This window comes from Cyprinodon tularosa, unplaced genomic scaffold, assembly GCF_016077235.1.
Source record: "Cyprinodon tularosa strain WSP-4 unplaced genomic scaffold, ASM1607723v1 ctg315, whole genome shotgun sequence".
NCBI lineage: Eukaryota > Metazoa > Chordata > Actinopteri > Cyprinodontiformes > Cyprinodontidae > Cyprinodon > Cyprinodon tularosa.
In genome coordinates, this window is record NW_024039025.1 from 185,382 (window position 1) to 246,489 (window position 61,108).

The 61,108-nt window shown below is 37.9% G+C and overlaps 3 protein-coding genes across 13 annotated transcripts; 2 read left to right on the forward strand and 1 right to left on the reverse strand.

Annotated features, from left to right (window-relative positions):
• Nucleotides 1-7,940: 7,940 nt before the first annotated feature.
• Nucleotides 7,941-48,617, forward strand: si:ch73-217b7.1 (ensconsin). Of its 10 annotated transcripts, none has more exons than XM_038292684.1 (20): nt 7,941-8,075; nt 29,047-29,190; nt 29,307-29,384; nt 29,841-30,004; nt 30,703-30,820; nt 31,145-31,246; nt 31,526-31,636; nt 32,093-32,188; nt 35,817-35,936; nt 39,142-39,314; nt 41,506-41,645; nt 41,744-41,994; nt 42,079-42,229; nt 42,318-42,489; nt 45,264-45,368; nt 45,450-45,500; nt 45,573-45,597; nt 45,683-45,797; nt 45,899-46,083; nt 47,208-48,617. In XM_038292684.1, exons 1-20 carry the CDS (start codon nt 8,030-8,032, stop codon nt 47,216-47,218), a joined length of 2,358 nt encoding a protein of 785 aa, XP_038148612.1. In that variant the 5' UTR covers nt 7,941-8,029; the 3' UTR covers nt 47,219-48,617. The 10 variants fall into 10 exon arrangements, with proteins under 10 accessions (XP_038148612.1, XP_038148606.1, XP_038148609.1 ...); XM_038292678.1 differs by lacking the exon at nt 7,941-8,075 and adding an exon at nt 19,370-19,575; XM_038292680.1 differs by lacking the exon at nt 7,941-8,075 and adding an exon at nt 19,371-19,575 and having other exon boundaries at nt 39,166-39,314.
• Nucleotides 48,618-48,675: 58 nt separating this feature from the next.
• armc1l (armadillo repeat containing 1, like) lies at nt 48,676-51,889 on the reverse strand. 2 transcript variants are annotated; one of them, XM_038292690.1, is made up of 7 exons: nt 51,790-51,889; nt 51,250-51,422; nt 50,026-50,117; nt 49,709-49,892; nt 49,493-49,609; nt 49,316-49,390; nt 48,676-49,220 (listed from the first exon to the last, which is right to left on the reverse strand). In XM_038292690.1, exons 2-7 carry the CDS (start codon nt 51,400-51,402, stop codon nt 49,026-49,028), a joined length of 816 nt encoding a protein of 271 aa, XP_038148618.1. In that variant the 5' UTR covers nt 51,403-51,422; nt 51,790-51,889; the 3' UTR covers nt 48,676-49,025. The 2 variants fall into 2 exon arrangements, with proteins under 2 accessions (XP_038148618.1, XP_038148619.1); XM_038292691.1 differs by having other exon boundaries at nt 51,771-51,866.
• A 64-nt stretch (nt 51,890-51,953) lies between these two features.
• mtfr2 (mitochondrial fission regulator 2) lies at nt 51,954-59,065 on the forward strand. Its single transcript, XM_038292689.1, has 8 exons — nt 51,954-52,108; nt 53,173-53,346; nt 53,481-53,585; nt 53,894-54,018; nt 55,257-55,453; nt 55,572-55,836; nt 58,596-58,770; nt 58,850-59,065. The coding sequence occupies exons 2-8, from the start codon at nt 53,275-53,277 to the stop codon at nt 58,901-58,903; spliced, it is 993 nt and encodes a 330-aa protein (XP_038148617.1). The 5' UTR covers nt 51,954-52,108; nt 53,173-53,274; the 3' UTR covers nt 58,904-59,065.
• The last annotated feature ends 2,043 nt before the right edge of the window (nt 59,066-61,108 follow it).

Genomic DNA, 61,108 nt, shown 5'->3' on the forward strand with positions numbered 1-61,108 from the left:
TGCAACGAGATGTAAAAAGAACAGCACAACCGAAAGACATGGTACGAGACATACAATAAAGCAACACCTTGAAACTATCGCTGAAGTCACTTTTAATGTGTTTCCTTTGATGCAATTTGTATTTTGTGTGCAAACACAATGAATTACATCAGTATTGTAGCACTGCATACATAGTGAAGATGAGAGTGCGCTTATGTGTGTTTGTTTGACTCTACACAGGAAGGGTAAGTCTGTTTAGACAACATGGGAGGAATCCTGGTGGGGGGTTCTGCGTCTGCTAAGACGACTCCCCTCAATGCCATCTGTTTCAAGTAAATTATTTAGATAAGTATAGATGAAAATATTACCACCAAAAACATTCTTAATGGATTTTAAAAGGAAGATTATGCCCATAAATCATTAATTTAATAAATTATAACAGTTACCTTCAAACAAACTTTCATAATTGCTAAATTAAATTAATACTTCAGGATGTTTGAACTGCTAATAGGTTATAAGATGTTCATATCTTACCAGCAGTAGATAATGGATTGGGATCTTTCTTTAGTAAAATAAACAGACTGTAACTATAGTTTGAAACTCAGACGTAAGTAGTCCTTGAGTCACTGAATAAAAGAATCCAGACTCAACCTGAACTTGGGCCATAAGGACTTGAGAATTGACTTTGACTCTCCATCTGTGGATTGAGTCAATATTTTATTAATAGTAAAACAAAGCCATTATTGGAGGTACAGATGAAAAAAAAACTCTCACCAGTAAGATTTAAATATAAATTTTTAAACGCAAATTTAGTTTTCGATGCCTAAAATAATGAGAATTTTTTTTATTTTAGTTTTTTAGTCAATCAGACTTGACCTGGATTTCCCCTGGAAGTCTTGAGTCCTTAGTTGGACCTCAGTGACTTCAGACTGAACTTTTTGACTGAACTTTTGTTAAAATCTCTAATCTCTAAAATCTCTATCATAAAAAAACCTAAATCAATCCTAACTCTAAAACACTATAGCATTAATGCTAATGCAACGTTATACACCTTTAAAAAATTGCTGCATTTAAACTTGATGTCTTGCTTTTTAAAATCAGTATCCAGTGAGTATCTATTCAGGTAGATGGAGGTAGAAGGCTGTTTTAACTGAATTAATGGATTCCAACTAATCTGGGTTTAGTATTTCTACTGTAGTGCTGTTTTCTTCTACCACCAACACTATGGTAAGAGGTGCAAACAGAAAATATATCAAATTAAATACTCTAGAAACCTCTTATAGTCCACTAATAGCCTGATATTCCTGTAATTTCTATTAGTAAAACATAAAAAAAATTATTTTTTATGGTGTGAAACCAGAGCATTTAAACCCTGATCTATTCTGAAGCTTCCTTGTGCTAGGGAGACAACCCTGGCTCAAAACAACTATTCAAAGAGAACCTGTAGACGAGAGAGCAAGAGTCCATTCGCTCTAGAAATCAATCAGTTTCTCAAGCGGCTTACAGCCCACCCCCATCCCCCCTTCATGGAGTGCAGCGAGGAATGAAGAACCCTGGGAATTAATCAGGGGATCTACATCATTGAGTGGGAAATGTCTGATAACTATTCCTACTCCAATTTGATTCCAGTGAATGAATTGATGTTTCTGATGGGGTCTTACCTTTGACAAAAGTGAACTGAGGAGCAAAGAGAAATGAGGTGTCTTTGTCTGTCTGAAAAAAACGCCATAGGGTGGACAGTCATGGATCAGACCTCTCAAAATAAAGACAACAAGCTGAGTGAGGGATCTTTTTCATTCCCAGTTCTTAGCTCCCTGTATATAGACAACATGTTTATCTGTCTGCTAATATCCAGTATATACCTAAGGGCCAGTCTCCTCTTTCCACCTCCTGCATCTGAGAATCCACCAAACAGCTGGTTGCCATGGCTCCAGATTTCTGTGCACCAATCAGAGACTGTTTTGCTCAGGGTAAGGAGAAGAGGGCTACACCAGCAGTCTGGTTAAAAAAAAAAACACAAAACAGGGATATTAAAAGAGATTAGTGAACACTCAGACTGATACAACAAAGCCTTAACAAATATCACAGAGCAGATTAACAGAAATTTGTTTTTTGTCTCATTTCACCGATATATTAAATGATCTATTGTACATCATCTGTATTCCTTCTGTCTTGTCCATGTTCTGGAATGTAATTAAAGCATACATTTATCATGTCGAGAAAATAATGTACAATCTTCTCTCTTTGCTGAATACATTAAATTTATGAAAGAATCAAAATCACAAAGATTTTGAAGTAACAAAGGGCTCTGAATGTTGTTTTGATGAATGAAAGGCTTATTATGTTACAAGGGAGCTCCCTCTGCTGGTGGTAGGGGGCAATTGAAGTATAAATGGCATACATGGAACATTTAGGTTCACTAAAAAAACTTTCACAAACAACACTAGAACATTTATTAAGAACTAAGGCAGCAGAGCAATACAAGTAAAATAGAACAGTGAAGAGGAAGGAAAATAATACATTGTGAACGGATCAAAAATCTTAGAATGTGTCTGTATTAGAGGCAAAAATAATCAATCTATAAATAAAAATCCCTTCAAAAGTTATTAAAAATTGGACAGGGTTATAACAATAATAAGTTGTTATCTTCTTTTAATTTTTTAAATTAGTTTTCAGTAGTGCCAACCTCTACACATTAGTGCTGAAGTTCCTGCTATCTTCCTAGTTGATTGAATCTTTTACTGTTTATTTTAACAGTAATCTTTAATTATCCTCCCATATTTGTTTGTTGTTCTTTGTATGGCTCAGTGTTGATGTGTCCCTTCTGCTCTGCTGCTACCTTCTGCTCTGCTGCTAAACTCCCAGATTGTCTATAAGGTCAATAAAATAAGAAGAACTGCAGGAGGAACATCTCCCTGTCCTTTTTTAAAAGCTAATTTGTTTTGACACTGCAAGGTGACAAGAACAATTGTTCTGTTAACATGAGCTATCAGGTCAGACCCCTCAACAGAGAAACAATAATAACCACCAATCTTCCAAAGCGCTGTACTATTGTAATATTAGGACTCTTGCTCCATTTGACTTCAGTTTGGTTTATTTATAAAGAATCAATTTACAACAACTTATTTCGAGACACTTGACCACAAAAAACAAACAGATCCTGTTCACATTACTGCAATCAAACCTTTATTATAGTGAGAAATAACAGGTGAAGATAGAACAACAGGAAGCAGTGGCGTAGGAAGCGGGGGGGACGGGGGGGACATGTCCCCCCCAATATAAAAGCCAGGTAGATATGTCCCCCCCAAAAATTGTACCGCAAAATATTAGATTTTGACATTTTTTTAACTAGCGTGCTTTTATTTTGAAGGCGCAGCATAGCGTTACGTCACTGTACTCCCCCTCCCCTCTCTGAACTGCTGAGTGTTTGAGCACTCAGTCAGCAGGGAGGGAAACGGCGACACAGAAATCAGAAACTTGTGAAAGAGGTAAAATAGTCTGTCGGGATGCTGCTATGAATATTGCCCATTTATAACGTTTTGTTTTTAGTTCACTTTCATATATAGAAACTGAATCTTTTTGGTTTAGTCATCTTAGTCTTGTACGGAAGAGGATTAGGGCCACTGGAAAAAAAAAGTTAACTGATTTTTACATTTTTTTTTTAGTTTAACATGGGGGGAAAAGTCAGAATTCTGACTTTAATCTCAGAATTCTGACTTTTTTCTTCTGACTTTTTTCTCAGAATTCTGACTTTAATCTCAGAATTCTGACTTTTTTCTCAGAAATCTGACAGATGATTAATATTTCTAATCAATTTACAGTGTTTTTATTTTTTTTCGGGGGGTACTTATACAGATACATAAAAACAAGTAGGTCTAACTAAAAAATAACCAGAATATATGTTTAGAGTAAAGATTGACTAGTGTTTACACAAGCACACAATTTCAAATCTGCTGAGCTTGCTGTGCAAGAAAATGTAAAATATACGTATAAAGAAATATAACAGGAAGTACTGCTAAAACATAAACTAAATGTTAAATAATGTAGATATTGGTTTAAAAAATTCTTCAGATTTGGAAATTTGGAAGGAATACATAATTTTGAAATTAATCAACAAATCTGGTAAAAAAAAAACAACAAAAAGAAATAAAAAATAAAAGTTGCACTTTTTTACTTGAGGAATTTGTTGAATAACTTCATAATTATGAGTTTAACTAGTTGGTGGTAATGCTACACTTCTCTGCTTCCTGTCCTGCTCATAAAAGGTAAACATTATAAACCCACCATCCATTTTCTACATTATTTGGAAAACACAACACAAATGTAATATAACAAAAGTATGTTTAAAAACAAACATGTTAGCATCCAGCCATAGCCATGTCTGTTTTAGAGACTAGCTCTCTTCTGCTCCTCCATTAATGAGGGGACCCCGCGGGCACGTAAAAAGTTGCCTAATTCCGTCATTTTCCACCAATGTGTCACTGGCCACCTCAAACAACTCACATCTTTGTCAGTGAAGCTGAATGCTCCACATCTCTTCCTTCATGGTGACCATCTACATTAAGATCCAAAATTCTGAGATTAAAGTCAGAATTCTGAGAAAAAAAAGTCAGAATTCTGACCTTTTTCCCGTATTAAACTGAAATGAAATTTAAAAATCACTTAACTTTTTTTTTTTTTTTCAGTGGCCCTAATCCTCTTCCGTAGTCTTGGGATGATCACTCATCCAATATTTAACTGCTAACTTTCTCTAGACGTTTGCTACGCTAGCCAAAATGTTTTTTTTTTTTATATATATCTCATTTCAGTACAATGCCACCACCAACTAAAAGGCTTAAACAGCAGTAGGACTGACTCAGATTTTTTTAAAAAGAGAAAGGTCAGTGTGAGTTACAGTCACCTAACACAACTTGTGTTGAAATTAGCCCGATCTGGGCGTGCGTTTAACGAGGATTTTTTTATTTTTTGCGTGGTTTTGATTCGCCGAAATTGACAGATGTTATACCTGCCGCGCTCCTGATCGTTAGTTAAAACCACAGGGAGAATTAATTTTAATTCTTAGCAGCGGCGGTCGCATTGGTTGTGCAGCAGTCCACTGCACAACCACTAATTAACCAACTAATTAACTTCTGCACCTTTATTTCCTCAAATAAACTGCTGGCTCCTCTTTTTAGACGATAAACAGATTAACACAACATTGACAACTCTGTAGTTTTCTCTGTTCTGTACTGCAAACTGGAATTAAAGGCGCCATTTCTACCAAAGGTCTTGACAGACTGGCGACCTGTCTAGGGTGTACCCCGCACCAGCACCTCCTGACCCCACTAAGGGACAGGGTGTACAGAAAATGGAAGGATGGATGGATTTCTACCAAAGGTTGATAATGCGTTTTTGAACCAGATGCTTCAAAGCGCCCTGTCCATAATTCTTCAACACACTGTCAGCTCCCTCTGTCAGTCAACCTATATAAATTCATTTTTGACCATTATTGCAAGTTTGACAAAATAAAACATATCAAACTTTGCACATGTGTGGCTTAGTGAATTGTTTTTAATCAAACTGAAATATTTGATTTTCTAGTGTGATGCAGACACTAAATATGCTAAGGGTTGAAGCCCTTGAAAGACATCTCCCTTTGCTTAATAAAAGACTCCAGTCATTTTGTTTGGTGATATGCTCACATCTTATGAACAAATGCATTATGTAAATTTTAAATGCATTATTTTTGCAAACACATTTATAAAGGAATAAAGTAAAAGATTAAATAGCCTTTTTTTTTAAGTAGCATACTTAAGATATGTTTCTGTTGAATACGAATCTCAGATTTCCGACATGTGTCCCCCCCAATAGTAAACATATTCCTACGCCCTTGACAGGAAGCATACTTAAACAGAACCAGACCCAGTAGGGGGATTTAATATAAATCAGTATTAAAATAGAAAAAAAGTCCCAGCAAATGTCATCTAAAGGCAATTAACATGACAATTTTTATACAGAAACATGTAACAGAAGTCAACACAAACACAGAATCAAATCTAAACACAAACATCCAATTAGATCCTATTTACAACATGGTGAGGATAAATTCAGTTTATCATGGCATTCAGAGAAACGTCTTCAATCCAAGGAAGCTCAGCCAATCACATCCAGTCGTCAAATTTGCTGCAGTCCCTCCTCTTGAGCAATAAAGTGAGATGGGAGCACCAATGAAACAAAAAATAGGCAATGGATCATCATTTGAAATATTAGGTGAACAAAAAGCTCTTTGCTCTGAAAACCTCAGATATGGCATTCGAAAAATTTAAAAAAGAAAAAAAAAATCCACTGGACTTTGCTTCCAAGTTTGAAGACATTTTGCTTCCCATCCAGGAAGCTTTTTCATTTCAAAATGTCAGAATTAGCATTGAGTTAGAGGCTTTCTATAGTAGCCCAAAACAAAGCCATGTTTAGGCTCAGAAAACAAATTAAACCGTTCCCAGCAGCTGTTGAAAAAAAAGGTTCATATCTCAATATCAGTTTAAGCAGAAAATACAACTTAATTGTTCCATCATTGTAAAAAAAAAAAAAAAAAAAGTCGAAGGGAACTATCATTAACAGTTTCTGTGCCAGGATATATCATCTACCATAATTGTTTTAGTATTATGTCTTTACTACAGGGGCTAATACATTGGCCAGGACCAGTTCTACAGGGAACCTGGCCCCTGTTAGCCCACCTGCCTGGAACTGCCCCTGCAGCAAAGCATCTGATTCTGTTCTCACTAAATCAAGGGTTCCCACAACTAAAGCAAACTGGGGACTCCCAAAAAATAAATATAGTTACTATATATGTATTTATAAACCAAAATTACTTATATTCAATGTTATATATGTTTTGAATTACATTAAATTTTTTTTTCATATATTAATTATCTTATGGGGCATTTAATTATTTAATTGTGAATTTTACCCAATCAATGCCAAGTTTTATTTTTCATATTTGAATCATGTACAGCGTTAGCTAAACAAATAAATGAGTATGTCTTTGTAAATTCTCAGTCATTGGGGTTATGGCAAATACAAACAGGCTGACTCAGTTTACTGCAGATAAAAATAAGTGACACAGAGATTTTGCCTGAAAACAATCTGTCCTACTGAATCAATCAATCTATCTATCTATCTATCTATCTATCTATCTATCTATCGATTATTTTGCAAATCTATTCATCTGTTGATTTTTTTTTTTTTGGTTAATCGATTAGTAATCAGATAGCAAAAGGTTCCTGAAAGAAGGCGTAAAACAAAATGAAACCAGTGAAACAAAACCCTTTCTGTTTGAGGACTTCTGGACAGAGCATATTGACAGATGAAAAAGTTTTTTTTTTTTTTTTATCTTAAATGCTAAATGTTCACACATTTTACTTTACAATTTCGGTATAATTGCTGCTTTAGGGGAGTTGCTCTCTCAGGTAAAGGCATCAGAGTCTCTGTTCTTCAGTTAATTAATTAATCAATTACTAAATTAGTTATGGATCCAATGAATTGTTTCAGCCCTAATACACACACACACATATATGTATATATATATACATATATAGATAGATAGATAGATAGATAGATAGATAGATAGATAGATAGATAGATAGATAGATTTATTTATGTATAAAAATATCAGCGCAGTTTTCTGCGTTGACAACTGAAAGCCACCAGATGGCGTGATAAAATGTCCTTAAATCCAAAACAGAACAGCTTCACCTGCCAACTTTCTCTTATTAAAAGTTCTGATACTGTTGAGGCCCATCAAGTTTTACTTCGTTCGTGTCAACTCTAAAAACCTGAGTGTTTTAAAAAGTAAAAATATAATAAGATTGTATTTTTTTTTTTTTTTTGGTAGTTTTTTGGCGCAAAGAAACATTCTATTCGATTTAACAATATGATATATGTTCATAATTTCCAGGGTAATTTGGCTTTGTAGGATGGAAGTGGTTTACCTGTGGGTGGGAGGGGCCCCCGGTGTCAGGATCAGGTCCCTGTGGCTCCTGCTGCTGATCCCTATCAGCTGACGTCAGGAGAAATGGCGGAGCAGGATGGCAGCGACACCTCTCCTCCGGAGTCCCAAGGTGAGCTCTCAAGCTGAGACGACTTTAAACTTTTACAAAGACTTTTAACTTGCATGCGCTTCCTTTCAGCTGCGCGGCAGCGCTTACCTGAGCCGCTGGTTCTTCTTATTTTCCCTTTCGCTGTTTTTAAACCGTGACTTGCAGGGAAACAGGAGTTCTCCACCGGCTCGATCACGGGAATAGGATTAAAATATCTATCAACCAACTCACCCAACCGGTCGCTGTACTTTAACACGACCCGTTCTTCTTTACTCAACTTCAGTCCCTTTGATTGAACTTTATTTTTTTATAATAAACCACATTGTGCGCTCCTCCTGTACACTAACACCTGTTGCTGACATTTTGTCAGCTGTTCTCAGTCAGCGCGTCTTTCCTTCCTGTGTCACAGGTGGATTGTTAGAAATAATTGAGGGCTTTTTATTTTTCACTATAGGGAATAATAAACCATAAAATAGGCTACGGAAGAGGATTAGGGCCACTGAAAGAAAGTTCACTGATTTAAAAATATAATTTCTGTTTAATATGTGAAAAAGGCGAGAATTCTGACTTTTTTTCCACAGAATTCTGACTTTTTTCTCAGAATTCTGACTTTTTTTCTCAGAATTCTGACCTTTTCTCAGAATTCTGACTTTTTTCTCAGAATTCTGAATTTAAACTCAGAATTTTGGCTTTTTTCCCCTCAGAATTCTGACTTTTCCCTCAGAATTCTGACTTTTTTCCTCAGAAAAAAAGTTAACTGATTTTAAGATATAATTTCTGTTTAATATGGGGAAACAAATTCAGAATTCTGGCTTTTTCCCCTCAGAATTCTGAGTTTAATCTCAGAATGTTGGATCTTAATGTAGATGGGCACCATGAAGGAAGAGATGTGGGAGCACTCAGCTTCACTGACAAAGATGTGAGTTGCTTGAGAGGGCCAGTGACACATTGGTGGAAAATCATGGAATTAGGTGACTTTTGTACGTGCCGAAGGGGTCCCCAGTGATGCTATTTCATTAATGGAAGAGCAGAAGGTGATTACAAGAGAGCTAGTTTAGTCTCTAAAACAGACATGGGTACGGCTTGTTGCTAACATGTTTGTTAGCTGTCAGAATTCAGTCAGAATTCTGAGATTAAAGTCAGAATTCTCAAAGAAAAAGCCAGAGTTCTGAGAAAAAAGCCAGAATTCTGACTTTTTTTCTTGTATCATACAGAAATAACATTATAAATCATTTAACTTTTTTTATGTTTTCAGTGGCCCTAATCCTCCTCCGTAATATAATGTCTCAGTTTGAACGAGCCTCATGTTAATTTTACCCCTGTTTTTAAAAAATACACCTTAAACCAAAGGAAAGCTGTTTGTTCCTTGGACTAAAAAAGTTGGATAACTGAAAGAAAGTAAAAATTATCTTGTGTAAGAGATTGTTTATTTAAAGGGAGTGAGAAGCACTGATATTTTTTTTATTACTAAAAAGAAACAAGCTTATTTTTCCTCCATTAATAGCCACACCCCCAGTCTAATAAGGCTTGAGCAGGTGCTGTTTATCTATTGTTGGTCTACTACCTGCTGTGACTTCGTGATTGGGATTTGGCTTTGTCTTCTGCAATTTCTAATGATGACCAAACATTTTATGTTTGAAGGGATTTGATAACACTTTCAGGGCTTTGCAATAGTATGGACAGTATTATCTTATAGTATAAATATTCTTCCCATCAGATCCTCAAATTCTGGAGCATTGCTGAACTATTGATTTCATACCAAAAACTCAAACAGGATTTTACTTTGAATTGCTCCCGCTTTTGCAAAGTTTTGGTTAATTAGACTTTTTTTTTTTTTCATATCCCCCCTGCAATTTTTCCACTAATTGAAATGTATTTAAATACACATTAACATGAATTCAACACACTGTAGTAAACAGATAAATGGAGGCAGAAGATATTTTACAGTTCATCTTCTAAGGTAACACTGATGTTCTGGTGCAAATATGTTCAATAATATGACAAAAGCAAATGCAGTTGTCATACTCTGCATTTTGCTGCAGCATACTATGAATGTATTGTTAAAAATATAAAAGGTTTACATTTGTCTTGTTAAAGAGGAATATTAGAATTTCTGTTCATTTTTATATCTCTCACTCTGAGGAACAATGGTGTACTTTGTCTGAAATTCACATTTTTACTATTAAAACATCAACTTATTTATTTCTGTGCTACCTTTTGATGATGTGTAATTTTATAATTGTAATTAATTTAATTTTAGCATTATTAGAAAAGTTTCTTTGTCTTGTTTGTATCCTCTAAGTAGGACAAAAATACTTTTAGATTGACAGTAAAAGGAATATTGTGATGGTTGATGCACAACAGACTTAAATCTTAAAAAAGCACTTAAATCTTTTAATTGGCCATTTTGTATAGAAAATGTCAGTTCATATGGAACCGTTGAAAAGCTTGTGTTATGTCTATAAGATATTAAAAACATAAAGCAAACACAACAGGAATTCAGTTTTCAAATTTAGCTATTTTGATTGCATCCAGAAGAACATCCCATTGATCATCACCTGCAGTTGGACCTATTTGCAAATCCTTTTTCTAAATGTTTAACATTGGATCTTTCACAAGTTTCTGTGCAATTTGTTTCAACATAGTATTTTATTTACTTTTTAGAGACATCTTAAATGTAGGTTATTTTCATTTTTTTTTTCCATTTTCACTTTATATGAAAAAAAAAAAAAAAATGCCCCAGTACCAAATTAGGTAATGGTAAATTAGGTAAAATGAAATAAAAGAGCTGCCTTTTACAGTTGCCTTTTGTATCTCTGCTTCTGTCTTCTTGAACCCCAGTCAGCCTCGGCAGATGGCCGCTCACACTGTGGCTGGTTCTGCTGGAGGTTTCTTCCTGTTAAAAGGGAGTTTTTCCTCTCCACTGTCGCTAAAAACATGCTTAGTGTGAGGGATTGCCTTCTAGTCAATGAGTCGATGCAGTCAACTGGTTTTCCTTAGATAGAAAACTTTTAATCACTTTGAATCAAAGTCAAACCGTCTTACATTTTTACAGAGCGAAACTTTGCTACTAAATCTGTTTGTAGCTAAAAGTGAATTGTTGTGGGCCAAAGTCAATCTAATTTTAATTTAAACTTCCACTGTAAAAAAAAAAAGCCCAAAAATAATCTGATTCACACTCAAAACTTCTTACTTATCTTTTAACAAAGTAAATAAAGATAATAAACTATAACTACAACATCTTGGTTTTATATGTAGCAAGTTTGGTGTTCATCCAACAAGAAACTGAGAAGTTAGCGATGTTTAGATTGAAATAAATCCTTGTTGACCCCTACTGTGTCATTCTGTCACAGTTTGGTATAACATGTGAAATTTGGAATTCATTCTTGAGATTTAAAATTTGAAATGGTGTTATCTATTTGGTTATAAAAATACAGTTTTCTTATCCTAAACCACAAGTTTTTATATGTATTTTTTTCAGCCCTGCTTCTTTACACACTGTAATTACACACACTAAGCAGCAGACAGATGCATGGGCATATCTAAATAACGGTTTGTCCAATCAGGGACCTTCATACATCTTTGGACAGGTTGCATTCAACAGAATCCAATGATCCAACAGAACAAGCTCTTTGTTGAATAATAAGCTGTTGATTGGATATATTCCAGAATTTATTCAGATGAAAATATCTTTGATGAAAAACGATTTGAAGATAGATCAGATTTGATGTGCTTTGCTTGGTTTTGCTGGCGTTTTTGGTTGACTTTGTTGAGTGGTCAGCCACACAAGATCAGTGTTTTGCAATGAGTTCTATTTTGGCTGATTCAGGGTCTTGTTGGCTTTTATTAGCAATGTATCATTGGGCAATGCTGTGTGTGTTGTTAAAACCAGGCCCACCAACATGTAAACTTGGTTATTTAAATGGTTTTTGGCAATCTGAGAGCTTTTTGGCACTGTGTTGGAGCTGTGGTCAGTGGATATTAGAATGAAGTAGATAGTCTAGAAGAGGAGTCTCAGATGAAGATCTAGAGACATAAGTGTGTGTCAGTCTCAGGTTTGGTTGGCTTATTATTGCTGCAAAAGGGGCGGTCGACTTAAAAGGGGAAAGAAAATCTTGACACATGCTGTAGGTCTTGGCAGGAGGGAGCCAGCAGAACCACATAATAATAATAATAATAAATCCAATTTGTACCGCACTTTTCATTAACAAAAATCTCAAAGTGCTACACAGTGCAAATAAAATCAAAGATAAAAATCAACATCATAAAAATCATGTGGAGGCAGAATAGGCTTGCTTAAATAAAAAAGTCTTCAAGCCTCTTTTAAAATCAATCAGTGGTTGTGGAGCTCTCAGATGATCTGGGAGAGAGTTCCAGAGACTGGGGGCAGCGACAGCGAAGGCCCGATCTCCCATGGACCTTAATCTGGAGAGAGGAAGGTGAAGGAAGTTGCAGTCTTGTGATCGAAGAGATCTGGTGGATGAATGTGGAGTGAGAAGGTCCTTCAGATAATCCGGTGAGGATCCGTTTAAACACTGATGGGTGATGAGCGCGATTTTGTATTGAATTCTGCAGGTGATGGGAAGCCAGTGAAGGTCATGCAGAATAGGTGTAATATGGGCAGATTTGCAGGCCCTCAAGAGAATCCTGGCTGCGCTGTTTTGAATGTATTGGAGCTTCTGAAGATGTTTTTTATGGATTCCAACAAACAGAGAGTTGCAGTAGTCTAACCTGGAGGAGACAAATGCATGAACAAGAGTCTCAGCATCAGAAAAAGAAAGAAACGGACGAATTTTGGAGATATTACGAAGATGAAGGAAACAGTTTTGAAACAGATGCTTAATGTGATTTTCAAAAGTAAGTTGAGAATCCATTCTAACTCCAAGATTTGTAACTAAGGTGGAAAAGGGGATGTCTTGTCCAGAAAAGAAAACAGTCGTCATAGTTGAAGATTGAACCTGGTGAGGTTTCACATCAACAGTGAAAAGCAGGGAGAAAAATTAGCTGGGCCCCAAACCAGACCCCATCTGGCCCTTGGCTGTGACTAGAAATCCTGTCCATAAAGGTTATGAACAGGACTGTTAACACGACTAAGGGCAGCCCTGCGGGAGCTCGGCTTAATGCCGTCACTGGACCTAATTTCTGCTCAGCTTGTACAGTAGGGTCGAGTATTGGAATATGTGTACAATACCTGTCACGATACTTGAATCACAGTACAGTATTATAACGATATTGCAATATCACTTTATATTGAGATATTTTACCCAGCTGTCAAAGATAAAAAAGCAAGTGCTGTATATGTTCTTCAGTATATGATAAGTTGGGGTTTGATTTAGTCCACGTCGTCTACTGTGACTGCCTCAATTACAGAAATGATGCTGCATCGCCCAAAAAACACAATATAGTGCCAGTTGCCTATAATTTAATGGTTTGTAAAGGAAATGTTGCATAAAAACAGACTTTACACTTCATTCTTTTATCTATATACCTTGGTTTTTCTTTGCGTCTGACTGTCTTCTTCCTCCGTAATGCATTTATTATTTCTGCCAGGAAGGAAACGTTTGTGTGTTTGTCTCTCTGTGTACTGGATAACTTACAAATTTATGGACAGATTAGAGCAATCTAATAAATTCTGGCTGGATAGAGGAATTTTTAAAACATTCTCTAACATTTTGAGATGCGGATATTTGGTGGAACAAGCAGTTCACCACTAAACCAGAGGGTGGCAGCAGTGACTATTGACAGCCTCAGCATCAGACTCAAAAAATACGGAGGTATTTTATCGAAAATACAAACACAAGAAAAGGGAACATTGTTGGTTTGCAAGCCGGATCGATTGGAAACTTGTAAATGGATTTTATGGAATAATTTTTTTTTTTACAAGAGGTGTGCCTCATACCAAGAAACGATTTATTTAAATTTGGTAATAATCCAGATAATGTGCAAGTTTAAACTATAGGCGTAAGTCATAATTTGTTACTTTTCCCCTTAATTCTTATAGCCTCTTTTTCTTTCCATCCCTGTAGCTTCCTGTCCTCCTCCCATTCCATTCTTCTCCTTTAGTTTTTCTCTATACTCCACCCCTTCCTTGTAATTCCTCTTCCTTATTGAGTCTTCAATCTTTGTTTTTTCTGCTTTATTATTCTCCCTCTTCCCTATTTTCTTCTTTCTTTCTTTCCTTCTGTCCCTATGTCTTTCAGTTTTTGGCTCCATGCTTGTAGCCCATTCTCTATAGAAGTATTATGTATACATTAATCTTGAACTTTGGTATCTAAATCACTGAACAATCAAGCTGATATACCTATTTGATTTGAGAGTTTTCTTCCTGCTTGTGTCTGATAGCCCTGCTGAATACGGATGAGAAGGGCGTGTTGCAAAGCCTATCACAATAATTTCAGGTGTAGGCTTACAGCCCTAATTTGTCCTGCAGGGACAAAGATCAGATTGCTCGTCCATGATTGTCTTTGTGTAGCACTCTCTCAAGGGGAAACTAAGTCGCAGCTCTTAGCTCAAATTCCTTTATATCACTTATTACTGAAATAGTCTTTTTAAAAGACAAGTGAACAGACGCAATGAAATAACTACCGATAAGCATTTTGACTTTAAAAAAGTCATCAGAGTATTTGCATTGCTTTGGCTTTTTACTGTTTTTTCTTGTAACAAACAATCATAAACAATTTTTTTGCAATTGATATTTACAACATAATAATAACTGCTGATGAATTGTTAAGAAAAGAAAATATATTTTTCTGTAGTTATTTATCTTCATAAATACAAATCATTATACCTCTTATAGTGTTTTTAACATCATCCTGTTGGAATTACAACACCTTATCCCCACACCATAATGCTGCCTCCACTGTGTTTAACATTAAGGATGGTGTGTTCAAGGTGCTGTCTATTGTTGCTTCCTTATATGTAAATTGTTGTATGTGAGCTGTAGATCTCTGCAGCCCCTCCAAAGTAACAATATTAGTCAACTAAAGCTCTCAAAAAATCCTAGAAATCCTTCTCAGAGTAGTTGTTTTCGTCATAACAAAAAAGTAGATGAGCTCTATTTTGGCACTTAATTTTATTTAAGGGTTTTAATAAAGTGAAACGCAAAAAAAGAGAAAAAAAGAGACAAAAAACTAAAAACATTCTAAAAAACACAGGGGCGTAATCACTTTTGCAAGGCCTTATATTAGATACTCCAAAGCTATGCATAGTAGGAAATAGAGCTGTTACTGTTCTGAGTCATGACACCTCCCTGCTAATTATACGCTTTGCTTTATTAGCTTCTGGTTAAGTAAGTTTTCAAATCTTTTTTGGTACCTGAATTAGTCTTTAACCTTTAAACTGTAAGAATTATATTAGCATGCACACGTTCACACAGATTTTTTGATCATTTTTGACTCCAAGATGCTTTGTGGCTTATATAGCAATCTTTGTTAGTTTTCCTCCCTTCTATATTTGGTACATCGATTGAAAATAGCCTATAGAGTTGCGATCCAGTTTTTCCTGATCAGATACCTGTACTGTGTGTATTGGCTGATACTCAGTACTTCTCTGCTACTCCAGTTTGTTGAATGAATTATATGCCTTGCCATTTAAGTGAATGCATCAGACTTGACATAACATTGTTAAAAAACGGTAACAAATTAACAATTAAATTAACCAGATTTTCTTGACTATAGAGCGTACCTTTTTTTTTGAAAAAAAAAAAGGAAACTTAATGTCGTAGGGAAATCATATTTAAATGTCAAATCATTCTGATTTAAACATGTATATAAAGGCACTCTTTATTAGACGATATTGTCCCAAAATTTTGAAAATTACTATTATATATATATATATTTTTCAAAATCCTGTCTTAAAATCTGTGGTGGTGTTTTTTTTTATCTTCTGCAGGCCAGTTAGTTATACGTCACCGGCCAAATTCGGCCAATCATGTATCAACGGTCATCTGTAGATCAAAATTTTCGGTCATAGCATCTTGCTTCATATGTCGGAGCTAATATACGTAATGGTTGAAATAAGAAATAATCATTTAATTACAATTGAGTTCCATCCTAGTGTTCACGGGATGCATGTCTGTGACTTCGGCAGGCGTAGAGCTAACAGAACTGGCAGCGTTATGAGGCAGGGGCTCAAACATGTACGGCTCTAAGCCTTCTACACCAAACCAAGCTTCTGCCGCCCTGGCCTCCTCTTCCACAACAACTTCGTCCTCACTTTCCTCCTCTAAATAAAAAATGTATTATGGAGGAGACTCTTCCATGACCTCTGACACAAAACTCTCCTCCTCTTGCATGTTTCTGCTGTCCATAGAGTTCCTTGATAGTGTCGTTTCTAAGTCACCAATTTAGTGCTACTTGGTCCCAATGGAATTCCCATTGGGAACCTACTAGCACTAAGCTAACTGGTTAGCAAGATGCTTCCGAGGAGCCGGCTACAATCAAACTTGCTTGCGACCCTTGCGCCACAACAATCCCGCCCTCTTAATAAACAACCAATCAAATTCACTTTATTCACTGGTGTAAAGTCGTGGACTACTCGGCAGAACTCGGAAATGCAACGGTTGGAACAGTCGCTTTCCTATGACTTGAAATATATAAGCGTATGATGTGAACGTTGTAATGCTGCGTTCACACCAAACTCAGCAGGAGCAGCAAAAACGTGTCTGCTGCTTTATTTTTGATGCTTGTACAAGTTTAGTTCTGAGGCGCTGCAGGCACCACAATAATAAAAGCAAACATATTTTACTGGCAGGTTTCAGCAGTTTAAGTTAATTTAGGCGTTAATAAACTGTTTCAGAGGAGTGATAATCAGCAATGTGTCTGTCTACCTGCCAGCTCCCACATCAGCTTCTCTGACTGGTTGATGCAGCGCGTCGAGCAGCTAAAGTTCAGCGCGTCAGATGCTTAAACACTCCCGACGCGTTGCTTCAGCTACTCAGATGCGCTGCGCCTGCTGCTCAAAACGCACTGCGGGACCTTTTGCTGAGCCTTGTTGCGCGTCAACCATTGACTTAGCATGTAAACGAGCTGCTCCTGCTGTGTTTGGTGTGAACGCAGCTTAAGCGTCTATCTACTCGGCTGTCTCCCACCAAACCTTTAGGGGGAGCTCTACATATCACCCCTAGAGTAGGGACAAAGAAGAATGCTAGCTCTGGTTAGCTAGTTGGCTCACAGCAGTAGGAGCTTCTATTGAAAGATGGGGCTTTGTTGGCTCTTTATTTCAGCTCTGCAGGAGTTGAGCCCAGTCTCCTCATTAGTTCTGCAGCTTAAATGACACAAATAAGTCTCGCCTGCTGCTTGCATGTTCTGGTGCTAAATTAAAATTAGCCTCTTATTCTTTGATTTCCAATTTTGACTTCCCCCTCTGGCGGTTAGGAAATATCAACAGAAAAGCTACATCCTCTTATAAGCTGCATAGCTTATAAGAAGATGTCTTCCAACTATATTTTCCGGCATATGGTCGGAAAATATGGTAGCTTAAAATATTAATTAAAAAATAGATTTTGGCACCAATGATCAACCGGAGCAATTTATAACCTTTCAGTTCTCCCAGAATCTTTACATTTTTTATTTTAAATGCCCAGTCCGTCGACCATAAAAATAAACTGTTTAATATTAGTAAGGAAGAATCAACAGCAGAGTGCCTAACCATCTGTTTGTGGTGTGGTATTTGTTATTAAAAATATAAGAAACAGCATGGAAATATGGGAATACATAAAAGGAACTGTTTTATACAGAGATTCATGTTTGTTTAATTTATTGTTAATTTATTTTGACAGAGAATTTAAGCTGAATTTAAGTTTTGGAAATACTTTTGGATTGTAAATAAATTCCTGCTGTGCCTGCCTGAACGGAAGCTTTGTGTCTGAGCTTCTTTCATTCAGCTGTTTTAAGGCAACATATTTATGGTGTTTCCGTAAAAGTTCAAAAAATATCCACTGGACTTGGTTTCCAAGATTTGAAGACGTTCCGCCACCTCTCCAGGAAGCTTTCTCAATTCAAGTCAAGTCAAGTCAGCTTTTATTGTCACTTTCTTCATATGTACAAGACATACAAGGGAAATGAAATTACGTTTACTCTCTACAATATACAAATATACAAGACTGACATTTAAAAACTGACAAAGTGCGGGACATGACAGGTAACAGTGGTAAGATAAATATAAATATAAAGTATAGACATTACAATAAAAAGCAATAAAAACAGCAGCAATAGTTTGTTCCAGGCTGAGGTAGTGCAGGTAAGGTGCAGTCTCTGGTACAGTGTATGTGTGTGTGTGTGTGTGTGTGTGTGTGTGTCTGGATCCGCAGTGAGTTTGAGTCTTATATAGACAAGGCCTTGTATACAATTGTTTTTTTTTCTGTAAATCTCTCAAAAGGTTGGACCAACACGTGTCTTTGAATAGTGTGAATTTACACAAACTGCACAGCCATCTAGCAGGAACCAACTCATGGCTGTTTTCTGTTGTAGTGAACTAACTTGTTTTCTCTTTAAATGAAAGACGTGGGTGGAGCCATGAACCATGTGCTCTCTGGACTCCTTCCAAAGAAATGTCTCCAGTGCTTTGAAGTTATAGCATCAGAAACTGCATTCATTGCTACGCTGTCTACCTGTCCCACTACTACTCCTGCACTGTGTCACCGGTCCACGTGCTGCTGTTGTCAGGGAAACCCATTACGTTGAACAGGCTCATCTTCCACTACCGGATCTGCCCTAAATATTTTATTAATTCTCCTGACCCCTTTTTATCCCCCTCTTTCCTGGGTTTGCATCTTCGTACAGTAGAAGAAATGTTCTGTGATGTCATTTTCCTTACAAATGTGTACATTAGACCTAACCAGTGGGGGGGTGGAGTGGGGGAAAGCTAAGAGAGCAGAGGCAGCAACCTATTGAAGAGTGCAGGAGTCAGTTGTGTGTTTCTTAAGGACCTTCATCATGTGGATTAAGTTTTCTCCTCTAAGCCACACCAGGAGTGCTCATCCTCATCCTCACTCTCTCTCTGTGCCAGGCTCACTGGTACAGCGCTCCGTTTGTCTCCTGCTTCCGACTCCTTCATCCGCACTGCACTGGGCTTATTCTTGACTCATCATTTTTGCCTTTCTTTGGCTTTCCTCAACATTTTCACCTTTTAGTCTATCCTCTTGTTAGCCTGTTAGCTTTAAGGTACCCCGATGAGCATTGATGTTTGTATTTACCTGTATAATGTCTACATCATCCTGAAGAGGATACCTTTTAAGGGGTGACTCTGACCTCCACACTCCTCTGCCACAATTCCTTAGCAACTTTGGGTGGGGTGGGATGGCCAGGGCTCGGGTGAGTTAGCCCCGAGGCACCAGCTGCTGCAACAGGGCAGGCAATGCCGGATAGGAAAGCAGCAGGAGGAGGCGGAGGAAGTGGCTCATCCAGAGACAAGTGGAGGCTGAGGAAGAGAAACAGTCGGCTGACGATACAACCACTGTTTACCATCACCGAGGAAGAGGAGGTACAGAGACAGAGGAAGGCTGGCAGGAGGAAGAAACAAGGTATGAAGGAAATGAGGCTGAAGGCTATTTTGTGTCATTAGGCAAGTTTGGTTGTGCATAAATTTACCTAAATTAGGGTCATTATCTAGGACACAGAGTTTATAATTAAGCAGAGGAAAGTCACGCTTCTCTAGAGAGTCAGGGCTGCAGGGGGACGGAAAATTAACGCATCAAAGTTTTCTGGACTTTTTTTTTCTTGTTATATATTTGTACTTAAAATGAAGATGTTGCACTGTGTTTTATCGCTCAGCATGGTTTGGTTCCTCCTGCACTTTGCAGACACATTTGTTGCACAGGGCCTGGGATAATGGACAGTTTTGTTTGTGCAAGAAAAAAAATTCAGCTGAGGATGCAAGATTAGGTCCAGACAAGGACGGCAGAGATGAGAGCGAAGGTGCACTGAGCTTCACTTGCGTATGTGGCTATAACACATTGGTAAGCTCAGAGGTCTATCAACACGTCAGCATGGGAATGCAGTCGCAGCCGTAAGAAATATGCAGTGCTGGGACTTTCCCTTTAAACTTGGCTGGTCTTCAAAGCTTAAGTGTTACTTTTTTTGAAGAAGCTGGATCGACAGCTTTTACCTGTTTCTGTGGAAACTTGTGGTCAGATGGCAGCTAGGAGACTGTAACAAGGAAAACAAGGAAGAATTATTTATTTAGAGACTTTGATGTTTTATAAGTCTAAAACAAGACTGTATCAAATGCTGTAACTGCTAAGAAAGGATGCCTTCCACATGTGAAATATTTAACTTAATTTTATATTCTTTGCCTCTGCACTTATATACTGTAGATTATTTGCTTTAATGTGTGATCCTTTTAAGCTTTGAATTGTCTCTCTGTAGCCATACCTTCAGTTGTTCATGTCTAATTTGAACATAAGTTATTGCAGTTTTCTTATGAAGCAACTCACTTGAACCTTCAATAATGGATGAAAATAAGGGGAATGAACTCTGTAGAGATGGCTGTGAATCGTTGCACTGAAATTAGCAAAAGTTCACTCATCTCTTCTTTGAGTAATATTGATTCAGTTTATTTACAAACCTTTTCATACCCACTTTCTTCTTCCTCAGAAATGTATTGCTTCTGTGAAACTTTTGGTTATGGCATTGTTTGCTTTCTTAACAGTCTATATGAAGATATAAAAGGCTAAATACAGTGAAAGCTTATTTTAAAAATCTGTTAGATGGATGGAAAATGTAAACATGCACCCAGAACAAATTCATGTGTCCCAACCATTTTCCAGATGTGAATTCACTTGAAAGTGAACAGGAAAATGTTAAAATTGCTTTTTACTCACTCTCCATCCTTTTACTGGTCTTGTCGATTTCGCGAACAAGAATAGGCAAACCTTTTAGTGAACCCCCAACACACTTTCATCTGTAAATGCTGCAAAGTAGGATTCATAAAAGTGAATTTAAGTTGTTTCAATTCAGTTATGTCCTGCCATTTTGTGGTCTATCAGAAACAAAATCTCAATAAGATGTTTATAATTATAAGGTATAACCTATATCTTTCATTATATATTGAAGGTTAAACCTGCTCAGCCTGTATAAAATCTATTTAAAGGTATAGTGGAGGATTTTCACGAATTTTTGAAAGACACACCCTCCCCACTTAAAAAAAAAACAAACCACATGCACAACCCTTTACCCGCTCCCAAGATGGAACGCCACTTAAACGTGTGTGAAAGCATACTCAAGCCTATTTCTCCTCGTTCATGTTCTGTTTAAAAGTTGCTGTTTGCATCCCTTATACAAGCTTGCTTTCCAAAAGAAGATTTGCAATTTTTCCCACTATGTCAGACTTACCACTTAAGTGAAAATGGGGACCAGCACGTAGGACAGCCTTACGTAAACATATCACCAGAATGATTGACAAATAGGAGGACCACTTATTTTGATGATGCACCTGGAAAAGGAGCATCCACTATACCTTTAACGTGACCTGTACGTTTAGTGTCACAAAATTTGTATATGTTTCCAAAGTGGCTGTGCTCCCTGTACCACCAAATATAATACTGTCCCTTATTAAGTAGTAATATGAGATGTTCTATAACAAAGATAGGATAACGACATTTCAGCAGGATTGTTGCTTTATGTGCGACCCCAGCATTTTTTCTTCCAATTGAGCTGAAATATGTCTGCACATGGAAACAAACATAAAAGTCCCTGTTCTTCCACCTTTCATCCAAACCTGAAAGCCCATCCTAGATCTATAAAGGAATGCTTCCAACCCTGCCCCCTTTGCCTCTCTGTTGGTTGGAGGTTATAGTTTGGCTTAGCATTAGCAACAGCTAATCCTCTCAGGCTTCAGGGAAGGAAGGAGCTGCACACTGTGCCTGCCTGTTACCCACTAGCCTGGACGGCAGAGCATTAATCGCCAACTCTGACCGTTTAATCTGACCGGCGATAAATGCAGATAGACTGGGGGCGGGGAGGCCGTGTAGAGAAGCAGACACAGAGAGCAAGAGGAGGGAGGAGCAGATTAAACAGTCACACTCACTTATATCTCTCTGTCATACATTCCCATGCAAAATGCATAAACACATGCACAGATGCACACTGGGACAAAAGGACTTGGACCTAGGAGTCAGCAGCCATGACACCAACTGACCTCGCTCATTTTTCATTCTAAATAAAGAGTGGGATGGGATTGTTTTTATTTTGGCTTCTACCTGGAGTTTGGGATCCTTATTTTAGCCCAAATTCTGCCATGAAGAATGTTTTCAGGAAGTAGGAACCCAGCTCTCGGCCCTTTGATTCATCTAGCTGGAGTGGACTGCCCATTCAGGGTCACAGATCACTCGCTTCGATTGACACATCTAAAATTATGAACAGCTCAGGTAAATCTTTGTTGTTTGGCCATTCCGGAGGGTCTGGGTTAAATAATTTACCTTGCATTTTTATATTGAAAAAAAGAAATGTGGAAAAGAGGTATTAAAGGCATGCTCTTTAGGATAAGGTTGGGTTATAGTATGATCGGAACTACAAAAATGCAAACATGTTTTTCTCCATATTATAATTTTAGTCCTTAAAGAAAATCAATATCCTTATAAAATTTTGTGTTTTTACATAATTTACAATATCAAATTTCAGGGCTTGTGGGGGAAAGTAAACCTTGTACCTCAAGTAAAGAAAGACATGTATTTCTTCTACATACAAATACTGTTTGGTCATAGTGAGATGATGTTCAGGTACATTTTAATATGAAATGATAGACCGATGGGAGGTTTGACCAACTTAGTGATTTTTACAAGACAAAACAAATACAGCTGAGGATACAGCAACCGAATATAATTTTCTTGAAAGAAATCTTGAAATGTGGTGTTTAGTTAACTTAAATTGTCAGTTTAGACATCTAAAAAATAGTGTGATTAAATCCAGGTCTTTCTGCTCAGTACCCAGAGTTCTAAAAAAGCCCTTTCTCCATTGTGTTGTGTAATGTAGTTCATTGCATAACCGAAATAGCTGAATTATTTTATATATTTTTTTAATGTTCAAAGTTTAAGGGCAGCAATGACAGGTAAACCTAGTTATAGCCTTTATTGTTAGTAGGTACAATGAGCCTGTGTTGGACATTTACTATGTTTGCGAATGCTGTTAAACAGCTGGCCAGTATGGACAAGCAAATATAATTCAGGATATCTGACATTTGTTGACTTAATGTCCTATGCAACAGATGGGTGATCAGTTGAAACAATAGGGGTCAATGATTACTTCTAAATACACTTTTTTTTTTAACCATAACTATGTTTTTTTGTGTGTGTTTCAAATGGCAAAGGGGAATATCTTGGCTCTTATTTATCAATTGCCTTCTGTTTATCAGAAATCGGGTTTCAGGGGGTAATGAGTCAAAGAGGGAAAACCTGATATCCCCTTACTATCTAGACAGGCGGGAAATAGAACTGATGTGCTTTATGATCTACAAATAAAAGTTTATGCCTGAAACATTTGAAAAGGTGAAATTAAATTTTTTAATTTATAATTTATTTTGTCCATCCATCCATCCATCCATCCATCCATCCATCCATCCATCCATCCATCCATCCATCCATCCATCCATCCATCCATCCATCCATCCATCCATCCATCCATCCATCCATCCATCCATCCATCCATCCATCCATCCATCCATCCATCCATCCGATGGGAAGCTTTACGCCTCTTCCCAAAGTTATGTATGTGAATCTGTTTCCAACAGCAGAGTTGGTATGCACCTTGATAAGTTGAGTGCATTGCACCTAACAAAGCTGAGCATCCTGTTCTGCATGCTGCACCAAACATGATTTTTTTAAAAATATATGTGCGGCAGTCTTTAACTTCTTGGTGCGTTCGCTCATCAAACGGAATTTTTTTTTCTTTCTTTTTTTTTTTTTGGGCTTCCTAATCCTGTTGAAACTATTAGATTGGGACTGACTTTTCCAAACCTAAATACCTTAATACAGGGCTCTTTAATGTTTTCCAGACCAAGGACCCCTAAACTGATTGCAAGATGGAGCAGGGACCCCTAAATATATATATATATATATACAGTATATAACATGCAATTGTGTTAAATCAAACTGGTCCTATAGTCCCTCTATTACATATGGAGTAATGCAACAAAAGTAATTTCACCCTGGGATTATTAAAGTATTTCTGATTCTGATTCCTGGTTGATGGGACAGGTGCTGTGAATGAAACGGCGCCCAACTTGAAAGGGCTCCTGTGTGTTGTTGAATGTGTGCATTGATGATTGAAAGACATCTACTGCCTCCATTTATCTGTTAATTACAGTGTTTTGAATTCATGTTAATGTGTGTTTAAAGACATTTCAATTAGTGGAAAAAATTTCAGGGGGGAATATAAAATAAAAGTTGAATCAAATGTAACCTGTTGAAGACCTCCACCTTAATACATACATCATACTGTAGTCAAGTGCCTGCCTGGAAAACTTAGTACTAGTTTTTGTCTTGTAAAAATCATTATCTAATGAAGTTTAGGGGTCTAACAAAGAATGTGTCATCCCTGGTGAAAACAAAGCTTAAGGAGCACAGTTTTTTATTAATTAAAACAAAAGTAGCTTTATAAAACCCTTTGAACTATAAAAATGCCCAATCGTTTAAGGGTTTTACAGATTTCATAATGAAAGCTATATAGGAATATATTTAATATATTTTCTATAAATAGAAGGCTTCTATGGAAGAGCTGAATCAGCTGAAACATTTTTATCCTATCTGGCTCAGGCCTTTCCTTCTTCTGAAGGGAATGCATTTGAATAGGGCACCGAACAATGCTTAATCAAAGCTCTGGAAATCCATAAAACTAGGGTGGTTTGCTGTGTTTCTTTATATCAGACTTGGAATTGCCCTCAGATATGTGATTATGTACACTTAATTATTAATTATTAAGCATAAAGCAATTTTTTTTATCTCAAGTCAAGATAGATGACATTACATGGATGGAAGTCAAATATTGCGCTGTGGGAAATGATCCTTTCCTGTTTGAACAGATCTTTTATTTAAGGAAAAATGATTTTCAAGTCCTGGTGCTGCTTTTCTTGTTGCAACAATAGTCATTAAGACCACATCCACCCGAGGAAGTGCAGACCTGTAAGCGCTTGTGTACACACCTCTGCAGCTGCCCCATAGACAGTGACATACAATACCCTGACAACTATGACCTCATGTCTTTTTCTTTTTTTCCATTCTGGTTGTAAGTCATTGTAAAACAATAAGCCTGCTGTGAGGCGGAGCCAGCAATGTTTGGTTTATAGCTTTTAGTTTAGTTTAGCTTCATTTATTTGTTTTTTACTACCTAAAAAGCAAGATATTACAACAACTTCAAAAGCAGAAAAGTAATAAATAGATGTGACAGCATGGTAGGAACCAGTACTGCTTAAACTATTAAGTAGACCATACTAATACAATTAGAAATTCAAATATTATAAAAACATATATTAGTATAGGTTAAAAATATTATTAAAACTAATAAAAAAGCTAAGATAACATTTCTAAATACAATGAAACAAGCAGTTCTATTAGATGTTAAAACTGGTTAAAGAAAGGAAGAACAATATTTCATATAAGAAGGGTGATTCTCCTGTCTAGTAATGTTTAAGTAATTTTTAAAACCAATCAGTAATTCAACTGTTATGTGTCTCACTTTATCTACAAGAAACTGATTTCAAGTATATTTAGCCACTTTACAGTCTTTGTTTTGGATGTATGACATTATCCAGGAACGGGGGAATAGATCAGGAGCTCAGAGAAACTTTGTCAAACATTAGAGATTTGCCACTGGTGAAGTCAGATATGAGATCTGAACTTTGCTCCTCTTCCACTTGTGTTATGTGTAATTACTTAACAAGCCGTCATGTTCCTGAAAAGATAGGAGGCTGATAATATTGTAGTCTTTCATTTGAGTCAGAATTAGTGGAAGCTGTTGGATTGTGATTTTTTCCTCCTTCTAAAATATTTCTGTGAAATTCCTTTAGTAATATTCAGGGGCGTTGCTAGGCACAAAGCTTTACTGGGGCACTGGCCCCCTACTGCATATGCCCCTCCTTCCATACATAAATACAGACAAGCACACTGCCCAACCCTGATACATTCCTACCAAAATTACCAGTTGAGATATTGAGTATAAGAGCATATTTGTTTTAACAAACATGAACATTTTCAACATTGCTGCTATAAAAAATAAGACATCAACAACTTTGACAAATAAAAAGTTTCCTTATACACATTCTGAAGTAATCATTAATTCCTAGGTTACAGAGTTTTAGTTCGGGGGAAAGTTTAACTCATCCTGAGCTAAGTTTTCCTTTTATTTTTTGAGCATTAAAGTGTACCTCCTATTTATCATTTTTGCAAAGCGGTCAATCACTTGTCACTCAGCTTAGAAAGTTCTTCCTTTTCAACTGATAAAATAGAAAGATGATGGAGCTTGTCTTGTCCCATTGTGCACCTCAGCCAAGTGTGGATCCTTCTCAACACACTGAATGACCTTTCACAACTCCAGCTGTAGACTGACATTGTGAGGGAGATCTGGATGACCTGCGTTAGTGTTGGGAATATGATGTTATCAAGCAAGTTGAAAACACACTGCATATCCTTGATGACAAGGCCTTCTTTTTTAACCAGGAAAAGCTCAAACCATTTTGAATTAAATGAACGTTTTTTTACTCCACATTTGTGCTGTTGATGGTAGGACAACTTCACTTGTTTAGGACCATCATGCTTTCCCCCTAAGTGACTAATGTCTCCTTCTTGTTTGTGGAAGCTGGTTGTTGCTCCCTCATCACCTTCATGGTCGTGTCTCTCCTGTCCTTCACCTGTCTCTTGCCTGTCAGTCTCGCCTCCTCCTCCCTTTCCTACTCCAGCACCTGCATTCTCATTTTTCTACAGCAAACATTAAAAAAACGTAAATTTATAATTATGTAAATATCTATCATATTGCTTATAACGTCCCTAATGTAACTGCTTAGCTTAAATCACTTATTCATTACGGGACCTTACCTCCCTCTCTCATCTTGTTTTACTGCTTCCTTGTCTCTGCTTCGTGTGAGGAATTTCCTGATATCCATCTACAAACCAATGCAGTAATTTTCAGTTAGTAGCCTATAAATCATTTGGTTTCACTGGGAAAATAATAAAATTGACAGGTAAGAAACGTTACCAGAACTAAAAATGGGTCGTGGCCGTACAGTGTCCCATCCAACTCAGTTGAGAGCAGCGTGTTAATTTACCTGTGAGCCTGCACTTGCTGTGCATTTGAGTAGAAATATACGTCTCCTTCCGTTGGAATTATCTAAATTGATGCATTAAAAAAATTTAATACTGTTGCAAATATTCATGAGATTTATACTGGGCCGGGGCACAGCCCATTTATACTGGGGCACGTGCCCCAGTAAATGGGGTCTGGTGACGCCCATGGTAATATTTATACTTAATCCCAGTGCCTTTGTCTGGCAGTTATTCAGAAAGAGGTGAACCAGTTTTTAGGCTTAGGGGCAATAATTTTTTTGACAAAAAAGTCAGATTTATTTTAGGATGATTTTTATTTTTCGCTGATAAATTTATAGAATAAAGCAAAAAAAGAAAAACAGCTGCAAGGGTGTAAACATTTGTAATGGTTGCCTTTCTTTCCAGTCATTTACATCATCAATAACATGTAGATATTGCTGCATTTGTGAAAAAAATACTGTATTTCTCCTCTGTAATCTTTAATTGATTTTTGAACTGCAATAAACATCCATCAATCCGTCCACCATCTATAGCATAACAGGCCAATTTAGAGACGACCAGAACATAAAACCAACCAACACTATTTCTTGTTCATTTTATTGTCTAGTTCCGCAACTAAAAAATGACTGACAACATCTATATACTGGCAATTTATTAAAGATTGCAATTCCCAAATTGCAGAAGCGCACAATTTTTGGTTACATTTATTGCGTTTAAAAAATTTTCTCACCCTAAGCCTTAAAGTGGAGGTGTTAAGCTCCCAAATTACCAAGCATGCTTTACAATTATTAGAGCAGTCTGGAGTTTCTTTACTAATGGTAGTGTGCTGACTGTTGAATAGGAGCTAGTAACAGGAGGTAGGAGCTACAATTTGATGAGGTCAGACGGAGCCCATTATTTAAAGGAAATGTACACTGTTTAGGGAAAATGACAATGTTTAAATGAAATTAACGAACAAATAAAGAGATTTAATATTCCTGCGGTTAGTCATTGAGAAGCATTTACACAGAAAGCACTCGTTATTAACTGTAATACATCAGGAAATTATATCATTATCTCATTTTTTAAATAGGAATGCAAATATTTTATTTTTTTGGTACATTCTAAGATAAAATCACTTATCTAGTAACATGACTTCAGTGCCTTTAGTGCCACTGAAGAGATGCAGTTATGGTTCAAGGCTTTTGTTCTACGGTTTCTCTCTGTTCTTTGACACAGTGTTCTAACTGCTGAAAAAAAAAACATCTAATTCAGTTGAACATACAGCATTTGTGCTTCTTTTACTTTTGTTTTAAAAAAAGATGTTGAGTTGGATTAAATAATCAGCCTGTTTAAGGCCATCCCTGCTGGTATTGGCCAATCGAGACAAAATGTTCTGATTCATAACTACACATCACTTTAGGAACCAATGAAAATCCAGTAAAAGTTTTATTCATTAATTTTAAACGGTTTATATCAGATATTTATCTTATGATACTGTAGATCCAGGCTAGAAAAGTTTACATTTTTTTATCTTTGAAATGTATTGGCATAAAAAAAGGATGTAATTATTAAAGTGACAATCCAGTGTCTACTAAAAAACACCATCCTGTTGGAAGTATGTGGAATTTGGAGGAAAAAGTTGTACAGCCTCTTGTGGTCAGGACCTTTCTGCATGACGGATCCTGAAACAGTTTTCAGTTTTAATCTACTTTTTTCCACTTTCCTCCATGTTTTATGCTGCTCTGTTGTGTTTCCTTCTAGCATCCTTCTCCCAGTACAAGTCAGAGGATGGTACCGTCTCTTCAGCATTTGGACAAAACTACTCCCACACTGGGACACCAATACCCACTCCAATTCCTAACCGTGCAACCTCCAAAAACACAAGTAGTTATGCTGCCAAAACAGGTAAATAAATTGTGAATTAAATGCTTTTTTCTGACAGGAAAAATCTAACAGTTTCTACTATTTTCTTTCCATTTAATGGGAAGACTTACTAACAGTACCAGTGAATTTTGCTTCAGAGTCGTTGCTCTTTAACAAGATTGATGAGAGACAGAGGCTGGCCCGTGAGCGCAGAGAGGAGCGGGAAAAACAGAACGGTGAGCACTCTTTATCTTCTTGTGTTTAAAAGGTTTCCAAAGGAAAATTGATGTTTAAGGCAATCCAATGTGGATCCTGTGTTTTCTCTCCTGACATTTTGTGGCTGAACTTGGCCAGCAGCTGTGAAGTACTGGCCTCCCTGGATGTTGCATAAAGTCCAGGGTGAACCAAGGTACCCAGTTGCCATGGATTCCACCTTACATAAGGTGGCAGTCCATCGGGCAGGTTTTAGTAAGCTGAAAAGTCAAAAGCTGTTTGTTATATATCCTGAATATACTTTATGTAAGTAAAGGATCTGGTTTCATCTAAGGAGCTCATGGATTTACTTTGTTTCATTCTCACATGATTTGCATTTGACCTTTCACATCGCTCACATATGCCTGTTTGCACGGGTGTCTTTGGGAATTTAAAAACGCATGTCAAATTGCAACTTGTCTGTGTGTTAATTCACGCAGCTGCCAAAGAGGCCCAGTGGCAGGCAAGAGAGGAGCGAGCCAGGCAGCACTATGAGAAGCAGCTGGAGGAGAAGAGGAGAAAACTGGAAGAGCAGCGAATAAAGGAGGAGAAAAGACGGGCCGCCGTGGAGGAGAAGCGACGACAGAAACAGGAGGAGGACCGAGTATGCATTGGTCTTTTTTCATTCTGTTTCTTTTAAAGCCTCAAAAGCCTCTTAAAAGAATTAGAATATAACAGTGGCAACTGTTGAGGAGTCATAGGGTATGAAAATCTGCCAAGTTATCAAATATTGTTTGAAATCCCATCAGATCTTGCTTAATTGAAAAAAAAAAAGTTTAATTCATGTAATGCCTGTATTCAGATGGAATTAAGACAAGTGCAGAAAATGATCCTTTATCCTCCAAAATTAATAACATTCACTGTAAGCTGTACCAATTCCCATTTATTTATAAATGGAAAATTGGTGCAATTTGGAAATATAAATACAATATGGGAAGTATAAATAAAGTATACCTACTCAGAATTAATACTAATAAGCTCATATATTTCAAATGCATTATCTGAATAGCATAATAATCAGGGTTACCTTTATGCAATTGAAACAGTAAACTGAAAACAAATTAGGTTAAGATCAAAAAGGAGCTCCAAATGAATGCTATAGCAAAGGTCTTAATTGATTGCAAGGCTGAAAATAATGCCACCTTTATATAAACTATGGGTTAAAGGATTTGGATATGTAAACAGTGCTCTCCATATTAAAATTTAAACTATAACACATATTTCACTGCCAGCCACTAAACAGATTATGCTCAAAGCGTGAAAAGTTGCCACACTAAGGATTTTCTCCTGTTCTTACTGAAGGCACGTCATGAGGCGGTGATACGTCGCACCCTGGAGAGGAGCCAAAAAACCAGACCAAAGCAAAACCGCTGGTCCTGGGGAGGAGTGCTGCACAGCAACACTACCAGCATACCAGCCGGTACTGAGACACATCTCACACCTGCACTGGCCCTATACAAACACATCCAGCTCTCCCACAGAAATCTCCCTTTTAAAACTTTGAACATTGTTTGATTTTGTGTCTCTGGCAGTAGACTACTATGGATGAAATCATTCCAGCTCGTCAGACATGTTCTTTAGTGTTTATTTTTGCACTTTTCAGGTTGGCTGCCTTCTGTTGTTACTGCTTACTCACACCCTTCTCCACCTTTCCCTCTCTTTCTCTCTTTTGTTCTCAAATTCCACCTCTCTCTTACCCCTCTACCTGCTCTTTGCTCTCCGATCTCTTCCTGTCTTGGTTCAGGTTTGGTCGAGTCTGCTTTCCTCTGTCCACTCGACCTTGCTGGACTGGAGCACATGCAGAGTGCTTTCAGTTTCTACCGCAGATATGGATTAACGTCCCACTATGAATATTATTGTTCTCTGTCCGTTAGAGAGCTAGGAATAGATTGCTAGCAGTAGTACACATGTAGACAGATGGATTTGGTTAGCAGCCCTCCAGGTGTTGTCTGAAGTTGTATGGCAAGGACAGAAATGTTTTGTTTAGCACTAATTTGTTTATTTTTACTACCTGTTGGTAGTTTTACCACTTAGAAATTAACCCAAGGTGTAGAAACCATTAGACTACTAGCTTTCAAGTCCTCATGTTTGCTATTAACATTTTATTTTTTCATTTTGACTCTAGATGCTGACAGAAGGTCAGTTTCCACTGTTAATTTATCCAAACATACGGACCCCATCATTACCAAGCGGCTCTCCTCCTCTTCTGCCACTCTGCTGCACTCACCAGACCGAGGTAATGAAAGAAAACGGGATTTCTTATATTTTCTTTCCATTTTGATGAATGTTCTCATTTTTATTGCTTTTAGAATAGAGGGTCATACATAAAAATATGGTTTGTAGGATTGCACTGGTCAGGATTTCTATTGCGGTCCCTGAGCTCCAGCAGATGAATGTAGATAAAGTAAAGGGCAGAGCTGGTTTGGTCAACCGGAGCTGAAATTCCTTTGGTGCAAGTTAAATTTTATTAATTTAGCACAATTACATTGTCTTCATAGCTGGTTTCATTTATCCCATATGGTTCTTTACTGTAGAGTGATATGTTTTGGACAAATAGATGTGATTAAAATGTCTCCCAAGGCTATAAACGCAGCTAAGGTTTCCTGAACTGTTAATCAATTGTTTTTATTTTTCCTACAGCAAAGCTCACCACGATGTTATGTATTTTTTGATGTTTATTTGTTGCTGACAGGCTTACAGATGAGAACAACTTCCACCCCTGTTATGAGCAAAGCTCTTTCCAAACCCCGCCTACATCAGGGGAAGACCACGCAGCACAAAAACCCAGGTTTCACTTAGGACACTTCTGGCTCCTTTTAATGCAATGTCCAGCTCAGAAAAGATAACAGGCTGAAAACTAAATAAACACGAAAGTGTTTGTTCAGAATTCCTTTGCTTACCAAATTATGTATTTGCTGGTTATGAATGCATTACAATTCACAACAGTTCACCATTTAGTGGAAATGTCCACATGCTTCTAATTGTGCATTTAATCATCAGGTTTTGACTCCAACCTACCGTATTTTCACGACTATAAGGCGCACTTAAACGTCTTTTTTTTCCCTCAAAATGTGCGGTGCGCCCTTTGGTGCGGTGCGCCTTATGTGTGTTGTAACTGCGACTTTTGAGACCACCTCATTGAGGAGATGATGAAAGAGTGGCTGAATGTAAGGAGACCAGGTGTTTTTTTTCCACTCATCACCATCGCTGTTAATATGTGACTCCATGCGTGCCCATCTCACAGCTGATGTGAAAAACATGGGGAAACAAATGAATGCTGTGCTTGCTGTTCAACCGCTCAACATCGGTGTGAACCGGACCCAGCAGGTGCAGCAGAAGCAGCGAGTTTACATGCAAAGTCAATGGTTGACGCGCGTATAGGCGCAGCAAAAGGTCCCGCAGCCGCAGCGCCTCGGGAGCGTTTAAGTATCTGACGCACCGCCAACGCGCTGCTGCTGCTCGAGATGGAAAAATTGAAGTTTTGCTGCTGGACGCGCCGCATCAACAAATCAGAGAAGCTGATCTGGGAGCTGACAGCGAGACAGACACAGCGCTCTGATGACATTAACGCAAATGAAAAAGGCTGGATGGATGAGGAGAGGCAGGTGTATGTGAGGAGACCAGGTGCTTTTTTCCACGCATCACCATCGCTGCGTGCCCATCTCACAGCCGATGTGAAAAAAAAAAAGGTGAATCAAATGGATGCTGTGCTCGCCGTTATCCCGGGAGGTCTGACAAAGGAATTTCAACCGCCCGACATCGGTGTGAAGCGGCCGTTCAAAGTAAGGCTGCGAGCGGCGTGGGAGCGATGGATGACAGACGGAGACCACAGTTTCAGGATAAGAAGGCAGCGCCGGGCAGATTACGCCACCGTTTGCGGATGGATTGTAGATGCTTGGACTAACGTGTCTGCTGGCTCTGTTGTTCAAGCTTTCGCAAAAGCAGGCATTATTTCTGAGGAGCTGCGCTGCACGGAAAGTGACTCTGACAGCGCAGAATGGGAAATTGGCATGTCTGATTTAGCGCAGCTGTTTAATTCAGAAACAGAGGATGATGACTTTGATGGGTTTGATTAATACTTTGTAATAAATACATGAATAAAGCACAATCATACTCAGTTTTGCTCCCGCTCTATTTTTCTACCTGAAAGCTTAATTCAACAGCAGCCTGTGGGCGTGTCTCCTCCTCTTCACCGCGGTGGCTGGCAGGTGTTTTTCATCTAAATAATCTAAATCTTGCAGCTATATTTGCTGTGATCAGTGGGAATAAAGTAGTTTTAATATGTTTTTAAGTGAGAAAGTCCACCTGAAAACTTAATTGCAGTCAGTTCATCCAGATTATCTATTTCTGTCGGAGGCGCTCAGACCCCCACATACCAGCGGTGCACCGACAGCAGAAATCCATTCATCAGCAGCCTCACCGCGGTGGCTGGCAGGTGTTTTTCATCTAAATAATTTTAACTGCAGGCACCAGGATACCGGCAATAAAAGCGAACATATTCCATCGGCAGGTTTTAGGATTTTCAGTTAATTTAGGAGTGATCACAGCGCTCTGTCATCTGCGATGTGTCTGTCTCACGGTCAGCTCCCAGGTTTGATTAATACTTTGTAATAAATACATGAATAAAGCACAGTCATACTCAGTTTGCCCCCGCTGTATTTTTAAATACGCAGTAGAGCTATTTAAAGGTAGTAGAGGACATGTACCTGTATATAAAAAATGCGCCCTATAGTCCGGTGCGCCTTATGTGTGTGTTAAATACAGAAATGGGACACATAACTGAGACTGCGCCTTTTAGTACGGTGCGCCTTATAGTCGTGAAAATACGGTAAGCCTTTTGTAATACTCTTATGTAGAATAATCTTTTTGTTTTGTGTGAATGCTCTTATGCATCCTGTCTAGGGAGAACAATACCATTTCTTAACAATTACATACATAACAATTAATTAATTGGCTTTAATTCTATATTGCCTTACCAAGAAACAAAATAAACAATAATTTGGTGTAATTAGTTAAACTGCACAGTGAATTGAGGATTCATTCCTCCAGTTTTCAGCCTATATTATCTTTTGCTTGCAAAGGTATTGAAAGCTTTTTTTTATCCCATTAGATAACTTCTTTTTTGCATATTTCAGATCAGGAAACATCTTGATGCTCACTCAAAGATAAGCTGAGTAAAATTGAAAAATATTTAATTTAGAATTGATTTATCAAGATAAGTGAACAATACTAACCTGCGTAACTTGTAGAATCTAGACCACACTCACAGTAAACAGCAACTGTATGACAACATAAGAACAATAAGCAATACTAAAAAAATGGAAGAAAAAAGGAAATATACACCGAATGAGCCCCATTTTTTTTAAAAGGTTTCGCATAGTCGGTAGCCTGACTGAGAACCATTATCTTCATATAGAGAAAACACAAAAGGGGAGGAAAGTTTATTTACATGAAAAATAAAGGCATACTTAGAAAACAGACCCGTGCACTGCGGTGGCGTAAAGATAAATAAATAAAAAACATCAATAATAAATGTGATTAAGTATAAACAAGATATAAAAACTTAAACAGAATTTCAGAAGAAGCATGTGCAGTGTGATGGTCTGGAGGTAGTTTTTCTTCTGGACCAGAAAGTTTGCTGGTATTGATACAGCAATGAATCCTACTCCTCACAAGAGGAAAAATATCAAGCTGTCAGGTTATGATATTATGCTGCATGAAATTGACCGGCAGTTCATGACTGAATAAATAATAAATGCAAAGATTTTCAAATGCCCTCAATTATACTTCAGTTATTTAAATAAATAAAATCGTCTATAAATTGTATTTTGCCTTTACTCAGGTTATCTTTGTGTGACATCAAACTCATTTGGTATATTGAAATAAACAAACTGAAGAAATCTGGAGGTCAATTACTTTTTTAGAGGACTAAACAAGGACCAAACCATTACTGTACTGTATGTTTTGAATGATACAGTGAATCAAAATGAGTAATTGTATTAAAATGAAAATCATTTACTTTCAAGGGTAATCCTGGTAAGCTATTGGCTAATTTGTAAGGTGTTGAAACGGCTTGCATAAAATCCATCCTGGGACTTTTTTTTTTTTTTTTTTGCGTTTTGATCTTTGTTGCAGAATTCTGTTATCCCTCTCCTTTCTGCATCTAGCCTTTGTGTGCCGTTCACTCCAGGGTGTTTGCTTCCTCAAACATTTCCAATTTAATGCATGCAATGAGGTGTACATGGTTTAAATTCACCTTCTCTTCACCTTTCACCTCAGAGGAATAAAGAGTTGATGTACTGGTGCTGCTAATGGTTTATAATCTGCTTGCTGGGCTGCTTGGGCTGATCAGTAGGTCGGTAATAGTTTTAGCCGTGCTAAATCAAAGCTAAGGTATTATATGTGTCTGTGTTCAGGACTCCGCCGCCTTCCGCTGACGCCATGGGAGAGCAACGTGGTGAACCGCCTACAGCAGCCAACGCACTCCTACCTGGCCCGCAGCCGCAGTGCCATGAGCTTGTCTGGAGACCAGTCAGGTAACATGGAGTCCCTGCTGTTCACTCAGGGGTTTTCCTAATTTGGAATTTTTTTCTTATAAATTTCATAAATCTTGATCCAAAGAGTTTTTCTATAGATGGTTAACTGGTAGGGTTTTGAAGTTTATTAAGATTTTGCAGGACTTAAATCATCACACTATCAAGTACTGCTTTTACTAGCCTGCATCAGGCATCCCAAGCTTACTGTGGGTCTCCACCAACTCTTAATGAATGAAACCAGATGCAATAAAGCGGAGGACAATATCCCGGTGTCTAAGCTGTTTAGGAAGAATTGAGCCAATGATACCAGACTGTCGTCTTCTTCTGTTACCAAAGAAGCTCTGACTTTTTAACCTTAATTTGTAAAGAAAAGGTAGATTGGTATTGTTTAAGGATATATAAAGTTTATGTAAAAAAAATTATTAGCATTCTTTAATGCATAGTTTAGTTGAATATAAAAATGTCTTCTATTCTTTAATTTAAGTAATATTGATCCAGTTTATTTACAAACCTTTTCATACCCAATTTCTTCTTCCACAGCAAAATGTGGAAGAATGTCAGACAATAAATAATGGTATTTATGGCTCTGTGAAACTTGGGTAATGGCATTAATTGTTTTTTAACAGCCTATATGAAGATAGAAAAGGCTAAATACAGTAAAAGCTTATAATAAAAATCTGTTAGATGGATGGAAAATACAAACATGCACCCAGAACAAATTAATGTGTCCCAACCACATTTATGCACTCTTTATCCTTTGACTGGTCTTATCGATTTTGCGAAGAAGAATGGGCAAATGTTTTACTAAACCCCAGACACACTTTCATCTGTAAATACTGCAAAGTGGGATTCATTAAGTAAATTTAAGTCATTTCAATTCAGTTATGTCCTGCCATTTTATGGTCTATCAGAAAAAAATCCCAATAATTTGTTTATAATTATAAGGTATTACCTAAATCTTTCATTATATGTTGAATGTTAAAATCTATCAAATGTATCAAATCTATTTCAAGGAATAGTGGAGGATTTTTGCGAATTTTTGAAAGAACCGCCCTCTCCACTTTAAAATAAAAATGCACATGCACAACCCTTTACCTTCTCCCGAGATGGAATGCCTATTAAACACGTGTGAGAACATGCATGAGCCCATTTCTCATTGTGCACGCTCTGTTTAAAAGTTGTTATTCTCACAGCTCATACAAGTCTACTGTGTCCGAATCTCCGCTTTAACCCCTAAATCCCTCGATCACTATATAGAGTGGGGACTATATAGTGAACTGACCGTTCGGACAGATGATCACTGCTTTTTGCATCTTGTCGATCATATAACTCCTTGTCCACTTCGCGTTGCCTGCGCCATCTTTGTTATTAGTCACCACTGTCTGGTATCGACAGCCTACGGCGACAGCGGACCGCTGTGAAAGCAAATCCAATAATGCTTTGTGAGGAGAGCTCTCTGCGCGAAGCATTCTGGGATAAATCTGTATCTTCTGAAGCCTTTCTTTTCTTCTCATACACATTGTAGACACTTTTTCTCTAATGACCCTTGGCCATTTTCAAAGAACCGTGGTGAGAAAGGTGAGCTTCAGTGACTGTCTGAAACCGTAGCTCACCACATATTTACGGCTGAAAGTGCGCATGCACAGAAAAAGATGGCTAACTGGAAGAGTACGTAGGACGGCAATATGAATGATTGACAATTAGGAGGACGACTTATTTAGATGATCCACCTGGAAATAAAACATAGTCCTCTATAGCTTTAAAGAAATTTAAGACATTACTTGGATAAAAAAAGTTAGTTAAAACTGCTACTCAAGTACTGAGTAACTCATAACCTTTGATTTACTATTTAAAGTTATACAATAAGATAACTAACAAGTTATTTGCATTTTAAATACGTTTAAAAACTATAAAAAATATATTTATAAACAAATAAATGTAAGATAAGAAATCATCACAGAAGCACTTTTCCAAACCCTATTTTTTTTTTATCAAAGTATAAAAGTAGCTCAAGTGACAATATCTACTCCTTACATCACCTTAAAAATTATACCACTAGGTTCACCAGATATAAAGTAAGCTTTTCTACACAAATGGAATACCTGTTTTGAGGGACTTATGTTGCCTGGAGCTCTGCCTTTTAAAGCAAGCTTGTTTGTTATTTAGTGTTTTACCCTCCAGTAAGAACAATATTTTATGAAGATGTACAGTAACTCAGTAAAAGATATGATGAAGTACAACTACTCCTAAAGGTAATTTTTTAAATCAAATTAACTTAGGAAAAAGTGAGTGAATAAATACTACTAGCTACTACCCACCTTTGGAGTGGAGCACTGGAGATCCTCGCAGTACGTGTCAAGACATGTTGGATTATTTGGCTTCAGCCGTGGGTAGCTTTATCAAACATTTTGGATAAAGAACAAGCACACAAATGACCAGCAATCGACGCGATACCATTTACAGGCTGGGGGAAGAATTCAGTGTGTTGTCACATAAAAAAACGAGCTTAAAAGATGTTGTCGACAAATTAAAGTGTGGTTGTCGGTATTTCTATTTAATTTTTTTTAAGGGGAGGATCAATATTTCCAAAAAAGAAACTATCAAACAAGTTGCAGTCTTTGATCTGCACATGTAACTAGTAATTGCTATGCGATGCCCATGTGGTGTATACATGAGTAGTTTGGGAGAAGACCTAAAATCATCATCTGCACACAAAATAAATTCCTGTCTTGTTTCATTTAGTTCTAACATTGATTATAGTGTTTTAATGTGCTTTCTTGCTTATGTTAGTGTTGCAGTTCATGCATATTTCCTGTGATTGGTATTAGGAATAACCTGTAATGCTAACTAGCTTGTCCAGATTGAATAATTAACTAAATATACTTACATATTCAGGGCATTTCTTGTGTTGGATATTGTCAGTGAAGATGTAGCCCTTTAACTAGTCTGTAGCACTAACAACTTCTTTCTCTTCTGCTCTTTCTTACTACCAAACATCATCTTTTGTTCCTTCAACCCCATGTTTAACCTCCCTGAACGCATGACTTTGTTCGTACCACTAACCTAACGTCATTCTCACTACCTCCTGTTTCTGGCCTTTTTGTTCTTTTTACCGAATCCCCTCTGGTGTCCCATAAATCCCCACACCATACCCGCTCCTAAAAACTCCAAACCTTCCCTCCCACCTTGTGCATCATCACTGTAGCCATGCATATGTGTCCTCGCTCAGTTTCCTGCCACCCCATGGGCACCATGTCCTTCAAGGCCCTGCAGACTCAGCCTCTCCCTCACTGCCGAAGCCAGGATAGGAGCCTCAGCAGAGAGAAAGCTTCCCCTGCTTCCACCGCCCCACGGAGGAGAACCACGGGAACCATGCAGGTAGGAGGGGAACATTTCTCACCATCAAAGAGTTGCCTAAGAAGTAAGCATAAAAATTACTCATCTCAGATTTATGGCTGTCCACTAATGCTTGGTGCCAAAATATTGATCAAATAACCTATGTGGTCAGACTTTTTCAATTTGCTACTAAAAGTTTCCTTTATAAGGTGCTGTAGTATTATGTTTCTTTAACTTGATTCATTTTTTTTTTTTTTACTTTTGTGCAAATTATTGCATAATTAAAACATATTTAAAGGTAGATTGTAATTTTTTAAACTAGGACTTTTTTGGTTGTATTGCATAGAGTATAAAACCAGTCATGTTTTATAACAGATGTTCACAAAGGCTTTTCTCCTCTTTCTACTTTTTCATTTTGATTCGTCGATGTCCATCCCAACCACTCATACACCATCCTAACAGGAGATTAAATGCTTAATTTATGAGGCTTTCTACCCCAAACATGGTGGTTTTTGATGCAGGTCTTAAGGCCAGAACACACCGAATCCGATTTTTGCATCCCATCTGACAAAAAAAATTGTGTCGACTCATTGAAAGTCGACGGGGATGATCACACCTGACATATTTTTACGTAAGGGGGATGCGTAGGTCCGACTGAGATAGACCCAAGGTCCTTGAGCTTTGCAAAAAACAAGGGACAGAATGTGCAGCTTATCAATGTCTTCGCAAAAAAATACTTCAGGAGGAGAAAAAATGGATATAGTATACAGTAATAGGGATCCTTTGAGCCTCACAATAAACCTAAAATAATGAGGGGCAAACAAAGCAGGTTAGTGCGGGCTATTTCTCTCACTACTTTATGAAAAAAAGAAAAACTTTGTGCTTATGTGTGAACAACATCCGACTTTTTAAGGGTAGTCTGAACAGCTGAATTCCTCTTTTTCCTCCTATAAAAATATCAATTTTGTGCCCCTGTCATACATGGCACTAAATGGGAAATGTATCCTATAATTTTGAAAGCATCCTTAGTTTGAATGGTTGGTGCATTTTTTCCAACTCTAACCCAAGGGTCTATTATTATGACTTCAGTAATTGGTGTGGTGCTTGATTTACTTTATCAACAAATGAAGATTATTTTGGGCTAAAGAATACTATGTAAATATAACATATTATATTAATGTGAAGACTTTGACCTGGCCAAATAATAAGACATAAAGTTTTTTACTGAGCTATAGTATTGTTTCTCCATATGATATATGTTGGTTACCCTTTCTGTTATTGTAGAAGAAAAACCTGCTCCCATCATGTTTCATCATTAGACAATCTGTTTTCCTCTGCATAAGGCACAGGATGTACAGTAAAATTGTCTTTTTTCCTGCCATCTGCAATTTGTAAATGGAATGTCATGTTTCTAAGATCTGCTCTCTTTTAGCCACAAATAAAACCAGGATTTGTGGAGCCCATGAATGATAGCTGTCCTGCTAATAGATTCATCTATTTAGGCTGTGAATCTTTGCACTTCCTGCAGACTTCCAATCAGCCTCTTTGATTCTTCTTTAAACGATGTATAGAGATACTTTACCGTACAAGCTTTTAAAAGAAATACTGGCTTGGTGGTATATATTTAAAGGAGAATTCCGGTTTTTAACACTTTTAGCCCATTTTCTGTAGTGTCCAGGATGAAATCGAATGATCGACACCAAAATTTTGACAATTGGTCCTGTCTCTGATTTTTGGCTCATGCAGAATCCCCCCCTGGCTGCTTTAGAATGGCTTCCATTGTGCATGTCCGATAATGTCCTTAAAACAACCTTAAACATTCTTTTTTTAAAATATGCTACTCACCGGGTCGTCAGCGCTGTTCAATGACGTTCCAAAAAAAGTTTCGTAAAGAAAAAACGTTCCTGTAGTGTATTATTTAGCATTTTGTAAATCCCATTGAGTTCTGTTGGAATAGTCAATATTCCCCTGCCACCGGAAACGGAAATGGGGCCTGTTTACACAGTTGTAGTCTTTTCGCTACACTCTGTGTACTCCGACGTCGAGGTGCTAACGTCTCTGTTAAACACTTTAAAAAACTCTGAAAATGGAATACGAAAGGTGGATTCTTGATTCTCGAAGTGTTAAAAACCGGAATTCTCCTTTAACAGAATTTAATGGAAAAAAAAAATCTTAAGAATAAAAAAAGCATTTTCTAAATTGTTTATTTTTTTTTTATAAAAATCTGTTTAAGCAAAAGGACCGGGAGAGTGTCAGAAAATCCTGGAGCAACCTCTCCCTCCCTCTGGCTCCTACTTTGTCATTACCCCCCAACAAGTCCATTGCTTCTTCAGGCAAGAAGTCCAACAAAACAACACCGCCCTCTGCTGGCAGGTACAGGAATTTGTCTTTATCTGGTAAAAGATCATTTGAAACTCTGACCTTATTTTCGCATCAGCTACAAAATGTTTTTATTTCTCCTTTGTTCACAGACCTCCACAGAAAACGATAGGACGCCCGTCAACCCCCAAGCTAGTTAAGTCTCCAATTTCAGAGGATCCTGGGAACCTTCGTCCTGTCAGGATCACACCTGAGAATTCCCAACCGTCAACACCAACGGCACCAAAAGAGGAAGGAGAGGAGAAGGAGCAGATTTTAAGTCCTTCTCAACCCAGACCCCAACCAGTGGGTCAGAACAAACCCTCCAGTGAGCAGATTTCAAGCACACCGGCTGGAGTAAACGGTCAGTCAGAATGAGATGCATTATTATCTGCATGATGGAGGCGCTTTGCTTGTTGTTTAGCAATTATTTTATGATTCTTAACAGAGAGTACAAACAGTCCTCCAGCTCAGAAACTGTCAGCTGGTACCACAGATCCAGAAGAGGCAAGTCGGATACTGGCTGAAAAACGACGGCTGGCCCGGGAGCAGAGAGAGAGGGAGGAGGAGGAGCGGAGACAACAGGAGGAGCAGGCGAGGTACTCTAAGGGGGCTCTGTTAGGACATCTGCAGCACTAACGGTGCAGGTCAATTGTAATCAACATATACTGGTTCATTGTTGCTCAGATTAGCAAAGGAGGAGATAGCCCGCCGTAAAGCTGAAGAGCGGGCAAAAAGAGAGGAGGAGGCCCAGCGTCTGGCAGAGGAGAAGAAGAGGCAGGAGGAGGAGGAGGACAGAAGGGCTGAGGAGGAGAAGCTTCAGAAGGACAGAGAAGAGGCCGAGAGACTCCGAAAACAGGTTAAAGAACAAAAACACATTAGATTAGTTTTGTGTTTTAATTTTTTTAGGAGCCAAATTTGCTGATGAAATTACATCTCAACAAAATAAAATACTATCGAAAAAGTCCATGTTTGACTAATATAATTAAAAGAGAAATACATATTTGATGTAGAGTCACAATTATTTTATTTCTATTTGGGTTTAATACATTTTTTTTTTCAACTTTGTATTGAATTTAATATATTGAGTGAAAGCCACAAACTGGGATTTCTAAAGAGAGCAATGGAAAGTTAAGTAAAACAAAAATTTTTTTTAAAGCAGTAAGAAAAACTGCAGTCTTTAAAGAGTTATGAATTTAAGAGGCCATTTAGGAGGGATATTCACACAGCATGGATTTCAATTAGTCTGTGGCTTCTGTGTCACCACATAAAGTTAGACTTAGACAAACTTTGTCATTTTGTGTACACAGAGTGTGTACAAAACAAAATTACATTGCTTTCAGCTTCCAACAGTGAAATGAGCAGCTTATAACAGTGAAATCAAAATTACCATTTAAAGTGCAGCAGTTATCATTGTGTAAACAGTATTGGAGAAAAGGAAAACCAGTTTAAAAAATAATGGTGCAAAAGGTAAATGGTGAATGGCCTGTACTTTTATAGCGCTTTTTCAAGTCAGGAGACATGACCAAAGCGCTTTACATTACATTACATTCATTCACCCATTCACGCACACACTCACACACTGATGGTGGCAAGCTACATTGTAGCCACAGCTGCCCTGGGGCTCACTGACAGAAGCGAGGCTGCCGTACACTGGCGCCACCGGGCCCTCTGACCACCATCAGAAGACAATGCAGATGAAGTGACTTGCCCAAGGACACGACGACACTGAAAGTCTGAGCCGGGGCTTGAACCTTCAATCCTTCGATTTCAGGGCAAACTCCTACATCCAACGCCACTGTCGCCCCAAAGAAGGTAATTAATATGGAAAGGTTCAGTGCAGTGAAAAATAAATAAGGTGCAAAATGCAGCAGAACGAGTTGTGTTGTATTTAAAAGAATTATAAAAGTTTCAGCCACGTTGGTGGAGCAAAATAATGTTGCAAGTGTTATGCAGAGACCAGTTTAGAGTTCAACAGTTCAGCAGTCTGATGACAGTGGGGAAAAAGCTGTTACAGAACCTGCTGGTACTGCAGAAAATGCTGCAAATCCTCTTACCAGAAAGCAGCAGGGAGAACGGGCCATGGTGGGGGTGTAAAGGCTGATTTATGCTCAGACACCAGGTCGTCTGCATGTGTGTCACGGTGCACGCAAATGTGCCCCTGCCCTCCCGCAGGCACTCTGGTGCGCCTCTTCAAAATTATAGGTGACAGCAGACAGAAGGCCTCTGATTGGTCAAATCTACATCCGCTCTACACTATGCGCGTTTCCCGTTTTGTACCATACCGGCTTGTTTTGTTTGTATGACCACCATTGTTGAAAACAACTTGTGAAATTTGACCAGCTAGAAGAGCAAGGTGCGCTATAACGCTGGGACCCTTTTTCCACCTGGATCCATGCTCTTTTTCACCCTCATGTCCCTATGTTCTCGCACAAATTTGCCCCCACTTCCTCACCGCCTCGGCCGTATCTAGACCCACAGCTAGTTCGTGATTGTCCCTCTTGCGGCGTGCCAGGAAATAACATAGGGCAGACCGCACTTCAAAATTGGGCATAAATTAAAAATATCTGCGACAAGCTCACTGTGATACACTGCTGCGGAGAGTATAACCAGCCCTTAAGGGGGCGCTGATGATGTTACGGGCTCGGGACGTGCAGCGCTGGGATGAAATGTCTGTAATGGAGGGAAGAGGAGCCCCCATGATCTTCTCTGCTGTTCTTACCACTCTTCTCACGTTCTTCCAGTCTAAGGCGCTGCAGCCTCCACCCCACACAGTGAGTCAGCTGGTCAGAACGCTCTCTATGGTGCCACAGTAGAAGGTGGTGAGGATGGGTGGGGGCAGGTTAGAACCAGAGATAAGAAGCGTCTCACCTCGGAAAAAAGCTTAAGTCACTTAAAAAAAAAAAAGTTAAGTCGGTATTTCTTTAAAAAAATAAGGTCCCAAAATCTGGAAGAAGACTCGAGATGCAAGGAATCCATCTGCTTTGAGGTCTAATATGATGCGTTCACTGTCAGAGATCATCCAAGGAGCCAAGTCGGTTATTTCACTAAGGGCTTTTTGTAATGTAATAAATGTCATATGTGGGCATTGTAAGATTTAGATCATTGGGTGTACAGTTAAACCCTAAATTAGCCATACCCCTTAAAGTTTTTAAGTATTCTTTCACAGTTTATATTGATGGCCTGGTAGACCTTGCAGACTCAAAGACTTGGAGCTCATAGCAAAAGTTAAACTGTCAGAAATACCTGTGGAAACATGCTAATGGCTGGTGAGCATGAGGTGTTCAATGACAGCTTGAATGTCCACAAACAGTGCTCAAATTGTTATTTAAGACATTATTTGATAAATGAAAATTTCTATTCTTCAAAATTAATTCTCATTTTACTTTTATGAAGCTTATCTTTTGAAAAAAGACTTTGTCACTTTTTATATCAAACAATTTTGTGAGTTGAATGAAAATAATGTCAAATCTAAACCTAACGGGGTATGAATAATTCTGGACTCACCTGTTGTGTCACTGAACTGATTTTTATACAAATGCTACTGATTTTGGTGCCCAAAATACTCAAGGTCACAGTGAATTTTGCGAGCACAGATAAAATCCCAATATTCTTCCCTGTGTTTTGCTTTAGAAAGAGGAGGAGGAGTCTCGATTGAGGGAGGAGGCGGAGCGATTGAGGCTGAAGAGAGAGAAGCACTTTCAGAAAGAAGAGGCTGAACGACTGGAGAGAAAGAAGGTGATATCCTCAAACATGAACTGATGATCCATATCGAAATCGTGTTTTCATTTTCTGTGCATCTTGTTTTATCCGGCACAGCGTTTGGAGGAGATCATGAAGAGAACTAGACGCTCGGACACATCTGAAAAGGTAAAGCTGCCTACTGGCTATAAAAGGAAGACGACAAACTTTTCTTTTAAAAATGTTTATTCTGATTTCCAGAAAGTCAGGACCAGAGACAGCGAAGGTAACTCCATATACCATTCTTCTCTTCTCCCAAAAATCTCTCAGATTGTTTTTTGAAGGATTGTCCTGATCTTTTGTTTCATCAGTGATTCCTGGTTCTGCTGAAGCACCTGCTGCCGCCGTGCCTCAGACATCCAACAGTGAGCCTAACCTCAGCCCACAGCCCAGCACCACTGCACTGAGCCACCCAGACCAGAGGTGGTGGGAAAAACACAGTTCAACAGCACTAATACATCACACCAAAACATTTCTGTCATATTTATTTCTGCTCCTTTTTCCTTCCGTTTTGGTGTTTTTGTTAGGGAGAACGGGGATTTTGAAGAGGAAATCACCCTGCCTTCACATTCCAGGTTGTCTCCTCCTGAAGGAGAGGAGCAGCAGGAGAAGGTGGTAGAGGAGAGTAAAGTTTCTGTCGTAGCCTTCATGGAGAACGGTCCTCTAAAGCCTCTTAGTGGAGTAGAAGATATATCAGCCCAGCAAGGGCCAGGTCAGTACCAGGTGATATGTTTACTCCCACAATGTTGTTTTGATGGGACACATTTTCTACTCTAATTTAAGCACTGTTTCTATAGAAGTGTAGCATTGATGTCTGTAGAGTCTGAGCAGATTTCTTCTACCTGAATTAGACAGACAAGCTCCTGCAGAAATCACCAGTTTTAAAAATGGTTTTCCTACAAAAAGATTGTGTTGATATTATCCAATATAACTGTAGCTATGATCAGATCATGTCGGCATAGACTGATATCAAGTGCATATCACTATTTGTGTGTTAGCATAACTTAGCCAGTGAGATGCTTCAGATAACGGCGCACTCACACCTTGACGACTTAGTCAGTGTATGCAAGACGTCCCAGAATCTTCTGAAACGCCGGCATACGCTGAACTTTCTATGTATCGTTTCAATTTTGGGTATATACATAGAGTATTCATCCAGAGTCCAGAATTAATGTCGAACGACAGCCTAACTTATCCATAACGCAGGTTAGTGTAATGCCCATGAAAGGATGCACAAGCCAGTGTCCTGAGGGGGGGGGGGGAGCAATGCAACCGGAGGTGCCCAGGCCAGCATAAAAAGCACAGCTTCATAGTCACAGTAATAACTTAGCTACTGTTCACCGCTCACGAAAAAAATAAAAGCTAAAAAGAAAGGTTTGCAGTCGCAGCAGATTCAGTGTCTTTAAGTTAAATTGTTGGTAGTGGCCACGGGTGTGAACGCAGGGAGGATCCATCACACTCACCTTCACGCTCACCCTACGATTGGGATGATACAGGGTGAATAAGCTAGACAACACGACTTATGAGTAAATTAAAATTAAAATGTGTTAACTATCACATAACTTACCTGTACCACTTATGAGCAAACGCTGGCATACGTGAGCATGCAGAATTTCTCGTATATCAACATGTGCCAGCGTGCTCATAACTTATATAAAACTTACCCCTAACTTATCCAACTTACACTAGCGTTTTAGCCTCAATTTTCGTACGTCAGCGTACGCTGGCTAAATCGTCAAGGTATGACGGCCAGAAACATGAAACTTCTTCCCAAAAATAGTCATTTATACTGTATTTACAAATTTGCTGTTCTTTATTTGCCCTTTTAAAATGCAGATGTGGCCTGATGTTGCTGTGCGATGCAAGGACTCCACAGAGACGGGAGAAACCGAGAAGGAAACAGAGAATCATGGAGCTATGAGAACTGAACCAAACCAAGGATTCCTAACACCATATATTCATAGCCATGTCCCAGAACTGGTGTCTCCAAAGAACTACAACAAGGCATCCTTCCAAAAAGAAGTGTTTTTTTTTTACTTTTGGAAAATCAGACAAAGAGCTAATTTCCCTGACACTTGGGCATAACTTTTTGAAAATGTGGCCCCAGTTCCTCCCCTCGATTCTCTAACAACCTGAAATCACAGGACAACATTGACCCTCCTGCTCTATCAAGTGAGGCTAAGCAGGGACAAATATTGTAGTGTAAACCGAGTCACCTTTTAAGTCTCCAACTGTGATACTTGAAGTTGTTTTCAATGTTCTTTGAATTCCAGCAACTGTAATGTGACTTTATATCTGGAAAAAAAAAGGTTCAAAACTGCACAGTTGTTGATTTAGATTTGATGGAATGACAGCACAAAGTTATAAAGAGTGTCATGCAAAACAATGTATTTCGTCAACAGCGTTTAAAATTAGGGGCTATCAGATACAGACCAGGGTGATGGAGTATTACAAGCTTTAGTTTCATTAGGATTCTGTTTTCTCAGGCAACAGAAGGATAGGGCAAAACCTCATTTTCATTTAGTTTTAATGGCTGTAAAGATTAAATGTGATTCTTTAAGTTGCCTGCATCTTTTTTGTTCACTTAGGAAAATACTTTTTCTTTGGGTTAAAAACCTGTTGGTTTACTTTTTACAGTGAAACTGGAAGTATTTAGCTATTCCCTTTTATTAGGCTGCGTTAGAAGCTGAATGGAGTCCTCCCCCCCAAACCAGTTCAAAAGGAGGAAGAGTTAACCGATATTGATTTCATCCTTTTTTTTATGAAAGGATGCTGCTAATTGAGTTTTTTTTTTTTTGAAATTGCAGCTGTTGAAGTTGTCCATGTCTGCACTGAATTGTAGAAATGCATTCCTGAGCTTTAGCATTTTCAGCCAAACTAAGGTCTTCCTGTTGATGCAGATATGAAGAGATTAAATGCTGGCCTTTTTATAAGCAGCCACTCATACATTGCTCTCTCCAGCTCTTTGCAGCCTGATCTTTGGGGTTTACATTGTCACTAATACCATTCACACGTTCTTGTCCCAGGTTTCTTCCAGCTGGACTGTTAAAGTTCTGGTAACTATAGGTTTGTGAAATATAAGTGGATATTTTCTTAAAGACAAAGCTTTGTAAGCAAAGAAATCCCTTAATTTAAATAACTGTATACTGGTTGGTAGAAAGTTATTCACACCATTGTATTACTGAGGTGAAAAAAATGATTACAGCTCTATTTGTGAGCAAATAAATTTTCTTTGAAGTAATTAAATATTTGCTCTGGTTCTTCTGGGCTTTTTTTTTACTCTGTACAAAAAACAATGCACACAAACGATACAAGTATTTATATATTTACTTACTACTTACAAACAGCAGGACAGCTTAAGATTTCAATGAATGACAGAAACCTTTAGCTTTGAATGTTTGGAGGTAAAGGATAAACAGAAAAGACAAGAAGGATGGTACATTTATATAGTATTTGGGGATAGAAAACAGCAATGAAACACAGGTAGGTTTAGATTTGCTCAGGTTGAACAATTTTGGACATCAAATCCCTATATACACACATACACAGTGGAATCTGTATCTTGCTGATTGGCAGACATAAAGCCCTCATGTGAGCTCCTCCCAACTTGTGCTGAAGAGTCTATCCGGACAGCTTTTGGACAAAATGTGAGCTTCACCAGTAGAAGGTTTTTGTGAGGAAACCTGCGGCGGCATTCAGCCAGCTCCCACTAGAATCCTCTTTAGCTGCAGTGCGGGAAATGGCTCTGTCAACCTCCCTCTCCGGGCTCTCCTCTTCCTCCGGGAGGTAGTCTGGGAGGGCGGAGTTTTGCGGCACCTGAACGCCACTTGATTTCAGAGGGATATAAACCTTAGGAAATGACATGAGGGGGAGAGGAGGGCATTAAATATTTTAAAATGCTCAGGAGGAACTTGTGAAAAAAATCTGATTTGAATGTTGTTCACCTCCTCTCCTGCTTCGTTTTTCACCACTTGCTGAGCAGACAACACGTTAGTGGAGGCGATAGCTGTTGCCAGGCTCTGAAAAGAAACATTTTTTAGACACAATAGATTTCTTTATTTATGAAAATTCCTGGCTGGCTTTTTGATTGACTTCCAGATGGAAACCAGAATTTTTTTTACCTCAGTGGGAAGATCTGAACGGATACGGACTGTACATCTCTTAGAGGCCATTTGAAAAGTGAAGCTGATCACCCCTTTGACTTTTAGCAGAGCCTCTTCACACAAGCTTCTTTGATGCTTGAAAGCAGAAAGACAATGCATGTGTAAACTAGGAGTTGCTTAACAGCATGAATGAGGTCAATACTTAGTAAATGTAAAATACTTTAGTAAACTTACAGTGCTTTCCAGCCCTTGGATGTGTAGTGTGACAGATTTTGCCTTCTTGTTGGTGGAGTTGATAAAGAACTGAGGCTTCCTCCTTCTCTCCCTCTCCGGTGTGCGTGGTGTTGGATTAACAGGCTCCCTCAGAATGCCATACACCTCTTTAGCCAGAGCCGTGATATCAAGAGAGAGATCCCCTCTAAGGAGAAAAAAAAATCATAACCACATTTATTTGATCATTTATAACAAGTTCTACCTTATGTCCCAGCTAGCATACATGTACCACCTCGATGAAAATAAGGTATTTTAACATCTGTATCTAATTTTCCTACCTTTGGATAAGATTTTCCAAGCTCACCATCATACCCAGCTCGTTCTTCATAATGGGTACGTTGGGAGGTAATTCGGCCAGATAACGAAGAGTCTGAGGACAAAGATGTGTAATATTTTTAGTTCTTTATAGTAAAAACATTGAATTGCCTCCATCACCCCTGTGATTTTAATGTAATTTGTGTCTGGTGTGAGCATCTGCTACAGTGAGGCTCTGTTCTATGCAGGGTTTATACTGGAATGAGTAACTAATGCTTTTAAATGCACTTTTTAAGGTCTTAGAAATAATTCCAATGCCATCAACAAGTACCAATAACTCTCATTCATATATATATATATATATATATATATATATATATATATACACACATGACAAAATCCTTTGTCACCTTTACTTTTGTTGAAGTTTGCATTTTCCCATTCTCTAGCCTTTTCTGTGCCTCGAGCTTCTTTTCCGAACATACGGCTTTGCGATCAACCAGAAGCAGTTCCACGCAAACACGGGGAACCAGTTATATCCGATATATCTGACGAAATACTTTTTATAAACGATTTTCTTTTTCTAAATAAGGCGTTTTAAATGCCACGATAATCACATTTAATGAATTTTAATGTCAATTACAGCCTTAATTTACAAACAAATAATATAATCACTTAATGATTTTTTTAATGACCCATGGAAAACCTATTATAATTTGTATTGGCATGTAAGATGAAAGTTTCAAATACGTTGACAGCATGCAGGGAACTTATTCCATATTAATATTGCACAGCTTGATACCACGATGATATAATCACAAAATATTTTACGTGTTTTTTATTTTGAAACATCTGTTCTGTTAAGGGTCATTAGACTATAGGATAAAGTTCAAGGACCAAACTGTGATTTTACATTATTCAAAAATGGAGAAAGTCCAGTTGCAAACCTACAACTTGCTGTAAAAAATTTAGTGTAATGAACCCCATTATCAACCTCTTTCTAATTTGTCATATTTCCAATTGTGGCATCAACACATCAGAAAAAGACTCGTTGTCAGGGCAACGGAGATGAAACTACAATCCATTGAGTCAGGGGGCCAGAATCCATCAGCACTTTTTGAGAATTGTTGATTTTGTTAAACAATTTAGTAATGTCCCATTTCCACAGTTTCTGTTTGTTCATCACATAGAATCTAAACAAAATGCCGTTTTTGTAGAGAATCGATAGTTTTACTAAATGTGTGTACCTGCAAGGTTGCAAGCAACACTTCTGGTTTCTGGTGGTCCAGAAAGAGAACTAGTCCAGGAAGACAACCCTGGTCTTGGACGATCACAGCTCGGTTTTGCGGTTCAGAAGCAAGATCCCGCAGCTGACACACCACCGACAGGGCGTCCATCATGACTGGAAAACTCAGCAGACCTGAAAATGGAAGAAACATTAAAACGATAACCCGGAGTGGATGTGAAGTTTAAACTGATTTGTTTGCTTAAGTAAGCAGTAGTTTTATTGTGGAGGTATAATTTAATTAAGAACAAAATAGTTTAATACTTATTTTTGTTTGTTAAAAAAGAACAAGCACTGAACTTTCGAGCATCTGCGTTTCATAATGGGAAGCTAACAATGCTATTATCTTATGACACGTTAAGTTGCTCGACCTTAAGTACATTTCTATTTGCTTGATTGCATTTTTCAAACTTTGAAAACTGATATGCCCTTCTCGTTATATTAAAGAATTCCCTATAGAACCGTAGAGGTTTTAAAATGTACCTTAATTGTGTTTTCTTACCAAAGAGAGGAAGAAGCTCGTGCAGAAAAATACAAATTTTGTAGCTCTTCTTTCGCGACGTTCTATTGGCTGTCAAACGTTCTGAACGTTTGTAAGTAGTTCTTTCCTATTGGATGTTTGTCCTCGTCCGCAGCTGCAGCCAATAAGAAAGCAGTTTGCTACTGCGGCATTATTTGACTTTACGGAAGTGCTGCCTAGAGGCGTGAGAACGGGTATTCTTAAAGCTATCTTTCTGAACATATTACATGTTAGTTTGGTTAAAAGATTGAATAGATGGCTGGCAACTAACATGTGGCTCCTTTGAAAAGAAGAGTAGACGGTAAGTTTCATATGCTTTATTTCTATAAAACATCTTCGCTGCGGCTTTGTTGGGTAACTTTTGATGACCTCTGCAGCTTTTCCCCATATGCTGCGGTACTGCAGAGCTACAAGGATCAGGTTTTTATTGCTTTAATGTTACCTCCTCTCTCTGATGGTCCGAGATACACACTGAAAGCGTTGACTGACGAATTTTATGAAAGGATATAATGAAAGTGGCCATCAGTTTGTGATGCATTCACATGTATGATGTAGAGTAGCAACGAGGTTGGCTGTGTTCCTGTTTTGAACTGTTTTAAACAATTTTAAATTACCTGCATTTAAAATGGTTTGCATTACATCCAGCTTTAAAGCCACTCCACTGTCTCACTGAGGCAGTTTTAAAACGCTTCCCCCTCAGTATTTATGGGGTGCAGTTTGTAAAGTTAAGCAGTCAAAAATTTTGAGAAACATTTATGGTTATTAATCGTGTTTTAAGAGAAGAATAAGGGGATTATTTTTTTCCAAGTCATTTTTTCACTGTTATTCATTCATAAAAAAAAAAAAACTTACTTTGTTTAATATTTAATTTGCAAATTAAATATTTAGTTTGTTAAATAAATATTTAGTTTCAAAGTAAAAATCTGATTTGGAGCTAAATGTTTAACTAAATATTTAAAGCTAAATATTTGAGAAAAAAAAAACATTTAATTTGTAAGCTAAATATTTATTTAGCAAACTAAATGTTTTATTTCCAAAATAAATATTTAGCTCAAACACTAAATATTTATTTCTAAATGAATGAATCAGCTATGCTAAATAACCATAAATATTGCTCCTAATTTTTCACTGCTTAACATTGCAAATGGGACCCCATAAATACCCATATAGCAAATTAACCCGCTTAACTTATGTTATTCAATACAAGTAAACGGGCCATTTATTGGCTAAGTTTGTTCTTTTCTCTGTACCTTATGGTGTTTTTTTGTTTTTTTTTTTGGTCTATGTTTTGCTTTTTGAAATTACACCGAAGCTTGTGAGGATCTGCAAAGCTTAGTAGGATGTGTTCCTATTTCGTTGTTTCAGGTATAAAGTATCTCACTTCTCTTCATGTTGGCCTCAAAATAAGTCCGTCAGCAGAAACAGGAGCTTTGCAGTCATCGGCTGCTGCAGGGAAAAGTCCTTGCCATGTCTTTAGTAGAGGATATTCTGGATGTGCTGTGTATGGTCCTGGAGTACTTCGGTGTAGCTCCAGAAATGGTAAGCATGCTGACACTGCAGCCCTGTTCCAGATGAGTACATGTTTCTCAGCCTGCACTGAATCTCTCTCCTCCTCCATCCCTTTTAATTTTTTTCTCTCTTGTTATTTGTGGTTGTGTTTCATCCGATGGCAGCTTGTTCCTGTGTGGGACTCTCAGCTGTGTGGTCAATATCGCAGCATTGTGCGAATGATTGGGACAAATCTCCCACTGCAGCCAACTCCACGTGTCCATTTTCAGGTAATCTAAACAACTGCGCTTTGTGGCTGCCATAAAGATTCATCCTCAGATAATTGAATTTATATAATAGTACCTTATTTAGCTAATCCAGTAAAAAAAAAATGTAGAGCTGAAGTATCTGATCACTTATTTCTTTAACTCTAATGGAGTTCAGGCTGCATATGAAGTGTTTGCCTAATTTTGGAAGGTCAAAACATTTCAACCTCTACAGAGCCTGGTATTTACTGGAAAGCAAATTAGATTACAGTATTTAGGATATACCATGCTTGCAATATGTCCTTTGAATGTTTTTTTTTTTCTGTCCTTAGATCCCCCTGCTGACTTATAAGCCCCATGGATACATTGAGGATGAAGCAGACACACCTCCTATTGCTACATTTGCAGATGTTCTGTGGGTGTTAGACTACGAGGGTGAAAGCTTTGCCAGAACCAGGTACAAAGGATTAGGGGCTATTTGTTGTTTTTATGCATTTTCTTATTTTGTGTGTGTTTTGGTCAAAGGTGACAGAAAGCAGAGACTGACAGTCCTGCATGGGTCTGATTTTTCAAAACGGCATCTGCCTGCACCCGTAGACAACCGAAACCCGATCCGTTACCTGCAATTGTCCCGATTCAAAACCGGACCTGTAAATGATAAAGTGCAATCCGAACCGCGTTCACAAAATGTACACACAGCAATTTATAATAATAGAGGCAAAGAACATTGCCTCTCGCTCACATCCAGAGCACGCTGCACTCACAGATTGAAAGCTCTAAATTGGCCGAATTAAAAAAGGTTTGCCTTATTGCTTCAAAAACCTACTGTTCTCTGGATATTCTTGAATCAATGCATTTTTTAAGATGTAGAGTTAATAAGAAAATATTAAAAAAATTGACTCATACTGTAACTATGTTACCCACATTTTGTTCATATATACCCAGGCCCGCACCTATGAAATAATATATATATATATATATTTTTTATAGATTTAAGTTTTATACCAACGGATACCTGACTCGGTGCAGGACTCTGGCCCCTGGTAAATTAAAAGGGCCCCCATTTGACTCAGACCGTCCTGGTGTCTGCTACAGCTTGACAATGACTCTTACCTTCAGAAGAATAGGTGGCCTTTGTTAGATGAAGGTTCATGTTCTTAAATAGCCTAGGTAGCAAATCTGAACTTGATAGATCTGCAGGGTCACTTAAAAGTGGCTACAGACAATAGATGTCCAGACAGTCTGATAAATTTGAGGAATACATTGGAGAATGTGCCAGTACAAGATGTAAAGACTTAAAAACGCAGTCTTGAATAAAGTATTATGAGGGTTTGATTACCTATGCAGTGAGCTAAATAATCTGTTACCTTTTGTTCTATTACTACATTACATATTAGTTTTTCCAGTTGAATTGTAAAGGATATGTTTCATTTTAAAGGTTAGGGAAGTTATCTAAAGGTTTTAAATTAGGGTCGACACTGTAAACCTCTAACTCTATTTCTGAGAAGTTTTATAGAGGATAAACAGACAATAATACTATGTATTTTCAGTTCTTTATTTCAGACTTTATTGGTCTCACAGTGAATTTCTCCACTGTGAGACCAATAAATCAGTTAATCTATTCAATAACTTTGAGTACTAATCAGAATCCCTCATAGCAAACACTATTTGTATTTGATTGTGTGGCGTTTTAAGGAACCATTTACCCCCAAAGAAAGACGGCACTTTGAGTCGGGAGCTGATGAGAAACCCCAGACAAGCTCAAAGAAGAGGAGGGTGTGCGCCACAGACGGTTGACCCTGAAGCCCTGCAGAAGATCACACAGCTGGAGAGTGAGCTGCTTAAACTACAGGCTCAGATTGCCATGATTGTTACTGCAGCGCCATCTTCAGGTACAGTGGAGCATTTTCTGCAAACCTCCAAAAAAAGAGATCTTAATGAATGTTCCATCTCTGACTGAGACCCAGAACGCTCTGTGCTCACCTTTCACATCCCCTGCTGCAATCACAGCTCTCTCCTCCACACCTCGTGCTGCTGCTCCTCCTTCTTCGGCTCCACCACCGCCACCTCCCCCTCCTCCTCCTCCCCTCTGCATAATCTCCAGTGAGACATCGTCTGTGATGGATCTGATCAGAGAGCGTCGGAGCAACAAATCTGATGATGGTCAGTCACAGTCGCACTCGGGGCTAAACGGAAACGTAGAAAACAAGAAGATTCCTTCGATGCTGGACGTTCTGAAGGATTTAAATCAAGTCAAACTACGCCGAGTGGAGAGGTAAGAACGAGCAACATGTCACAAAAACATTAAAAGAGAATTTAATGTTTCAAGTATAGGTATTTACAGGCCAGCTGATAGCATTGGCTGGGCCTGGGCAGAACTGAAGAGTTGGGAGCCATCAGTTCATACTTTATATGTAGTGTATTCCCACATACTGCCACTCTGGCTCCCTGAGCAAAGACCCTTCACCCACACTGCTCCCTGGGCGCCGCACAATGGCAGCCCACTGCTCTCCAAGGGGATGGGTTAAATACAGAGAATGAATTTCATTGCTCTGTACTTGTGACAGTGTTATGACAATAAAAGCTGGGGGAAAAATTTATCAAGTTAAATATGCATTTTCTAAGGATTAAAAAAAACATTTGGTTATTTAATGCAAGTATCTTTGGTAACATTTAAATGTTTATATTTACAAATGGAGATATTTACAGTATTTATTTTATGAAATATGCGGCACATTTGGCTTTCCATACCTGCTCCAATCCCAATTATAGGTTTTTGTGAGATTTTGACATGTTTAAATAGAACCATAAAATGCTCTGGTCAAAATCTGTAAGCTGTTAAGGCTGCACAGTAGGATTGTCTATTTATTCGCGTCCACCGCGGCATTGTTGCAGCCACAGACACGCCATGTAGTCGCGTAAATCAAATTCAAAACTTCTCAATCTCTTAACAAGACCCATTGGTCCGGTCTTGATTATAACTTAATCTAGCAAAGATGGGGAACAAAACCTTGACAGAAACTGCTTAGTTTTGTGCTTCATCAGAGCACTTGCATGCTATGACTGCTTTTAGAGGCTTTTGTAGGTGAGGACAATCTTAAGTTCTGTTGGATCTAGAGCTGCTCCTGTGGCTTGAGGCGGCTTCTTCAGGTGAGAGTTGCTGTACCCTTCATGTTAAAGTAATAGAGCTGATGCAAGACTGTGTACAGAGGGGAAGATTCAGGTTCTGTGTTTTCCTGTCTCCACCTGCAGCTCAGCCAGCCTTATGTTTTGCAGCTTGACAAACTTCAGAGGAACTGAGTCGAGGCATAACTAGTTAGAAGGAATCGCTTTCGAAATTTCGAAAGAAATTAATAATAGGAAAAGATTTTATGAAACTTGAGAATAAAGCTCTAATTTCCTTGCAAATGTCTTAAAAAAATATTTGCTGCAATAGATGTAGAGGCTGATTCCCAGGAGAGAGGGCAAACAAAAAGCTCAGTTTTGGGCAGAAATGGATGTGTTGGTGGTTGAGGTGGCGCGTTGGATAAATCTTGTATGGACTTGTTTCTTGTATGTATGAACTGATGTCTTCCAAGACTTTGCTCTTTGCAAAGTTGTGATATCTACCTTGCATCATTGGAAGACATTCACAGAAAAAAATATTTTCCTAAATGTTTCTGGCAGAGAGTTAATGAATTGTTGATTTTGTTTCACACTTGTGGGGAAATTTGCATTGGTTAAAGCTTGCTGCCAGGAACACTAGAGGGGTTTGACATCTGTAAGAAGTAAAGGAAAAATGCAGAAAATCTGGAAATGCTGCATATCGTGGTACATATTTCAATATGAACAAAGATGGCAGCTATAGAAGCTCATTATATGCAGAATTCTCCTTATCCCTCTATAGATATGTGGATTACTTTGGATCTTTAAGAAATTGGCTGAAGTCCATATTCATTTCATCCATATTAAGTATATTTTATATGTGCCTGTTATTATATATAAATCTTACCATGTAGTGATGGTTATTGTGGGTTAATTAACCATGCACTTCCTTTTTTTTAATCTACACTGGAGTTGTGTGAATGGACCTCCTTGTGTTGTTCCAATCAATGGAACCTGCTCAGCACATGGATCCAAAGTAATCCACTTAGGATTTTAAATTGGCTCACAAACAAGTCCTCATCATGGGCCAGGAAACTTTGGCGACTCCTTAGACATCTTCCCTCCTAATTCTCCCATTTTCAACATCCTCCAGTCCCCCCATTGTGCCCAGATGTCACAACATCATTTACATGTTTGCAGCATTGCCTCAAGCATTGTTACATTTATTTACCGATATATGATATCAATCACCCTGTTGATCAGAGAGGAACGTGAGGGTGAGGAAACTTTTAAATACTGCACACACTTTAATTTATGATTTAAGATTGTTTAAAAGCATGTTTTCTTTATGCAACAGGTCCTTGTGTAGAGCTAGAACTCACTAGTGCTAGCTTATATCACACTGCTGTTTCCGATCTGATAAAGTCGGTATACAATTAAAGTTTCACAGGAACTATTATGATGCAATCTAGCATCAATACCTTCATTATCAGTGTGTTCATTTCCTCTTGCGTCATAAATGTTTATACCCTGCATGGATTGCTCAGATTTGGTGTGGAATGCACATTTTCACGTTGAATTTGATGCTGCAACAATATTTTGCTTAAGTCCAAAATAAATATCTAAAGACTGGGGTTGTTGTTGTTACATTACTATATTATACGTTGAATAAATGTTTTATACATAGATCAATGTTTTACATTTCAGACTAACTGAATTATTTTACCGTTAAGGGACATTAGATTAAACATTTCTTGATATAACAATTAAAACATACTCTTATCCTTAACAGTTTAGAGATTGAAAACCACCTTTAGTCAGAGCTGCTGTGGCTTAGCTGGGACATTTTAAAGGGATTTGGGGAAGAGAGACTCTTGTGGGTGAAAGTTCACATCTACCATTTTAGACAATGTGACTTTTGGCAAACTTTAAAGTCTTGCATCTCTGTAGATCACCGGGAGGCAATCCAGTGAAGAGAAGAAGCGATGCTGCTTTGCAAAATGACCCCGCGGCTCTGATAGCTCGGGCGCTGAAAAAGAAATTTGCTCACCATCATAACAACTCCTCCTCGGACAAGGAGAATACCCTGCAGCTTTCTCCCTTTGGCAGTCCAGAAAACCCTCAGGTGTGCCTCCACGGTCAGAGCCCTAAGTGCTTTTTATCCGTCGGTCTGCAGAAGTAATAACCCAGTTCTTCTGTTTCAGGTCTCTCATCACGCCAGACGCAGTCATGGTCGTCGCCATTTGCTAGCCTGTTAAACTCATGCCAGGATGGACATGCCTTTTAATTGATTTGTGTAGCAGCTACTGCTAAGTTTTATTTTGTCGTTTACTTTCTTTAAAGGCTACTTTTACTTAAGTAAAAATGTTAAGTTGGGTTTATTTATTTTTTTACTGCCTATAATAAAAAAGAAAAATCAGTCTAATGGAATTTTAATTAAAAACCATTTTTATCCACTAGATGTCAGCATTGAATACATGTCATTACTCTCCCCTCAATTTGGTAACACATAACCATACAAACTAAGCAAATACAAAAACCTGTTTATGTTTAAACAAAAGAAGATATTGTTGTCAAACATAAATGTTTTTCACTTATTGAACTGATACCATTCCAAGCAAGAGTGTCAAATAATTAAAGATAAGTTATGTGTTTTAGTTATTTTACTGCACTAATTCATTAAATAATGATTGGTGCCAGGAATAAGAATGTCCATTGCAGATCACGTCATGCAAAATGTGTCCTATGCAAAAAATGCTATCATTTCACATCCTGTTGAAACAATATTGAGAAACTTTGAGACATTGTAAGTAAAACATGATCACAATACAGTGGGGTTTTATAAAACTCAATAATATTTTAGCAATCCACATTTTAAATCTCATATTTATTTAAACAGGGTAAACTGAAATTCAAAATTTTTCACGAAAAGGCCCTTGTTTAAGCTTTAGCACACAAAAGGAAAAACTTTTTATATATATATATATATATATGTGTGTGTGTGTGTGTGTTTTAAAAGACATCTGTATAGAGATGCACTGATTCCATCTAAAGGAAGCCACCTATTTAAAAAGAAAAACAAAAAAAAACCTCCTGCCAAGCACAGACAAGGCCTTTGATGGGGTAAATACTTACAAGGTGAAGACGGAAATGTATCCTAAAGTCTTTTGGTTGAGTCTATTTTGTTTTGTACAGCACTGCAAAAAAATAAAATCTAAATAAGTCATTTCTGCTTAAAATAAGTGCATTTTTTCTTGAATTAAGGATTTAAGTGAGGCACTTTGCCAATGGAACAAGACAATTTACACTTAAAATAAGAAAAAACAATTGCTTTGTCTTATTTCAAGTGCATTTCATCTAGATGCCTTATTTTAAGAGTAAAAATACTAATTCCATTGGCAAATCATCTTATGTAACTGCTCAAATTAAGGGTAAATACCCTTAATTTAAGACGTTTTTACTCATTTTGAGATCATTTTTGCAGTGAGCTTTTAGATCATTTCCATTCCATAAAATGCAGCAGTGATCAAATGTAAACAGTGGGAGGAAATAAAACATGGTGCAAAAATGCATTGATATGGATGTTCAGAGCGCTGAATATACCGCATATGGTGCAAATATGCAGTATTTTGGTTTGGTGTTATCAGTGTGATGCGGAGTCTGTGACATGATTTTGAGTTTGAGTTTTGTCAAAATAAGCCACAGTGTAGGTATTTTCCATTAGAGTCTCTCTAAAAAGTAAAAGTGCAAAAGAGCTTTAACAAACGTTTTACTGCTGCAGAGAGCAGAGCAGAAAAGTCATACCCTGTAAACAGGACATTAACATACCAAAGATTAGGGACTCTTAACAGAAGAGCATGAATCTAGAAATGGTGAAAAATCACAAACCTTTTTTTTTCTTTTTTTAACACAACCTCATTCATAAATATATACCTACAACACAATGGGATCACTTTTATACTGGCATATGGCCTTGAGCTCATCACAGGGTTTTGCAATTCACACCTTAAATAAAGAGCAAACTGTTCAGAGTTTGGTATATATTTGCCTCTGGATATTGTTTAGTCACACAGCTATATGCATGTGATTTAATTGTGCCTCAGTTTATAAATAAATACAATACAAGCTTTCTTAAAAGCAGGAGCACCACCTGAGGAATGAAAAAGATATATTGTTGAGATAGGGGGAAAAAAAAATTCTGAGAAGTGCCTTTATTTTCTAATTCAGTATTTTCAGATCCTTGGGGCACACAAAACAGCGTGGGATTTTGACCTGGCTTCCAAACATGTTAGATCAAAATCTAAGGATCAGTGGTTTGTCAACAGAGACGTCTCAAGTGTAAGCTAGCCTTTTTCCTAATCTGTTATTCTGTATGAAACGTTCATATTTTACTTATAGTTTCATCCTCTTTCTTCATCCTTACCTAATATATTTTTTAAAGATTTATATTTTTGAAAATCTTC

Excerpts from the sequence above, each read along its gene's own strand:
- si:ch73-217b7.1 (XM_038292678.1), top strand. The coding sequence starts at position 19,410 with ATGCCGGATAGGAAAGCAGCAGGAGGAGGCGGAGGAAGTGGCTCATCC. Across the intron at positions 39,315-41,505 it reads GAACCACGGGAACCATGCAG|CAAAAGGACCGGGAGAGTGT; the intron begins GTAGGAGGGGAA and ends AATCTGTTTAAG. Across the intron at positions 42,490-45,263 it reads CCGAGAGACTCCGAAAACAG|AAAGAGGAGGAGGAGTCTCG; the intron begins GTTAAAGAACAA and ends GTTTTGCTTTAG.
- armc1l (XM_038292690.1), bottom strand. The coding sequence starts at position 51,402 with ATGATGGACGCCCTGTCGGTGGTGTGTCAGCTGCGGGATCTTGCTTCT. Across the intron at positions 49,610-49,708 it reads TCCAAGGGCTGGAAAGCACT|CATCAAAGAAGCTTGTGTGA; the intron begins GTAAGTTTACTA and ends TCTGCTTTCAAG. Across the intron at positions 49,391-49,492 it reads GTTCAGATCTTCCCACTGAG|AGCCTGGCAACAGCTATCGC; the intron begins GTAAAAAAAATT and ends GTTTCTTTTCAG.
- mtfr2 (XM_038292689.1), top strand. The coding sequence starts at position 53,275 with ATGTCTTTAGTAGAGGATATTCTGGATGTGCTGTGTATGGTCCTGGAG. Across the intron at positions 55,454-55,571 it reads TACTGCAGCGCCATCTTCAG|CTCTCTCCTCCACACCTCGT; the intron begins GTACAGTGGAGC and ends CTGCAATCACAG. Across the intron at positions 58,771-58,849 it reads GCAGTCCAGAAAACCCTCAG|GTCTCTCATCACGCCAGACG; the intron begins GTGTGCCTCCAC and ends CTTCTGTTTCAG.